Here is a 72089-nt window from a genome sequence, read left to right on the forward strand (position 1 = left end):
TCCTGTATGACAACCCGCCTTCTCTCCACACCCCATCCCTCATCGTGAACCACCTGTTTACAGGAAGGCACTGAGCAGATATCATATCTGTTCATTCATTCATTCATTCATTAAACAATTATATCTTGAGCTCTAACTATGTGTCTGGCCTTCACTAGCACTGGTGATTCAGGATTGAACAAAAACAGGCATGGGTCTTGCCTTCTTAGAATGGTTTAGTACACAAATTAATAAAACCAAGCAGATAAATGTAAAATCACCAGTCAGATAAGTGTTATGAATCTGAGTTTATTTATCAAGAAGAGAGCTGACCAGAAGAGATTAATAATTAGGATTTTCAAATATAAGATGAGGAAATTACATGGAGGAGAATGGCTAGTTCTTTTATACCGAGAAAAGACATAAAAAAGACATTAAAAAGGAGGTTTGCTCTGTCACAACTAAAACTGACAAAGATTATTATTACTGATATTTAAGAATCCTGTTTAACTGCTCTAGTAGTTCTCTCAAACTACCTTGAAAAATATTAGGCTGTAAAATAAATATTGTTTAATGTCCAAAAAAACCTACAGGAGGTTTGCTGTAGCATAAAGGATTTAATAGCTCTCATTATCAGAAAGTTTGTTCTGTGCCAGGTGCGATGTTAAGTGATATATTTAAATATATATATAAGTATATACATATGTATCTACATATACAATAAAAATATGAAATATATATTTATTATATTATATTCATGATTATGTACATGTATGTACCTATATATCAGTGATTATATATCTAATAGTGATTACATTTCTATATTAAACATATGTTAGATATATATGTTAATAGAACCTCACAGTACCCTATAGAAAAAAGAAATTAAGACTCAGCTTAAATAACCTAAGGTTGCACAGCTAATATATGTATTTTAATAACACTTTATCGATACATAATTCACATAGCATAAAATTCACCCTTTCAAAATGCACAATTCAATGGTTTTTAGTACACAGAGTTTTAAATTGCTGCTAATTTTTAGATTATCATCATTACCCTGAAAAGAAACCCTCTGCACCTAAGTTTCATTCCTCATTCTTCCTCTCCCCAGCCCTAATAATCACTAATCTCTGGATGTTCTTTCTCTATAGCTTTGCTTATTCTGGATGTTCTGTAATAATGTAATCACAATATGCAGTCTTTTGTGTCTGGCTTCTTAGGGTGATTTTTTTTTTTTAAGATTTTATTTTTAAGTTATCTCTACACCCAACGTGGGGCTTGAACCCACAACCCTGAGATCAAGAGTTGCATGCTTTTTCAACTGAGGCAGCCAGGTGCCCCTAGTGTGATTTTTTTTTTTTAATGTTTATTTATTTTTGAGAGAAAGAGAAAGAGAGAGACAGAGTGTGAGTGGGGGAGGGACAGAGAGAGAGACACACACACAGAATCCGAAGTAGGCTCCAGGCTCTGAGCTGTCAGCACAGAGTCTGATGTGGGGCTTGAGTCCACGAACCACAAGATCGTGACCTGAGCAGAAGTTCAAAGCTTAACCCACTGAGCCACCCAGACGCCTCCCACTAGGGTGATTTTTAAATAGCTATTCATGTTGTAGCATATATCAGTACTTCATCTCTCTCTCTTTTTTTACTTTTATTTATTTTTGAGAGAGAGAGACAGAGTGCTAGGGGGGAGGAGCAGAGAGAGGGAGACACAACCCAAACCAGGCTGCAGGCTCTGAGCTGTCAGCACAGAGCCCCATGCGGGGCCTGAACTCACGAGTTGTGAGATCATGACCTGAGCTGAAGTCGGACGCTTAACCGACTGAGCCACCTGGTGCCCCCCAGTACTTCATCTCTTTATATTACCAAATAATATTCCACTACCTGGTATATCACATTTACTTATCCATTTATCAGTTGATGGACATTTGGTTTGTTTCCACCTTTTGGCTATTATGAATAATGCTGCTATGAACATTTGTATACAAGTTTTGTGTGGACATCTGTTTTTCCTTTTTCCTGGGTATAATTTAGGAATGGAATTTCTGGGTCACATGGCAACTGTATTTCAACCTTTTGAGGAATTGCCAGGCTACCACTTTCCATTCCCACCAGCAATGTGTAAGGGTCCTAACTTCTCCGCACCCTCATTAGTACTTGTTATTATCTGTCTTTCTGATGATAACCATTCTAGTAGGTGTGAAATGATATTTCACCGGGATTTTGGTTTGCATTTCCCTAAGGGCTAATGATGTTGAACATCTTTTTGTGTGTTTATTGGCAGAATACTATGTATGATAAGCTAAAAAAAAAATATTGTTTAATTTTAATTTTTCTATTTTAGAGACAACGTGAGCAGGGGAGAAGGGGAAGAGGGAGGGAGGGAGGGAGGAAGGAAGAGAGAGAGAGAGAGAGAGAGAGAGAGAGAGAGAGAGAGAGAGAATCTTAAGCGGGCTCCACACTCAGTACTGAGCCCGATGTGGGGTTTGATCCCATGACCCTGGGATCATGACCTGAGCCAAGATCAAGAGTTGGATGCTTACCTTACTGAGCTGAGCCACCGGGCGCCCCATGACAAATTTTTTTAAATTTTTTTTTACATTTATTTATTTTTGAGAGACAGAGTGAGACAGAGCACGAGGAGAGGAGGGGCACAGAGAGAAGGAGACACAGAATCTGAAGCAGCCTCCAGGCTCTGAGCAAGCAGTCAGCACAGAGCCTGACACGGGGCTTGAACCCACAAACCGTGAGATCATGACCTGAGCTGAAGTCGGACGCTCAACCGACTGAGCCACCCAGGTGCCCCTATGATAAATTTTTTTAAAATTCAAGTTACCAACCCTTATAAAAAGGCATAAAAAGACAATGTACCAAACTGTCGACAGTGGGTATTGCTGAATAATAGAATCATGGGTGATGTTGACTTCTTAAATTTTACCTTCTGCATTGTTAATTTTAATAGCAACAGGCATACATTCCTTTTATAATTAGAAAAACAAAGCACAGTTAATTAAACAAACAAACAAACAAACAAACAAAAACAACCCACAGAGACAGATCATCTCTAACCCTGGAGTGTCAGAGCATTCCCCTAGGCACTGCATTGTCTTCTTCTTGTGTCCAAAAGTGCAGGAAAGTATGGTTAAATGATTTCTGAGCCATGTTTTGGAATGCTTTTCCCCAGGGTGACAATGTTATAAATTGTGGTGAATTTGCAAGGCTAGCCCATTCTGCCACAGATTAGGTACAGGCTTCTGAGGCTATCTTGTCAATTTAACGACCAAATTTAAGATTGATTCCAAAGATGTATGTGTTCTATTGCCAAGATGCTCAGATTTTCAAATGTATCCTTATAATTATTAGGCAATTGACTAGACAAGTGAATACAACGAATAAATACAAGAGTTTGAGTGTGAATGCGGCATGTAACGGCAATGCATTCAATATTTTTAATTGTCTTTCATCATGGAATGTTTCTTTGATTTCTCACTTGCTATTTGTATAGCTTATGAAGGCAATTATATTTCTATTTTAGTATTGTGAGAAACAAAATTGATAATGGAATGCATAAACCTTCAGAATGTATAATACTTTCTTGTTTTCAAACAGATTAATTTTTCAGAATATGGAGAAAATAAGCAGTTCTTTGGGAATGGACTTTTTTCACCCCCAGACACTTATCCTGGAGTGAATATTTATGGTCTAGATAGAATCCCCCCAAAATAGAAATGTTGTCATATTTTTGTTTATATGTAACACTTATTTATTACAAATGGCATGAAATGCTAATTTAAAACTAACTCTTAAAAATGAGTTCAGAGAAGCTTAGTTTAGAATTAATTTATAGCTTGAACACTGAGGGAATATTTGGGTCAGTTTGTTATTCACCGAGATTGTTGAAAACTTATATGATGATTATTCTGATTCCATCTCGAGGCAGAAGGTTACTCTCCGTGGAAAAAAACCCCAACAACATCTAAGGTTATTGAAATGCCATGCATATAAGCATCCAAGCTCCATTTGCAATTTGCATATGTATGTGGGGTATGGTGTGTGTACCCACATCACCCTGCTCCTCCACCCCACACACAGTCCTTAAAATTACCTGGAATGTGAATAAATAATATCCTTCCATTCCATGTTAGTCAGTAACATCAGTCAGAGAGATGGTCATTTGTAAGACTCACTGAGTATCTTGCTAATGATTAGTTTCATACCCTGACTACACCATTCTGGGCCCACAGTGGCTTGCCCACATTCAGACAGTGAGCTAGTGACAGGCTCTATGGAGAACAGAGCACTTCTCTGTCCACAGAATTCCAGGCATCAGGATGAATACATATGCACTGTATACTTTTGAGTATTTTTATATGACTCAGTATAAATGTATACATTCATAGCCTCATGAGCACATGTCTGTAAATATGGGGGTCTCAATAGCTTCATGCATCTTCCTCACTAGCCAGTGAGTTTTTTGGTATATTTTATAAATCCTCTACTATTCCTGGATAGGAAGTACTAAGTTTCTGAGGTTTGAACAAATATCATGTTTCACTTAGCCATGTAGAAATTATCCTAGTATAAGTACTTTAAAAAATGTTTTTGATTTTAAATTTTATTTCAAAATAACATAAGTGATTAATGTTCATAGTGGAAACATAAAATACAGGTAAGTAAAAAAAAAAAAAAAATCACACCTGCTCCCACCACCTGGAGATAGTAACAGTCATAATAAATTTGATGGATAATTTTTTACATATAATTTGATGTAGGATTTTTTCTATGCACCTTTATGCATGCATATAATTTTTCATAAGAATAGATTATCATATAGATGTCTTAAAAAGTTCAAAACCTGCTTCTAAAATTTAATATACCATCCATACTTTTTCAATTCCAATATAATATTTAATGGCTGTAAGCCAAAGGGGTTCTAGTTACATGGTACTGGGAATTCCTTGCCCCAAAGCACTCAGCCTCCTCCAGGGCCTTGCCTCCTAAGAGAGTGGGCTGCACCATTGTGGAATCAAAAGGCAGCCAAGGGGCAGCTATCTTAGGTGGCTAGATGTCCATGTAAGTGTGAGTGAGTGTGTGTGTTGTGTGCGTGGCATTTCACAGTGTGGAACTAAGCTGGGGTAGAAAGAGGGGTAGGCTATAGGCCAGGGGCCACGGACTAAGGGCCAAGGTCTGGGATTGGATATCTCCATACTACCATTGAAAATTCTAAATTTCATTCTAGTTTCCAGATAATTATGAAGATATTTTTCAAGGTAAAAAGATAGAATATATTTAATTGAATAGTTTCTTAGATTACCTTTGTAACTTCAAAATATTTTGTTTATGGTAGGTATGTGATACTCCATTTGTACTCCTAGGTGGGCCCCCAAAATGTTAGGAGCAGGCCTGAATATATATATTCTATGACTTCTACTTTCTAGAATGCATATTTTGTTTTGTCTGTTTAATTTAATTTAAATTTTCCTTATGGATGAAATGGAGTAGAACATAAAAGTGCTCATTTATTGACAAGTTAAAATTCAGCTTAATATATTTATTGAAACTTTACCATACTTCACACTCCACTTAATATAGGGACAAGAGGTAAAAATACACAGCCAGACTGTTACGGAGCTCACAATATCCTAAAGCCACAGAAGGAAAAGAGGGAAAATCTGTAGGTCAGGATTCTGGGATCGGTTGATTAACCTGGTCAACTTGTAACCTCACAGAACTCTTAAAAAGGCTGTAGAAACCCTCTCATCCAAGATAAGTGTTATACACTTTCTAAGTAGTTTAAAGTTTTTAAAGTTTTGATAAATTGGTCCCTTGACAAAGTAAGCATTCAGGAATTCACGTTCAGCAAACGACTTTTCACTAATTGGCTTGCTTCCTTGAGGGGAGCTCCATTCAAGCTGGGATATAAAGAATTCACAGAAGTTTGAATGGGAAGGAATGTGGTGCCTTACTGAAGAAAAATATTCTGTGAAGAAGGAAGAACACATGTGTCACGTTGGAGGCATGGAAAGGAATGGCGTGTTCTGAGAACAGTATTTAGAAGCACTAGAGTAAAAAGAGTGAGAGGGTAAGTAAAGTATTCAAAACTAGAGAGAAAGGCAGAGCCATGGTCTGGAGGGTTTTGTGGTCTTGGGTCCCATGGAGTTTTACCCTGTAGGAAATGAAGGCTAAAGAATTCGAAGCCAGGAAATGAGAACATCAGACTGCATTTTAGACAGATCATTAGGGCGAAAGTAGAGGGAGAATTGGAAGGGAGGAGTCCAGAAGGAGGGACTAGACTGCTGAGAAGGCAGAATACTTCAGGGTCATGATGAAGGCAAGTTCTGGATTCACGCTGTCAGGATTCAGCACCTGTTTCTACCACTTAGCACCTGTGTCTTCGGGCATGTTCCTTAGCCCCTCTGTTGACCTGGTTTTCTCATCTGTAAAATGCAAATTATAATAGCTGTGAAGATTAAAGGGAACGATACCTATAAAGTGCTTAGGGCAGGGACTGCCATATAGAGAGCTCTCAATACATGCTAACTACTACTCCCCCTAGTAGTTGTAGTTGTTGTAGTAGTAGCAGTAGATGTAAAAAAAAATTGTTATTATTATCTTTCAGTAGTTCAAAAGAAAGATGATGGTCTGAACTGGGGTATATGAAGTGGAAATTGTGAGGAGGGATGGGGATAAGAAAGACAAGGAGTGTTTTTGACAGGGCTTTGAGTCCATTAAACTCAGGGGTGAGGAAAGAGGAGATCTGTAGCTTTGAATGACTGAGTGGAAGATGTTGGTACCAAAAAGGTTTGGGAAGGTAGGTGCAAGGACAAGCTGGGTGGTAGAATATCAGAATATCATGAATTCTGTTTTGGAGATGTTGAGTTTTAGATACTTGTGGGTCATAAAGGTGGAGATGTCCAGAAGGCAGATAGATATGCAGGCTGGAGCTCAGGAAGAAGTAAAGGCTACAGGAGCCAAGTGCAACATAATAGACTTATCAAGAAAGAGCTGCGCTGACATATAAATGATCGTTCATCGATTTGGTCCTTGATGCATGACTTCTGCTAGTATCCAGAAGGGAGGGCACCTTAATGGCTATCTCAGGTTCAACTTTCATCTTTGCTCATCAACCCAATTGGGTAGGGTATCTTTACCCTGAGACCCTTTGTTAAGTACTGAATATTTATGCCCCTCTCCCAATTCACATATTGAAGTCCTAACCCCTCAACTACCTAAAATACCCTTGTATGCAGCGTTTGCTGTTTTCTCCTGTGGGTTGGCCCTTCTTTCACATTAATAATGTACATCTTCCAGATAGAGGCAGCTGGAGGGCAGGCCCTTCATCGTACTTATGGTAGCATTTCCTGCAGGGCAGTGTTTCACCCAGGTAGATGTTTGGTAAACATTTGATGACCCTGAGGTCAGCTTGGAAAGACTCAAGATCATGCCACACTTTATGTGAAGAGGGTCACAGAGAAGGTGCTTAGTGCAGGGTATGAGGCAGAAACCTGGGGTAAATCAAGACTGGAGTTTAGGTGGAAACAGGATGGTCTCAGCATGAAATTAAGAGATTACCAAGAAAAGACAGTTTCCCAAAGATCAATGGGAAGAATGAAATGGCCAATGTGTCCAACATGAGGCATATTTTTCATGAGCATTTTGCACTATGCAAACCATTGTATAAGATTACACTGTGGCTTATCTATTTCAAATTAATTTGAAAAATCATTATAGTTTTTGAGTTAGGATTTTTCTAAAGCAAATGAATTTAAGGGTTAAAATCAACAATGGTTCACGCCCCTAATAGTTTCATGTTTTTCTGTTTAAAGAACAACCAACCAACCGAACAAACAATCCAACAATGACAGTTTCCCTCCAAAGAAATGAAAAAAACAAAACAAAACAAAATAGATTTTGTTTACTGCATTTCAAACTCTCATCAACTTTACTGGGAATCATTTAAAGTTGACTGAATGGGGGCGCCTGGGTGGCGCAGTTGGTTAAGCCTCCGACTTCAGCCAGGTTACGATCTCGCGGTCCGTGAGTTCGAGCTCCGCGTCAGGCTCTGGGCTGATGGCTCGGAGCCTGGAGCCTGTTTCCGATTCTGTGTCTCCCTCTCTCTCTGCCCCTCCCCCGTTCATGCTCTGTCTCTCTCTCTGTCCCAAAAATAAATAAAAAACGTTGAAAAAAAAAATTTAAAGTTGACTGAATGTTCTTAAGCCAAGTCTTGGGGGTGATGCTGTGATTCTGTGTATTCTGTGTGGGATGCCAAATGTGTGCTGGCAATCATGATAGGAAATACAGGGAACTTGCCCCAAATGTGTCAAGACACTCCTCTGCTCCTCTGTGAGGAAGAGAGAAGTGGGAATGAATATATATATACATATATATATATATATATGTATATATATATATTTTTTTAATTAATTTATTTTTTTTTTCCTGGAGCATCTTCCATTACCTTCTTGCTAATCTCTTAAGTGCTCCTGGAAGCAGGGACTTTCTAGCAGTGTCCTCTCTGAAGCCAAACAGTATAGAAGATGAGAGTAGAGTATATTTGTGCCGACCTATCCACCTATGAGAAACCAGAGGCACATAGATCATTGGATGACATTTGTAGCCTGGGGTTGAGGGAATTCTTAGCCTTGAACTCTTGATACAGGCACCACTAGCCTTTTTGTGGGTAAGGAGCACTGGACACCTGGCTAGTCCAAATCGGAATATTCTGTGAGTGTAAAACATATACCAGATTTTAATATCTTACTTGTAAAAAAAAGAACATAAGAGAACTCATTAATACTTGCTTATTACAGGTTAAAATGATATTTGGGGTATACTGGGCTAAATCAAGTATATTATTAAAATTATTTTTACCTGTTTCTTTTTACTTTTTATAATTTGCTTATTTATTTTGAGAGAAAGAGAGAAAGTGGAGGAAGGGCAGAGACAGGGAGAGAGAGAATCTCAAGCAGATTCATGCTGTCAGGATAAAGCCCAAGCCCAACACAGAGCTCAATCTCACAAACCATGAGATCATGACCTGAGCTGAAATCAAGAGTCAGATGCTTAACCAACTGAGCCACCCAGGCACCCCTATTTTTTTTTTAATTTGGCAACTAGAAAACTTAAAATTATATATGTGGCTAATATTATATTTCTGTTGGACACAGTCTAAGACTTATACCATTGAAGGGCAGATATATATTCTGGTCTTGACAGGATGTAGATCTTACAAGAATTTGTCTCTTCTCATGTGAGTCATGCCCAGCTGTGTATAAAAGCAGTTTTATTGTTTGTGTAATAGCCCAGAGAGTCTTTCATCTGAGGATCTCAAACATTAATTAATTCTCATTGAATAGCTGAGGAAGATGGGTATTCTTAGTTCTATTTTACCGATGAGAAAACTGAGGGATGGGGAAATTTAAACAATTTGCTTGGGGCTACCCAGGGTAGAATGGCAGGGCTCAGAATAGAAACTGTGAATCATTATAATTAATCACACATTTAGCCAGCAAACAAAATTTTTTCTTCCTGATGAGGTGAACTCCATCAAGTTAGGGACCATGATTTTAAATTTTTTCTTAATGTTTATTTTTGAGAGAGAGAGAGACAGAGCGTGAGCAGGGGAGGGGCAGAGAGAGAGGGAGACACAGAATCTGAAACAGGTTCCAGGATCCAAGCTGTCAGCACAGAGCCCAACGCGGGGTTCAAACCCATGAACCACAAGATCATGACCTAAGCCAAAGTTGGACACTCAACTGACTGAACCACCCAGGCGCTCCTAGGGACCATGATTTTAAAATGCTGTTGCCAACTGGTAAGATACTGAATGCTCAGTGAAAATTACACGACCGTAAGTGTCATTGCTTTCAGATTAACACATTTTGACATTAACAACTAGGTAACATACAAGAAGTAAATAAATGGTCTATTTCCTTCCAGGGAAGGAATTGTTATTATGCCTTACTTTGGAAGCATATAAGCAAATCTTAGCTTTGATTAAGTTCACTTGTTTTTAAAACTAGATTTCTTGGAATTATTTTTGATATTTTGAAAAGACTTTCCAAACCAAAATCATGTTGGTCTCGATTTGGATTGTAGTTTGGCAGAAGAAGGAAATGCCTTTGGATCTGTGTTGTGCCTCTACCAACATTGTTCCATCACTTCTACCTGTGATATAGCTTCCTTTTACAAGCTCAGGCATCACAGCTTATTTTGGAGGGAAGGCCATGAAGAACAGACATCAGGCTTCCTAAGCAAAAGCTACATGAAGCAAATAGTTTTCCCCAGTCTTCATGTTAAATTTCCTTATATTGAATAATAGGGAAAAAAAGAAAAATTTACTACAGACTTGTGATTACATTCCCTTTGATTGAGACTTTCAGTGTTACTCTAAAATATTCGGCCACTAAAGTACATACACATGAGTTTTGTTTCTTTTTTTAAATACAGTACATGACTTTAGGAGTAGATTTAGAGGGGCACCTGGCTGGCTCAGTCAGTAGAGCACACAACACTTGATCTTGGGGGGCGTGAGTTCAAGTCACCTATTGGGTGTAGAGCTTATTTAAAAAAATAAAAATAAATAAAATGTGGGAGTGCCTGGGTAGCTCAGTCTATCGAACTTCTGACTCTTGATGTCGGCTCACGTCACAATCCCAGAGTCATGGAATTGAGTCCCACGTTGGGTTCCATGCTGAGCATGGAGACCGCTTGAGATTCTCTCTCTCCTCCTTCTGTCCCTCTCCCACCCTCATGCTCTCTAAGAAAAATAAATAAATAAATAAATAAATAAATAAATAAATAAATAAATTTTAAAAATGTGTATAGAAGTAGATTTAAGGAGCTCTAGAAACTATCCACCCACTCATCCATTCTTTTGACAATGCATATCTGCTTTTCTGTATTCCAAAAATATTTATTGTGAATGCATGAGTGAAAGGTTTACTACATGCCTGGATTTTGCTTCTTCTAAAAATTATATGAATAAAATGTACTCTCTTTCAAGATAGTTGAAGATGGTTGAGGGATAGGGCATCTGGATAGCTCAGTTGGTTGAGCTCAGTCAGTTGACTCGTGATTTTGGCTCAGGTCATGATCTCATGGTTCATGAGACTGAGCCCCACGTCAGGTCCTGCACTGAGAATGTGGAGACCGCTTGGGATTCTCTCTCTCCCCCTCTCTTCCTGTCCTCCCCACTCCCTCTTTCTCTCTCTCTCAAAATAAATAAATAAATAAACATTAAAAAAAATGGCTGAAGGATGTTCATTTTTGCCAATGTATACCTACACATACAAGGAAGTATGTTCACATGGTGCCCTCTTTACCTTCACTGCCAACAGTGGTAAGCCTGATCAGTTCTCAGTCCTTGTGACAGGAAATATGCCTAGAGTGCTGAAAGGTTTTTAATTATACGCACACTCAAATAATGATAGCCTACTTGTGGGCACATGTCTTAGAAGAGAATCAGAGTCTGCTTCATGCATCAGACAGATTCCTTCATTTCCTCTGCCTTTTGCTTGAACCAGAAAAATGGCTTAGAGAAATTCATGCACACTTCCCTGCCATCCCCACCCATAGTGGTGAGGCTGAGTCAGTGGGGGAAGAGTTTCAATATCTTTGGTGCCTTTGATATTCCAGGCTCAGAATGGCAGCGGGGTGAGGGGGAGGAGAAGGGGAATGGAAAACACAGCAGACTCCACCCTAGACAATCCTTCTGCATTTGACATTTCTCATTCTTTCAAAGCTGATGAATTCTACTTCTGGAAGGTGAGGGTTGGGGGGAGGAGGAAGGGTGAGGCAGAAGAGATGATATGTGTTTATTGGGTCCTTTACAAAATTTTCCCCAGATGATCTCTGCATATCTTTGGTCACCACTTCCTGCATTCAATTTGCCCGGATGTAGTCATACCGTGCTGTCTCTGCTGCAAAACATCCCACCGCCAGAATCGTAAGACACTAATTCTAGCACATCTCTTTGGCTGATGAATCTGGGAAGCTTTTTAGCAGTGGTCCTTTATGAGTTCACGCCAATGAGTAAGCGCAGAGAGCTGAGTCTTCAATACCTGGAGCAAAGAGGGAGTCATTTCATAGATCGATGCCTCAGAACCCTCTAGACCAGAAAAATCTTTGTAGAAACAGACTCCTCATTCTTTTGGTAACTGGGCTAAATCGACAGCAGCTAACCTCCCAGGGGGTGTTACTTCAATGACAATGAAGCAGAAGACGAAGAGAATTATTTCCAACTTGGCTCTTTATGTGATAAAGCTTTATGCAAAGTATACGTGTTCAAGTGACGATACCCTGAAGTAGTGAGAATATAATCGTAATTGAGTGGGGTTAACAGAATGATGTCATTTTGCAGCAGAGGAGGTGGGAAAGGTGGAGGGAAATAATAAACTCATGGAATGGAAGAGAGTTATGAATTCAGGAAACAAATGTTTTCCCCTTGTGATGGGCTCTCTAGGGACAATTTTTGGAACGTGGCCCACAGAAGTTCTGCACGACACAGCCCCCTCTCCTTCCCAGCAGCAGCAAGACACCACCGGGGCAAGAGCATGGCGCCTTCTGCCCAGGCTCTAACGCATGCCTGCAGAATAACAATCTGCTCTCGGTGCGCCAGGCACAATGAAGGCTCTCTCAGCTGCCACTCAAGCGGGGCCTGCTAACACTCCCGCCCCTTGTTTCTGGCTCTTGGCATTGTTGGGGCAGGGAGTGCGGGGAGAGCTGCACACTTCCATGCTGGGAAAGGCAGGGCCCCCCCCCCCGCCCCCCCCACCGGCGACCCCAGCCAGTCATCGAAGGCCCAGACAACAGCAGTAGCCAGACGAGTTAGCAGGGCCCTTAAACCTCGTGGCGAACTCGCTGAACATTCAGGAATTTGAGCATTGTGGTTTCAGAAAATTCTGGCCTCTGCCTCCCTCATCCCCCAACTCCAAACAACAACAACAACCACAACAACAACGACAAAAACCCAAACTCATCTCAAATTCTTTTGGCATGGCAAGACTGTCACAATGTTTGATTGCAGCTCCGATGTCCTTCCAACACCCTTTAAAGGACAGGGCTGACAGATCTCCAACAGCACCGGGGCGGCCCTCAAACTATATAATCTGGACCCGGTTGGATAAAAAGTGATGCTATCGAAGAAGACTGATCAGGGATTATGATAAGCAGAGGACATGGTGAATGTTGGAAGTAGCAAGCTTATTGCTGATCTTTACACTGGAGGCAAAAGATCTTTACACTGGAGGCAAAATCTTTACACTGGTGACACGCCAAAAAGAGCACACCCAGAATATATTCATTACAGGAGGGAGCAACACATTCGTAAACTCAAAGTGTGGTTGCACATCAGAGGTAAGCCTCAAAGCTTGTCTCAAAGCAAAGACTGGTGCCGATCCCCAGCCAACTTAAAGGATGAACGGGGCCATGAGACTATTTTAGGATAAAAATAATAACTACTACTTTTGGAGCCCTATGTTTCAGGGATTTTAAATACATTAGCTAATGTAGGCCTAATGGCAGCCTTGTGAGATAGATACCATTGTTCCCAATTTATATACAACCGAGCATTGTGAGGCCTGGGGCAGTTAGGAAAGTTCTGCCTGACCCCAAAGCCACTGTTCTCAGATTCACAGTATTAATATGCCTCTCTGGGGCTCAAAGGAGACACAAAGCTGAGGACATGAACCAAATGTGGTTTGTTTGTTTGTTTGTTTTTTTCCTAAAGAATTCCAGTTTTCCTTGAGCTTGGATTAGAGCTTTATCTTAAACAAGTAATCATAGTCGCTCTTTCCAGATAAGATGCAACGTCTAATCTTGAGAAAAGCAGTGAGCATTTCCATTTCTGCTGAATGCATCAAAACCAAACCAATAAAGTCTAGCCTTTGTGACAGTTCTTTGTCTCTTCCGAGGCTAAAAATGTCTGGACACACTGAGTCAGTTGGAGTGTCAGCACTCTCTTGACCTGGCACACAACCGAATATGAGTCACTAAAAGGATTCGAAACTCAGGGTCAGGAAAACACTGCCATTAAGTCAGTATAGCCAAAAATATTCGGGCGTCAACCTTGTGCTCCTGGATGTAGCTTGTTCATTCATCTATTTGTTTATTCAGCCAGTAAATATCTATCCTAACACACTCACATATAAAACACAGAGTAAAAAGTCTAATGAATACAAAATAATATAGTGAAAAGCAAGTTCACACCATCGTCCTCCAGATTTTCTGTTTAAGGACAACTCCTGACACCAGTTTCCTGGGGATCCTTCTAGAGATATTCAAGGCATAAATGTAACTTTCCCTTGCTTTTCTTTCTTTCTTTTTTTAAAAATTTTTTTAAAGGTTTATTCATTTTTGAGGGACAGAGAGACAGAGCGTGAGCACGGGAGGGGCAGAGAGAGGGGGAGACACAGAATCTGAAGCAGGCTCCAGACTCTAAGCTGTATGCACAGAGCCCAACGTGGGGCTCGAGTTCACGAACCGTAAGATCCTGACCTGAGCCAAAGTCGGACACTTAATTGACTGAGCCACCCAGGCGCCCCTCCCTTGCTTTTCCAAACTGTTATTGAATCCTTGCGATAGCCTGAGCACTGGTTTATATAAAGTGATGGCCAAGACTCGGCCCTGCCCCCCGAGGAAGAGGTGGATACATAAATCAATTGCCACCATATGATTGAGAAGTGCTCTGATGTTTATGGGAATGGTAGTGATCTGAGTAGACTAGGGCTGAAATGCTAATGGATCCGATCAGCTGTTGCAATAAATTGTTGTCACCAGTGTTTGCAAATTATTTTTTTAAAAGGTTATGGCTTATTCCTGTGATAATCATTTATTCAAACTAATATTAATATCAAATTAATATTCTAACTTTCTTTTGTGAGTGATACGGAAAGATGTGGAGGTCAAGCTGGTTCCCTGAGAACTGTGTGTGACCCTGGGCATGCCCATGGTATGTCCTCCCACAAATGTGATCTGATCCACATGTTGGGAGGTTGAAAATTTCAGACATCCAGTGGTTAATGGGGGCCATAATATCCTCATTTTCTGGGATACCACCAGAAAGCTTTCCCCAAATATTATATGCTTCGCATTCAGTTGGGATATCAGTCTCTTGGTTGCCTGGTTTCAAAACATTCATACTTGTAATAGGATGGAAGTCAGGAAGTGGCAAAGCCGCCCATCTGGATTGAATACAGTTCGGGACAGTAGTCTGTGCACCGTGAGGCAGATAATGTTTTGCAGATTTAAGAGACAGTCGAATCTGATGCATGTGGATGCAAGCTACTGGTGGAAAGCCAGGAGCAGACCCTTTGAATGGACCTGGATTTATGGGAACTACTCAGGAGCTTGTAGGCTTTGAGGAGGGACACAGAGTGGTTATTTTGTTCACAAAGAGTTGACTTCAGTGAGCCTGGATTCTCACCCCATATTGACTTTTATTTCCAGTATGAATGTAAACCAGCTCCAGACACAGATTCTCGGCTCAGATGCTCGGACTCTGCTCAATGACGGATAGAGAGTTAAAGAGAGAAAATAAAAAAGGGCATAAATAAGTTTCACATGATTTCCAATCCAAACTAAGAGTTGGCTCTGTTTCACTCAATCAGCCAGGGGCAGAGAGCATTTTGCAAACTTCAGTGGCTCTTTCAGAAAGCCTGGTCTATATCCTGTTTTCAAAAGGAAACCCAGAACCTGTCAGATGTGCCCTGTTTCTGTTTCTGTGGCAGCTCACCTCGTAGCTGTTCTAAGATAGAAAGTGGCCCAAGTACATTCGTTCTCCTCTAGTTCTTTCAAATGTGCCCACCTGAGGGACAAGACATTTTGCTGGTTGTTTTAACACATGAGGCAGAAATGCATCTAGGAATGAAGCACAGCTGAATTGTCAAAGGTAGGTCCATAAAATACAGTCCTTCCCAAGGATTTCCTTCCTGGGGAGCCCAGGTGGCCCCAGCTTGACAGCAGGGTCTCTGTGCTAACTTAGGTTTTCATATCATGTCAGAAAAATAGAAATATAATTCTCTTCCCTTGCTAGAAAACTCAAATTTGTATAGTTTTTTTTTAATTTTTTTTAACGTTTATTTATTTTTGAGACAGAGAGAGACAGAGCATGAACGGGGGAGGGGCAGAGAGAGAGGGAGACATAGAATCGGAAGCAGGCTCCAGGCTCTGAGCCATCAGCCCAGAGCCCGACGCGAGGCTCGAACTCACGGACCGCGAGATCGTGACCTGAGCTGAAGTCCGACGCTTAACCGACTGCGCCACCCAGGCGCCCCTCAAATTTGTATAGTTAAAGAACAAATTTTAAAGTCTCTTTTTAATAAATGCTATGATACAGGGTATGGAGTATGAGAGGGTTTCCCCCGCCCCCACCTCTATTCCTTCCTTCTTCCTTCCTTCCTTCCACATGAGGCCAAAGTAGACCTGAGTGAAATCTTGCTTTTTGCTCAGTTTCTTTTCCCTAGTCGAGTTAAAGCACAAAAAGAGTGTATTTTCCAAGTACCTTATGGGATCCTGACAATTTATTTCTTCCCTTTGCTTTGAAAATGACCCCTAAAGAGATAAAATTGTTTGCATTAGTTCTTAGAGAAAAGCAGCCAAGGTTTTATTAAAAACACTGCCCTTTGTATTCTTGCATATTTTCTTTCCCTGTCTAATATGGGAAGATATCAAATGTAAAAGAAACACAAACATAAGACACTGCTCCTTTCATCTTCACTCAATTTCCAAAATCCTCCAACACATTACCTTATTCTTCTTATTAAACTTTAAAAAGGAGCAAGTGGAATGCTGCATTTAAATTTTGAGGAGTGAGGACTTGGGATAGGCAATCTGCATTGTGTCATTTGTTAGATTCTCCTAAGATCTTCTCACTCTGTATTGGGACTGGCAAAACATTTTTATACCTCGGGGAACACATTCATATCAACTGGTTTCGTATGGAACTCAATTCTGGAAATTCCTCTTCTTTGATGTGACTGGATTCTTTAATTTTTAAGAAACAGGGATGAAAAGTGTCACTGATCCCTGGTAGAGTAAATAAACTTTAAAACAAGTTCAAGGTTTCCCTTAAACATATATAATGTATTATTGATAATGCTTGGTACGGCAAAACTCTAAAATACATATAAGAAATAATTCAAAGATGAAATATAATGATGAAAAATAATATAATGAAAAATATATGATGACCTCTGTTTTCCTTTTTTTTTTTTAATTCCCAGCCTAATTTTGTTCACTAAAACCTGTCTCTGTCAAAGCCATCTTAACAAAAAAATTTTTTTAATGTTTATTTACTTTTGAAGGAGAGAGAGAGAGTGTGTGAGCAGGGGAGGTACAGAGACAGTGGAAGACACAGAATCTGAAGTAGGCTCCATGCTCTGAGCCATCAGCACAGAGCCCAACGCGGGGCTTGGACCCACGAGCTGTGAGATCATGACCCCAGTTGAAGTCAGACACTTAACTGATTGAGCCACCCAGGCGCCCCCAAAGCCGTCTCTAAAAGCCATAGTTATGAAGCAGCAGACTCTGTAGCATAATGGGGACAAAATCTTGTGATAAAATTCTTAATTTTTTTCACTTAACCTGTTATGTTTTTAAAAAAAGACTAAAAGGAAACATACCAAAAGACTATCCTAGAATTATTCCTTATATTCTTCTTCTTTCTTTTTTTCTCCTTTTTGTAATTTGGGACAATTACTTTTCGAACAACAATTACAAAAAGACCAGCCATAGTCCTTATATTTTTCATGGGTCTGATTTATCCTGGACCACCCTGTACTTGGAGATGCAGGCCTCTGACTTAAAAAAAAATATGTACTTTAAACTTCGAATAGCTTATCAGAAACCATAATGGTGCCTGATAAAATCTCAGCCCTCAAAGAAAAAATATTTGAGGGGTACAGTGCGTGCTGGGATAAACAGTTTGAAACCAAGTGAATAATGAGGTTACTGAGTCAGTGATGAGCACACCTGAGTTTTGATAAGCATGACCCAATAGCATGTGGTGAAATCCTCCATCCACGGAGAGTGTCTCATCTGTACTGAACTCACCAGAAGGAGCCTTTAGTTCCTATAAAGCAAGGTACAATAAATCAGGGGAAAGCTGCAGATCCTGTCAGACCTGCCTGCATTCCTTTCCCCTCAGTGATTCCTTAGTTCAAGAGGGTTCATCCTTCGGGAATATTTCAACACCCTTTTGGAAGCTATGCCAAAAGCCAGGGTTTTGACAGCTTGATAAAGCCTTATATTATCCTGAGATAGAGAAAAACCTGACTCTGGGAAGGGCTAAATTATCAAAGGCAGTACCGAGTAGCAACAGTGAGTTAACTGGCAGATCTTGAGGGGATGAGAGTGCCTTTGAACTTGCTGGGAATTTTAACAGCAAGAGTGCAGATTCCTAGGAGAAAAGCTGTTACTAAAAGAAGACAAAGAACTAGTAAGTAGCTTTCCAGCTGGATAAAAAGACAGGAGTTAGAATCCACCGGCTATAGAGTCCTATGTTCCATTTCCATCATTATACTGGGGGAGAGAGTAGATTCAGAGAAATTTGTGGGATGGTGTTGAAAATAGATGCCCAAAACAAGAAGTTGGGGGGGGCGGTGTTCATTTCTTTTAGTATTATGGACTAGAATTTAAAATATCAGTGTGAAGAGGGAATTAACTGGACTTGGTAGAATGACAAATCAGGAGCCATTGGGGATCTGGTGATTTTATAGATGCTGAGGCTGAGTTCAGCTCTCTTCCTGGGAACTATTCTCTTTGAAGTCAGAGCAAGTTGGGAACAGAGCGGGCAAAGGGAAGAGTGGAAATTAGGATGAGAATGACTTTTGTAGTGTATCATTTCCCTCAAACATTTATTGCTTTTCCCTTCCTTCTTCATTCAGCAAATACTTCCTGACCTTCTCCTTATGCCTAGCATTCTACTGGGCACTGGGGATTTGAAGACAGGAGAATTCCTGGTCTTGAAGAGTCTGCAGTAATGGCAAATACTAACTCCTATTCTCTTTCTGGTTAGGAATAGCTCTGAGGACGTGACGCACTGTCCCATATTTCTATTATCTTATATCGCAAATTTGAAGACATTTCTCATTTCACCTAAGTTTACTCTTATTATTAAAGCCATTGGTTAAATGTATTAAAGTAGGTTGAATTTTGATGTTATTAATTATGCTTTTTCACCTTAATAAATTAACTCATTTGAAAACAAAATCCCAAGTCAGAGAGACCTTCCATTCTGGCTCCTGTTTCTAACAATATGATATGGCTTCTAAGTTGATTTCATGAACCGCTTTTTCCTTATGTTGGAATCTGGGGAGAGTATTACAGATTTTACCTGCAGGGGGGAGATGAATTGATTTTTATCAGTTAGACATCTAGCTGGTCTGAAAACAACCACTGAAGGGTATTTGTTTGTTTTTGCCTACAAAAATATTGACAGCCATGCAACCAAAATGTAAAGTTTCTAAAAGAAAAGAAAAATCCCTACTTTGTCCTACCCAATCTTCTCTGAAGACAGGAGGAAGAAACTTCTGTAACTTTCCAAGAAGTGAAACCAATTGACATTTTAAAAAGCCACATTATACTCATAACCAGTAATATAGTAAGTTTTCAGAAGAGCCATATCTGATCAGTCAGAATATAAAATAGAATTCAAATACCTATTTCCTTTATAGGCTTAAATTATTTTGACTAACAAGCTCAATATTGCTCTAGAAAAATTTCTCTATTTTGCCACTCTTTTGTGTGGCAAATTTTAGTTTCTCAAGGATGCCACGGGGATGGAACATTGAAGGCCCCTCCTGATCCCTGCCTCCAGAAGTTTATGCCCCGCTGTAGTCACTTCCTACAATCCACGGCATCACGACTGGTCCGTGCAACAAAGGATTATGGCAGAAGTGATGGTATGTCCTTTCCTGGGCTAAATCGTGGAAGACATTCTAGCTCCTGCCTCCCAATCTTTCTCTTTGTCTCTTTGATCATTCCCTCTGGGAGGCACCAGCTGTTGGGTTGTGAGGACAGTCAGGCAGCCCTGTGAATCATCATGTGGCAAGGTACTGAGGCCTCCTGCCAGCAGCCATATGAATGAGCCATCTTGGAAGCAGATCCTCCAGTGCTGCATAAGCCTTCAGATGACTGCAGCCCCTGCCAGACAGCTTGACTGCAACCTCGACAGGGACCCTGAGCCAGAACCATTCGGTTAAGTCATACCCAGATTCCTAACCCATAGGAACTGTGTGAAATAATGAATGTTTCCTGGGTTAAGCTGCTAAATTTTGGAGTAATTTGTTATGCAGCCAGAGATAATGAATACAAGGGTCATTTCAACCCGGGGATTCGTTGCTTTTCTGATCCTCCGATCACACTCGGAATATCTACCACGTGAAATATTCTTACCAGGAGTCCTCGGAAGCTTTAAATCTCCTCAGTTCCCGGGGTTCCTGGCTCACTGGGTTAAGCTTTTGACTGGTTCAGGTCATGATCTTGGGGTTCGTGAGTCTGAGCCCTGTGTCGGGCTCTGTGCTGACAATTCAGAGCCTGGAGCCTGCTTCGGATTCTGTGTCTCCCTCTTTCTCTGTCTCTCCCCAACTTGTGCTCTGTCTCTTTCTCTCTCAAAAATAGATCAACATAAAATAAAGATTTTATCTTTTAAAATAAATAAATCTCCTTAGTTCCTTGCATATCTCATGTATTAATACACATATTGTATATGCGTACATGTCTAAAGTTAATACCTTTTTTTGTAAATGCTTTTTAAAGTTTATTTTTCCTAAATAATACATGCTTATTAAAGAAAATGTGGAGGGAAAGCTAATAAAAGTTACCCATACTTTTGACACCCAAAGAGAACTATTATTAATATTTGCGTGTACTTCCTTTCATTTTCTTTCTCGTTTACAAAGAAGTTGTGACCATACGCTGTATACCATGCTTTCAACAAGCCAAGTTCATTTTATTTAATAACAAAACCCAATAATGTGCCTTGCTCATTCTTGTCATTCAGCTCCCTGCTCTGAGTGACAGGTTCCCAGGGAAATCAGATGTGACTGTGCCCTAAGTGTGCAGAAGGCCCCGTGAGGGTGTCGTGGGTTTGGAGCCAGGGCCTGGCAGGGAGTGATCAGTGTCTGGGGGTGCCAGACACATGGGAAATGATTTATACCAACGGCCAGTCGCCTCTGCACACATTCTTTTTATTTTCAGTACTAACATGTGTGTAAAGGGCCACTCCCTGCCCAACAACCCGTATTTATATCCACAAACTTGTTAAGAGAATCTACACTCTTTATTTTTCTGTTCCTCTTCAAATAGGGCTGTGTAGAAATGTGAATTTACTAAATGCTGATGAAAGCATCAGCAGCAGGGCCCTTTCCAAGGCCCTGGGAGGGGTGCTAGCAATGTGTTCACATGGTCGTGTATTATAAAAAAAAAATTTTTTTATTGTTTATTATTTTTGAGAGAGAGAGAGAGAGAGAGACTGCGAGCAAGCAGCGAAGGGGCAGAGAAAGAAGGAGACACAGAATCAGAAGCAGGCTCCAGGCTCTGAGCGCTCAGGACAGAGCCCGACGCGGGGCTCGAAATCACAAACTTCGAGATCATGACCTGAGCTCTAATCGGCCGCCCAACCAACTGAGCCACCCAGGTGCCCCTCACGTGGTCATGTATTTATATAAAGTTAACAAAAGTGAGAAACTTCAGTCACAATTGTGAAGACGGCCGTCTCTTTCCTCTCTGCCCCTGCCCTGCAGAACGTATACACTTGCCTTTATGCAGGGTGGGATTAAGTGTTTGGGAGCATTTTGTTTTTATAAATTTTTGTCTTCTTCTTCTTCTTCTCCTTTTTTTTTTTTGACTAGGCATGGAAAAATCATGATTCAGGACCTAGAATGTTAGAGATACGACTTGGTCTCTAAGTGGCAGTTTTGTTTTGTTTTTTCCAATTACTTGTACTGTAAGCAGTATTTATTATTTGTTAGTCTTATTTGTGAAGTCATTGGGAATTTTTGAGCTTTGAGAGTTACAGAATTAGAGGGCTTCTAATGAGCCCAGTCTGTTCTAAATGGCTGTATGTAGTTCCAAGATTGTTTCATCAGAATCTATAGGGCCTCAAGCAACCCTCCTCTTTGTTGACTCCATTCTTTGACTCTCTTCCTTTGTTGACTCCTATTCCTTGACTCTATGCATATTTTTTGAAGAAAATGGCTGCCTCTCCAGTTTTTCACTGTAACACTTCAATTAAGAAAAAAACAAATAAATTTAACCTACTCCATGCAATACCTTTAAACAAAAAAGGAATGCAAAATACACAGTACCAACCAGGTAGGTGATGCACTTTATAAAAGACTGTGCAACAAACAAACAAAGAAACAAACAACACAAAGAAAAAAGGGACAAAAACCCAAACTCTTAACTATAGAGAATAGATGGGTGGTTACCAGAAGGGGTGGTGTAGGAGGCTAAGTGAAATAGGTGATGGACAGTAAGAGTACCCGGGTGGCTCAGTTGGTTAAGGGTACAACTCTTGATTTCCACTCAGATCTTGATCTCACGGTTTGTGAGTTGGAGTCCCGCCTCGAGCTTTGTGCTACAGAGCCCGCTTAGAATTCTCTCTCTGCTCTTCTCTCTCTCTCAAAATAAATTAAAAAAAAAAAAAAAAAAAAAAGAGTACCCTTATTACGATGAGCACTGAATAATGTATAGAATTGCTGGAAAAAAAAAAAAAAAGAAAAAGACTGTGCTACTTGGATGTTTATTCATTTCACCTGTTGATTAGAGGAATTTATTCCTTTTTTTAAAAAAATTTTAATCTTTACCTATTTTTGAGAGACAGAGAACAAGCAGGGGCGAACAGAGAGAGAAGGAGACAGAATCCAAAGCAGGCTCCAGGCTCTGAGTTGTCAGCACAGAGCCTATGCGGGGCTCGGACTCAAGAACTGTGAGATCATGACCTGAGCCGAAGTCAGAGGCCCAACCGACTGAGCCACCGGGGCGCCCCAATTTATTCTTCTCTTAAAACAACTTTTTGAACAACGTAAAAATCAATTCAATGCCTGCTGTGGCAGCCACAGAGATACATTGTTCAGATGTCCCCTTAAGAGAACCTGCTGTGGGTGTCTGGCAGAATGGCAAGCCCAGGTGCCACATCTTTGGAGCCTATAGCACTCACGCGGAGCCCCACCCTTCTGGGCCATTGACAGAACACTGCTGAGGTACCTGGGTACCAGTGCCGGTCCACCCTGCCTGATACAGGATTCCTCTCATGGGCAACTTTTGTGCAGACCCTCCCCCATCAGCCTGTCGAGGCTTTCTCAGAACTGTGCCAGGTTCTGAGGCTCTTCCTATCCAATCTTTACTTCCCCCTCTCCCTTCACAGGCAGCGGACCTGATCATGGTCTGACCCTCTCTTTGTCTATTCCTACTCTATCTCCCTCTGTCCTTCATAGGCTTCCCCTCAGTAAATCTCTGGCATGTCACATCCCGTCCTAGCATCTGCTTCTCTGTGCATCTGAAATGACACATATGTACATTGTTAACAATGAACTAATCCAGAAGGGCTTATCCTAAGAAGCAACAGTTCCCCATCCTCCTCTTGAATAACGCCTTTCCCCAATCGCTCACACGGGGAACCACTTTTAACACTTTTTCTTTTTAGCTCTTTTGGTAGTTACCATATCTGTAAAAAAATATATTTATGACAGGGGCACCTGGGTGGCTCAGTCAGTTAAGCATCTGACTCGATTTTGGCTCACAGTTCATGAGATCGAGCCCCACGTCGGGCTCGGCACTGACAGCGTGGAGTCTGCTTGGGATCTCTCTCTCCCTCTCTCTCAAAATAACTAAATATTTAAAAAGAGTATGTTTATGACATACTGTATATTATTTATTTTGCTATTATTTGTTATATATTTTTATGTACTTGTTAGGTGTTATATGTTATATGTATAAATATATATTTGTCATGTATTATTGTTTATTGCTGTAATATGTTTACGCAATATCTTTCTTTTCTTTTTTAACCATGGAGGTATAATTTTTTTTTTAATTTTTTTTTTTAGCATTGATTTATTTTTGAGACAGAGAGAGAGCATGAACAGGGGAGGGTCAGAGAAAGAGGGAGACACAGAATCCGAAACAGGCTCCAGGCTCTGAGCTGTCAGCACAGAGCCCAACATGGGGCTCGAACCCACAGATTGCGAGATCATGACCTGAGCCGAAGTTGGACGCTTAACGACTGAGCCACCCAGGCGCCCCCTTTTTTTTTTTTAATTTTTTTTTTAACATTTATTTTTTTTTGAGACAGAGAGAGAGCATGAACAGGGGAGGGTCAGAGAAAGAGGGAGACACAGAATCAGAAACAGGTTCCAGGCTCTGAGCTGTCAGCACAGAGCCCGACCATGGAGGTATAATTGACATAAAATAAACCACTTATATTCAAAGTGAACAATTTGAAAATTTTTGACATTTGTGTACACCATGAAACTATCACCACAATCAAGAGAGTGAACATACCTATCACCCCTGAAACTTGCTTCATGCCTCTTTAAAATCATCCCTCCTATCTCTCTCTACAGTCCTTGATCTGCTTTCTGACACATGGATTAGTTTCCTCTTTCTATAATCTTATATAAACGTGATCTTACGGTAAGTACAACTGGAGGGGCGGCTTCCTTTACTCAGGATAATTAATTTGAGACTCGTCCGTGTAGTTATGTGTATCTGTCATTTATTCTTTTTTACTGCTATGTGGCACATCCCATTGTATGAATGTAACACAATTTCTTTTTCCATTCATCTTTTGGTGGACAGTGGGGTTGTTTCCACTTTGGGGCTATTACCAATAGAGTTGCTATGAATATTTGTGCACAAGTGTTTGCGTAGACATACATTATATTCTCTCTTTTCTCTTTCAATGATCGTTGTCCTTTATTGCCTAAAGTCCAGTAGATTGGGTGCCATTTTTTCATATATTTTGTCTGATGTTTTAGTTGTTTCAGGCAGGATGGTAAATCTCGTCCCTCTTACTCCATTTGACTGGAAGCAGAAATATTTTGAACCTCTTTCATTTATCATAATCTTCCTTTAGGTGATGATATGCCATTACACGTGTGGTATAAGAATCTTCACCACAGCTCTGTTTCTCCTGTCCTGGCCTTTGTGCTATGGTTGTCAGACTATTACACACTCTTCAGCGGATTGTTTTTCTTTTCCTCTTTAACAATTTTAGACAATCTCTGTTGATTTCTTTGATGATAGACATGGACTGAGTTCACGTATCTTCCATCTTCCAAACTCTGCCTTCCTCTCCTCCACTTCAATACGATTACGTCACCATTTTTAGATCCTTTGTTAGTTGCCTTTGTAACTGTATACAAATATAGTTTTATATAGTGACATCCTTATTTTTAATTCCATCAACTACTGACAATATTTCTTGACGCTTCACTTTGTGAGGTGAACATATGAATGTCTTTATCCTTTCCTTCATCTCTGTATTCCTTTCTACCACATTTAAATGCTTAATTCTTTTGGAAACATTTTAAAAATATTTATTTATTTATTTAGAGAGAGCACAAGTGGAGGAGGGGGGGCAGAAGGAGAGAATTCCAAGCAGGTTCTGCACTGTCAGTGCAGAGCCCAATGTGGAGCTTGAACTCACAAACTGAGATCATGACCTGAGCCGAAACCAACAGTCAGACACTTCACCCACTGAGCCGCCCAGGTGCCCCCCAAATACTTGGTTTTAACTTCTATTGTCAAGAAAGGGAACATGCATCTTGTTCTACCACCAGACCTGAGTGTTCCTTTTTCCTGGTGTGTGCGTTGATTCCAAGAGCTGCAAATTGGTCAACAGTGTTTACAACCTTTTTCTATATGAAGATTGTTAACAGATCAGCCACGTACTGTACTATAGTTATATATCTTTTTTACATAGTCTTGTGTGTTTCTTGGGATTTCTAATTGTCTCTTTTGCCCCACCCCATATCCTGCATTGCTGCATTTTTTACAACTTGATATTCCAACTTCTTCACGATACTATCAAATCTGAATTCTTTCTCATATACATTTTCTTTCCAGACACCTACCTTTTGGAGACCTTGTTCTACCAGCTCTAAGCTGGATTTTTGGGTTCTACATTTGGAGAAAAGTTGTCACCCTAGGTCTTCCTTCCATTTTCTCCTGACTGGCTTAATTGTTTCTTGAGCTCCACAAATTTTTAGTTTACTCCACTAGTTTTCTGGAACACATCCTTGAGTCATTTCCATAGAATGGGAATATTGGAGGTAAACTTACTGAGTTCTTCCTTGACTTACAATGTCTTTATTCTACTCTCAAATTTAATTAATAATTTGAGTATTGAATAAAATAAAATAATTTTCTCTCAGAACTTTGAAGGCAGAGTTCCATTGTCTTGTAGCATTTGGTATTGCTAAAGAGAAGTTTAATGCCAATCTGATTTTTTAGAAAGGAAGACAATTTACTTTTCCTCTCTGAAAATTTTTGGATTTTAAGAGAACTTTGATATTATGACAGGGATTGCATTACATGTGTACATTGCTTTGGGTAGTAGAGCTGTTTTAACAGTATTTGTTCTTCTGATTCATGAGCATGGACTGTCTGGGTGAAAATGCAAATTGGTGCAGCCACTCTGGAAGGCAGTATGGAGGTTCCTCAAAAAGTTAAAAATAGAACTACCCTATGACCCAGCAATTACACTAGGAGGTATTTACCCAAAGGATACAAAAATACTAATTCAAAGGGATACATGCACCCCTATGTTTATAGCAGCATTATCTACAATAACCAAACTATGGAAACAACGCAAGTGTCCACACACACACACACACACACACACACACACACACACAGTAATATTACTCAGCCATAAAAAAAAGTGAACTCTTGCCATTTGCAATGATGCGGATGGAGCTACAGAGTATTATGCTAAATGAAATAAGTCAGAGAAAAACAAATACCATATGATTTCACTCATATGTGGAATTTAAGAAACAAAACAAACCAGCATAGGGAAAGAGAGAGAGGGAGAATGGCAATCCCAGGAAGCAGACTCTTAACTACAGAGAACAAAATGGTGGTTACCAGAGGGGAGTTGGGTGGGGGGTGGTTAAATAGGTAATGGGGATTAAGGAGTGAACTTGCTGCAGTGAGCACTAATTATTGCATGTAAGTGTGGAGTCACTATTGCACACCTGAAACTAATGTTACACTGTATGTTATGTTAACTAACTGGAATTTATTACTTTTTAATTTTTATTTATTTTTTAATTCTTTTTTAATGTTTATTTATTTTTGACAGAGAGAGAGAGACAGAGGATGAGCAGGGGAGGGGCAGAGAGAGAGGGAGACACAGAATCCGAAGCAGGCTCCAGGCTCTGAGCTGTCAGCCCAGAGCCCGACGCGGGCCTCGAACTCACGGACCGCGAGATCGTGACCTGAGCTGAAGTCGGATGCTCAACCGACTGAGCCACCCAGGCGCCCCTAACTAACTGGAATTTAAATAAAACCTTTTAAAAAATCTTTGATATTCTGAAATTTCACCATTTTGTAACTGAGTGGGGTTCATTTTTCATTCACTGTGTCTGGCATTATAGCATTTTTTTTCCTTCTCTCTTCAGTCTAGAGACTCGTGTCTTTCAGCTGAGAAATTCTTTTTTATTATTTTTTTGTTTATAGTTTCCTGTCATCTCATCTGTTCTCTCTGGAGCTTCTAGTCATTGAACATTCACCGCTTGGATTTATACTTTACAATTTAGCCTTTCTTTCACATTTTCAATCTACCTGTATTTTCTACTTTCTTTGAGATTTCTTTGATTTTTATTTTTCAATCTGTTTTTAAAATTTCTGCTTAACCTACCATATTTTTAATTTCTAAGAACTCTTTTTTATTCTTGGACCCTACCTTTTTTATTGTATTTATTTCTTGAACTACAACCTTAATTATTTTTTTTTAATATTCTCTTGAGGATACTACTTATAGTTAAAATATTCTTTTCTAGCAAATGTTCTTAAGATGTGCAAGTTTGTATATATTTTATATGTAAAATGAGTCTGGACATGTCCATGGACGTACATTTTCAACTGCACGCATTTGTAAAATCTACCAAGAGACATTATTTTTCCTCCTGGTAGATATAAATTTCTTCAGCATGAGCTGAGTTTTCAAAATATGGAGTCCACATGTTCAGTGTATGTGCTTCCTCACTGAACTAGCCCAGCCAGTTAGCCTTAGTGAACGTTGTTTTTCTCCTTCAAAAGTTTGGGAGGTCTTTTCCTTTTTACTGTATATTTATATTCTACCTGTCAGTTGATGATCTGAGGCCAAGTGGTCAACATTGGAATAATGTTTGACTGGAGACAAATGGGGAGACTTAGCAACCAGGACAGAAACTTTTGCAAGAGTTTGAAAACTGATTGATATGGTCCCTCAGAGTGCTCCTAGACATGGAGTGGGGTGTGTGTGTGTGTGTGTGTGTGTGTGTGTGTGGGAGGATGGGGGAGGTCATCAACCTGGTATTTATTCCTCTCAGAATCTGCCTTTCTTCTAGGCAGACTAGTTGGGTGATCTGACTACGGTAATTCAGAGATTTAAAAGTATGTGCAAGTTGACAAACTGCATCAAAATGTTAGTCAGCCATGCTTATTTCTGGGCTTCAGAATGTGGGATGTTATCTTTCCTTGCTAAAAAAAATACGTATCTGGGGCACCTAGCTGGGTCAGTTAGAAGAGCATGCAACTCTTGATCTTGGGGTCATGAGTTTGAGCCCCATGTTAGGTGTAGAGATTACTTAAGTAGATAAAACTTAAAAAATACAATACAATACAATAAATTTGTATCTGGAGTAATCAAATCTTCTTCCAGACACGCGTCTGCTCTTGTTTCCTGGACTTTTGTCACAGTAGGCCCCCCGACACCAGTCTTCGCTCCCACCTCAAAGAAAAAAAACCTTTTTTGAGTTGTCAACTCCTCAGCACTTTCTGAAGGGAGAAAAAGAACAGCAAGAAACAACTGAACATATTGATGAAGCACAAAATGAAATAGACTTAACGAACAAGCCAGTGAGGAGATTTTGAAAGTAGGACAGAAATATAACAAACTCCATCAACCGTCCTTTAAGCAGAGGTCCAGTTGATGCCCCAAATCCCAAAGTTTTAGTTAAAATATTTGTCAACCACGCACAAGTGTCTGCACTGTTTGGGGAGGAGGATGAAGAGGTGCTGCATTTTTCGACAAGAGTTGAAGTGACAGAATTTGAGGGTATTAAATCAGGTTACAAAATAGATTTTTATTTTGATGAAAACCCTTACTTTGAAAAGAAAGTTCCATCCAAAGAATTTTGTCTGAATGAGAGTGGTAATTCATCTTCAAAGTCCACTGAAATCAAATGGAAATCTGGAAAGGATGTGACCACACGTTCAAGTCAAGTGCAGAATGAAGCCAGCAGGAAGAGACATCATGAGGAACCAGAGAGTTTCTTCACCTGGTTTCCTGACCATTCTGATGCAGGTGAAGATGAGTTAGGAGAGGTCATCAAAGATGATATTTGGCCAAATCCATCACAGTACTACTTGGTTCCCAACATGGATGATGAAGAAGGGGAAGGACAAGAAGAAGAAGATGATGATGATGATGAGGGGAAGAAGAACATGACTAATGGAACACTGATAGATTCGAACCTTTCTTTTTTTATTTTCTCCAGTCCCTGGGAGCAAGTTGCAGTCTTTTTTCCCTCCTCTTGTGCTCATTCACCCTGTTTGTTGAAGTCTCTTGTCTTTCCCTTTATACATGGTGCTCAACTTACTTGGTGACGGGGTGGAGCAGCGAAATACCTAGCACAGAATACAGTGGGAAAAAAAATCTCTACCCATTTCTGTTCCAAATTCATTTTTATCCCTTCCTGTCTTAGCAAAAACTTTATGAGCTCAATACTGCTGTGCTCTTTGGGGAAAAAAGAAAAACTCTTTGCTCCCTCAGCTCTGCTGGAAGCTGGAGAGTGATACACTCTTGTGTAGTAGTGCATAGAATTCTAGTTTTTTCCCTCCTTTCTCTTATACTGGCTCAGAGATTACACTGTGTCTTTGTGGAAATATGGACAGTTAGCATTTACCAACATGTATCTGTCTACTTTCTCTTGTTTAAAAAAAAAAAACAACTTTAGAAACTGAGGTTATAGAAGGTCAGCCAAGGGTGGGTTTCAGATGTTTGGATGGATTAAGCGGGCACTTTGACAACAAGGCTTCTTCTTTGACGTATTTAATTGTGATGTTTAATGGCGATCCTTGCAGTTCAAGATGACACTTTTAAAATAAAATTCTCTCCTTATGAGGACTTGAGCCCTGCCAGTCAATGGGAGAATCAGCAGAACCTGTAGGATCTTATTTGGAATTGAGATTTTCTATCATAATTTTGTTTCTGCTTACTTTAAAGTTTTGTTTTTGTTTCACAGGCAAGGAAAGACGATGCTCAGTTTTAAATGTTAAATGTTTACAAGTTGCTTCCTTGAAATAAAACTAAATGTGTACACACACACAAAATTTAAAAAATACATATCAATATTTCTAAAGTTTTTACAACGAACACGATTACTTCCATAATAAGAAAATAATTTATTTTTAAAGTTTGCATAAGGCTTTCTTCTGAATCTTCATTTACCCGCTTAAAAGTAGCAGAAAAAAATCCAAATAAAACAAAATAAAATAAAAAAGCTATTTTTACCCCAGGGCTGATGGCTATACTTCAGGTGAAAAGGCTGAATCTTGCAACTGACTTAGTTCAATGTACCTTAACCAAATAGGTGCTACAGAAGAGAGAGATGGGGTGTGTGGGGGGGGGGGGGGAGTGGGGGAGGGTGGGGGGGAGGACAATGTTGGGAATATATAGAGAAGGAGATGGGAGCAGAGAAAAGATGCCTCAGGTATACCCTCCTGCCCTTCTCAAAGCTCACAAATGATGGAAGCATGACTTTGGGGAAATAGTCTGGATTTGCAGATTAATATAATCGAAATGGTATACCTGAACTTTGAGGGTTGCCATGGTACATACTTATGAGCTAGGTTTCCTGACCTGGTGTAATAATTCAGAAATCAGCTACACACGTGATTGGGTGGTCCTTGCATCACTGACTGCCATGTAAGCAGGTAATATTCAGATCACACATGCTACCCAAGCAGCCTCTGCTTTGAAGGGGGCTTTTGAGAGGACACTGACTGCTTCCTACTGATGACCCATTCATTTGTGACACCAACAAATGCAATGGGACCTGTGCTGAAGCTTTTACTGAGAGGCCAGAATTTAAAATGCTGTCAGGACTGAAAGGAATGCATAAACCATATCACCACAGAATTGCATTCATGAATGATTCAGGAGTTGGACTAAAAATTTTGAAATATTCTCAAGAGAATGAGAGCAAAACATTGAGAACTGGCGTTTTGTATTCCCCTTTTGTTAAGCAAGGATAAATAATATCCACTAGAGAGAATCTTCGCTTTTTGTAGGAATTCTCACAAATCAGGGATTTGCATCCCTGGGCATTATTAGGAAATACTTATGTTTGTAAATTTTTGTGACTCGAATGGCTCGTTGGGGTCTATTTTAGGGTTTGAGTCACACAACCATCAACTGGCCTCAGCGACTTAAACATCTTAACTCTAAAATATCTAAGACTTTGAAACCAATCTCTGTATTTAAAAGAGGTCAAATTCCAGAATTGCAAAATTCAAGCTGTAATCTTTTGTTGTACTCTTGATTTAGTGATTATTGTTAACCATGAATTAACAATTCCTAATAATAAATCAGAGGACAAATTCTCATTGTGGTGTGCCTCTCCAGTGTATGACATACCCCTCAAACTGAGTCATTTTCAAGCTTGTGGTGAGTGCAAAAACTTGCTGTTTCTTGCCAGACCTTCTACTGTGTTATCAGTGTCAGGAACTGACACTTCCTTTATTTTGCTGTATGCTGAGAGCAAGGACTGAAACCGCCATCACTTTTCTCCAACCATTGCCCCAAACAACTCTACCAAAACAGTATAATTTCCAATGACTTATGTTTAAGGGTCACCTTGGTATAACAAGATTTTAACAAGTATAATAATACCATCCAATATTTTTAAAAGCTTGCAGTGTAACAGACACTGTTCTTCAATGTTTTACACATACTAATTCATTTCATGTTCACAACAGCCTGATTGTGTAATACAGTTACGGGTTGAATTGTGTTCTCTCCCAAAAAGACGTGGGAGTCCTGATCCCCAATCTTGCAAATGTGACCTTATTTGGAGATAGAGTCTTTACAAAGGTAATCAAGTTAAAGTAAAGTCATCAGGGTGAGTCCTAATCTCAAATGACTGATGTCCTTTGAAAAAGGGGAAATTTGGACCCAGAGACATACATGTATAGAGAGAAGACACAGGGAGAAGACAGTCATCACCTAAGGAGAGATGCTTAGAATAGACCTCTCCCTCGCAACCCTTAGGAGAAACCCACCCTGCTCACACCTTGATCTGAGACTTCCAGCCTCCAGAGCTATGAGACCACATAAGCCACCCAATTTGTGGTACTTTACTATAGCAGCCCTAGCAAACCAATACAATAGTACTATTGTTATTACCCCCATTTTACAGTTGAGGAAACCAAGAAGCAGAGAAGTTAAGTAAGTTGCCCAGGGTTGTATGGGTAGTAAATGGGATAGGAACCCAGTCTCCAGAGTCTGGCTCCAGAGTCTACTCCTCTAAATAGCTAAGATACTTGACATTTCTGCATTCAATTATTGCAGACAATGCCCTCAGTTCCACTGCTTCCTGACAACGTCTTGCCACAGAATGGAAGGCACAATTATGATGAACCATGGATTTAGGCACACACCAAGTGAAACAAAACAATAATAATATATGCAACAACAATCACAAAACACCAATACATACAATGAGTCCTTGTATTGAGCACATATTATGAGCTAGAAGTCATCCCAGGAACGGATCCTATGAAGAGGAAAATTTTCTGGTCTCCTTAGGAGATCACTAGTTAGAAGGGGAACATCCTCCTCCAGCTGGATGGAAAAGACCCCATACAGGATATAATCTTTGAGTTGGGCCTTGAGTTGGGAAGAATTTTGGCAGGTGGCCAGAAAGAGAAAAGTTTGTAAATTCAGTAAAACCTTGGATTGTGAGTAGCTTGTTCTGCGAGTGTGCCACAAGATGAGCAAAAATTTCTAATAAATTTTAGCTCGATAAACAAGCGATGTCTTGCTATACGAGTAGTCTGTGACGCTGAACATCACATGATTGATCACAACTGGGCCAATGGTTCTTGAAATTCGCTTTGATGGGGCACCTGGGGGACTCAGTCTGTTAAGCATCCTACTTTGGCTCAGGTCATGATCTCGCAGTTTGTGGGTTCGAGCCCCACGTCGGGGTCTGTGCCGACAGCTCAAAGCCTGGAGCCTGCTTGGGATTCTGTGTCTCCTTCTCACTCTGCCCCTCCCCTGATCATGCTCTGTCTCTCTCTGTCTCTCAAAAATTAATAAATGTTAAAAAAAAAAAAAAAGAAAAGAAAGGAATTCACTTTGATATACAAGTGTTTTAGATTACAAGCATGTTTCCAGAATGAATTATGCTTGCAAACCAAGGTTTTACTGCAGTTTCATTTTGATGAATGTAGTTAGACATGTAGCCATTATTAGGTCCAACTTTAAGAATATATGAATGAAAGAGAAACACTGGAGCTCCAGACAAATGCTTGGAAATATTACTTGTATCAAATGAGAGAATAGGTAATTTCCTGCTTTTCCAGTTATACTCCAAAAACCATTGGCTTAAAGTTTAATAAGGCTGCATAACAAATTGGGGCAAGTCTTGGAACATTAACTGGATTTTGCTGGGCCATTGAATCTGTACCTCAGGAGCCTGGGACTGACAGAGGAAGCTGACTGAAGTCTCAGGGTCAGGGTACATTATATCACAGAGGCAGAGGTGGGAAACTTGTAGTCCTTGGGATCCATCTGGATCTTGGTCATGTCTGACCTTTACAGTATTGGTTAACACCGAAAACGAGATGTTTTAACTTTCTGTCTTCTTTAAAAAAGAAAAACAAAACAAAAATACTTCCGTGTTTTTTTTTTTTTTTAACATTCTGTCTTCTTAAAAAAATAAATAAATAAAGGATCTGACAATACTGGGCCTGCCTTCCTACTGGGGCTGCCTTTGTGTATTAGTGAGGATAAGCTATTCTATGCGGTGCTAACAGTAGCCCCAAGCATGTAATGAATCAACTTGGGAAAACTTTGTTTCTTACTCATGTCAAATTTTACATGTTAATGTAATTTAAGCTGCTCTTCTCCAAGTGGTAGCCCAGAAATCCAGTCTTTTTCTATCCTGTGGCCTTGCCATATTCACTGCTTGGCTCCTAAGACTTTCCAGGGCATCTTTTCCACTTCAAGTGAGGGAAAAGAAGGAGTACATTGTTGAGTGAGAAATTTTTTCACGGGCCAGGCCTGGATGCAGCATTCATTCCTGCTGTCCACATTACGCTGGCCAGACCTCAGTTGCCTGGCCCTAAATAATTATAAGAAAAGCTGAGAAATATAGTCTAGCAGGGAAAAAAGGACCTAGAACTTGGTAACCACATATATGCTCTCCAGTTCACCCTAGTTTCTGCCTAGCCTTCTTCATTAATTTGCTATCCACCCAGCATCTGTAGGCATTTGAGTTCACAAACTCTGATTTAGATATTTGGAGTTGTAGGGGAAATTACCCAAATCTGGAATTGGATCGATATTTGCAAATTGGTTGGCCACGATATTGCTTAATAATGGTGCTTTAAGAGACACCAAAGCACAATGGCTTAAATGAGATAGAAATGTATTACTCTCTCACTTAAAAGCCCAAGTTGATAAGTAATCCCAGGGTATAGGGCAACTTTAATCCATGAGGTCATTCAGGAACCTAGGCTCCTTCTATCTTTTTCTTCTGCCATCTCTTGAGGTGTTAACCTGGACCATGTGATTGCAGATGGTTCACCATCACCACCAATGGGAAGAAGCAAAGAAGAATTGGAGGGCACGACCAGGAAGTTAATCATATTCCTACCTTCCACTCACATTCCATTAACCAAAACATAGTCATATGGCCCACAAGGCCATAAGGAAGTCTGGGAAATGACCATTTTCTGGACCATCTGGACATCCATGTGCCCAGCTACAACCGGGGAAATTAAGTTATTAAGAGAAGCATAGGGGAGAAAATGATCAGTAGGCCACAGTCATTTACTATTTGTGAGCTTTGGAAAAATACTTCATCTCTGTGCCCCTTCATCGGCTTCTTTATCTGTAAGAAGGTAGTAATAGGACCTTCCTGTATGAGTTAGAAATGTGCTTAGCTATAAGTAACAGAAAATCTACCTACAGTGGATTACACAAATAGGATTTCAATATTCTTATGTAATAAGAGATTTGAAGGTAGTTTATTATTTGTCAGGTTGATGACGTCTGGGAAGATATTTCTGATTTCTCCTTTTTTGCCTTTCATTTATGGTCTCATAACAGTTGCTCAAAGGCAAGAGGAAGGAGAAAGAGGACAGCTCTATTTGCATCTTTCACTTTTCGCAGAGAAAGCAAAAATCTTCCTAATCTCCCAGGCATTCAGTGAGTGACAAATACATATTATCTAAAAAAGAATTAATCTCTGAACCTCAGTTTCTCCATCCATTATACGGGATGCTAGTACCTATTTTGTGGGGTTGTGAGATTCAATGAAATAATACCGTTAATATGTTTAGAACACCGCTTGACATATGATAGAGGCTCAACAAAGGGAGGGAACTTTTATCTGAGACAGTAGAAAGAGTGCTGGCTTCGACAGTTCAGGTTTGAATCTAACTCCAACCTACAAGACTTTGATTGGGTCGTTTACCTACTTTGAATCTGTTTATTCTTCTTGAAAAATGGAGCTAATAATTACTTCTTTATAGGGTTGTTGTGAAGATTAAGTGGAATTATGGATACTAAGCACTTGGTTTTGGGGAGGAATTCTTTCAAAGTTTAAGCAGGAGCCACTCTGAATTTCCCCAGGCCGAGGAGGACATAGCTGGAGATGTTGGGTGCACATTGCTGAGCTAGCTTCTCCCAGCACACTCGCAGAGGGTTTGGGCTGTGTAACCATGACGAGCAGAGGAGCAAAACCACCAATACAGAGGCATCTTGACAGAATCTTGCAAGCAAAGGGCCCAAGGCAGGGAGGCCAAGCATTCTTGTTAGGACAGGAGGATGTGCCAAGCGGATGTGGCCGAGGTCAGCTTCATGAATTACAAGGAGGCTGGAGGTCATGACTGGCTGTAAAACCTTCATTTTCTGGGGGCAAATTTGACAAAGTAGGAAGAGGAAGAAGATTCCTGGGAGGGGCTTGTTGAGGCAAGAGATATTGAGAGGGTAAGATTAAACTTAGTTCAGTATTTACCCAAACCAGTCTGCTACCCTTCCTTTCTTCTTCCCTAGCCTATTCTTTCCTTTTTCCTTTCCTTCTTCCTTTTCTTTCCTTTCTTCCTTTGTTCTTTATTGACCTATGATCTCTGTACCATAAGATTCACCCATAGAAGTGGGTGAATTCAATGGTTTTTAATATATTTGCAGAGTTGTGCGTGTAATCATTACTATCTAATTCCAGAACATTCTCGTCACTACAAAAAGAAAACCTGTACCTGTCAGCAGTCATTCTCCAATTCCCCTCCCCTTCGGCCTCTAGAAACCATTAATCTACTTTCTATCTCAATGGATTTGCTTACTCTGGACATCTTACATAAATGGAATTATACAATATGTAGACTTTTGTGACTGGCTTCTTTCACTTAGCATGTTTTCAAGTTTCACTTGTGTTGTACATGTATCAGTATCTCATTCCCTCTTTATGGTTGAATAATTTCCCTGTGAATAGATATACCACATTTTACTTATCCATTCATCAGTTGATGGACAGTTAGGCTTTTTCCACCTTTTTGCTATTATGAAACAGCATTGCTGTGAACATTTGCCCCTCTCTACCTTTTCTGAGTCCACTGACCATTTGCTTCTGGTTTCCTAGATTGGGTTATAGAGATTGTTGTTGTCTCTTGCAGGGATGAAGAATGGTGGGGCACCTGGGTGGCTCAGTCGGTTAAGCGTCTGACTCTTGATTTGAGCTCAGGTCATGATCTTGTGGTTCATGAATTCCAGCCCCGTGTGGGGATCTGTGCTGACAGCACAGAGCCTGTTTGGGATTTTCTATCCCTCTCTCTTTCTGCCCCTCCCCCACTCACCCTCTACCTCTCTCTCAAAATAAATAAAAAAACTTAAAAAAAAAGAATGGAGGCTCCTGCTCTAAGTGGAAAGTAGCTTTAAAAGGCAAGGTAGTTAATATAGTCAAATATTCAATAGTATTAAGTCTGCTCCATTTGACTTTGATAAAAACAAGGTTTATGAACAAGGTCAAGAATTCATCAGGTACCCTAGCAAGCCTTAGGCAGAAAGAATTTAGCATTTAGAGCTCTGGTTCCCAGCCTCTTGCTGAGTTCTATTCTAGGAGCATGGACTGGTAATTAAAGACCCCAAACTGCTGGAAGTAAGTGAGCAACATTTCATGGCTATCTCCATGGAACTAGATGGAACCGCTCCCTCCTCCAGTACCCAGGCACCAAGGTCCTGAAGAGGCTGCCTCAGGCCCCTGGGGGGAGAAAGAAAATGAGCTATTTTACTACCTGTGCTGTGTGTTTTTTAAGCACTAAATTCACTGCTGTCTCCTCCCCCAGAGTTCCCACTTTTCCTCCTCTACAAACATAAAATGAGGGAGGAGATCTTCTGACATTTGCCTTAAGTGCTCCTCACAAGGAATTATCTTCAGGCTAGTTCAGAGAACTAGGAAGGAGAAAAAATCCTCCCCTCTCTGCCTGGACAGAGTAGGGGAAAATGAAGCCACCTCCTTAGACTTCTGTCCAGGAGAACTCCTCAGGAAGAAACAATAACTCATGGCTCTGCTGTTTGTTCTTTGAAGTGGGAGAAGCTGGTATTTTTTGAAAAACCACCACCATTTCAAACAGCATTCTAATGACCCTCTGATGGGGAGATTTTAGAAAGAGTGGGTGGGGAGGATGGAAGCTGGTTTGCAAAGGGAGCACCAGTTGTCTGAATGATCTGCTCCTTTGAAATGTCTGGAATTTTCTTCTTCAAAGAACTACTAAGTGGAATCTGGCTTTCAGGTATTCTGAAAACTCCAGACTCTGAGCAACTTTCATAGCTTATGTGGAGGCCACTCATGTACTTATAAAAATAAAAATCTGTAAGATTTATCACATTCTATGTCTGCTCTGGGTAAATTCCCAGCCATGAAGGGCATGAGTCATGCTCTGTGGTAAAGGGAGTTGGCCGTATTTCTCACTTGTTGGTCAAAGATGAGGAATAAAGGTGGCAGGGATTACCTTAAAAGTCAGGGTAGGAAGTGGACACATGTATAGTTGCAGTTCAGGACCAAGAGATTTCTTGATGTGCTCTTGTATGATTTGGGATGAAAAATGTTTGTGGCAGAAAAAAAAAGAGAGAACAGGAAAAAATTGTTTCTTCTGGAGTGCTCTTGGATTAATAGGAGGTGGAGTGAAGAAAAAGGACAAATGGTATCAGAACATATCGTTATTCTAATGACTGATATTTTCTCTTTTTTTGATGTTTATTTATTTTTGAGAGAGAGACAGACCATGAGTGGGGGAGGACCAGAGAGAGAGGGAGACACAGAACCCGAAGAAGGCTCCAGGCTCTGAGCTGTTGGCACAGAGCCCAATGCGGGGCTGGAACCCATGAACTGTGAGATCATGACCTGAGCCGAAGTCAGACGCTCAACCGACTGAGCCACCCAGGTGACCCTTTAATGACTGATATTCTGATGGAGACACAAATGGTTCAATCCCAAAACTAGCTCTAAAGTTATACATTTTCCTAGAACCAAGAATTTATTTTCAATCTACAATTTTTAAATCTTCCTGTCATTTTACACTCATATGTGTCCTTCAAATACCAACAGTTGACAATTAACTTCTCTTGTGGGGATAAAGGGATAGAAGGGGAGGGGAAAGAGGCCGTGGAGAAGCTGCAACCAATTTGTAATACTGGTGTGGTCCAGGAATCCAGAAATAAAAGGCATTCCTGGTCATCATTCAATTATAATTAATCCTTTTGAATTCTTAGAAGGATTAAGATAATTTACATGAAAATTTTTCTTCATCAAACTCACCTTGTTAATCTATTTGCTGGAGGGCCTCCACAGTCTCACTGAAAGTTAATGAGTTCTTAGACTAAAAATTGGAGTGTGTGTAACATATTTGTAGCATTTAGCAGGACTATGTGGGAGGTTAGAATGCTGTAAGTATACTGATTTTTTAAAAATAAAACCATTTACATGCCAAAATTGATATAAAAGCATTCCTCCACATTAATAAGAAAATAAACACAATATTCTGCAAGAGGTTGTGTAATTATTTGGTAAAGATTCACTGAGGAGAGAAACAGTAATGTATATATTGTTTCTTCCATTCAAATACAAGCCATCTTATTTTGCAAGTGAAATTTGGAATTAAAAAAATTTTTTTTTTCATGTTTATTTATTATTGAGAGACAGAGAGACACAGAGTGTGAGCAGGGGAGGGGCAGAGAGACAGGGAGACACAGAATCCAAAGCAAGCTCCAGGCTCTGAGCTGTCAGCACAGACCCCGATGCAGGACTTGAACCCACAAACTGCGAGATCATGACCTGAGCCAAAGTCAGTCGCCTAACCAACTGAGCCACCCAGGTGGCCCTGAAATTTGGAATATTAAATAAACTTATGGAACTGTCAATGTATACTTGAAAATAGTAAAAAAAAAAAAAAAAAAAAAAAAAAAAAAGTTAAATTGTTTGTATATGTTCATTATAGTCAGTAACCATAATTTTAAAACCAAAGCAGGGCACATAGCCTATGACACAGTATTATACAATCATTCATTTCTCATGCATTGCCTGAATACCTACTGTGTGCCAGGTACTATACCAGTTTCTGGGTATAAAATGACAAACTAGAGAGTCATACAGGGTGATCATAGAGCAAAACATTTAAAATTGAAACTGCCTCAGAAAATATAGATGACTGGTTGTAATTAGACATCATGACTCATTTGATATTACAAATTTTGCTACATGTTTTTGATGGACTTTACTGGTTAATTTTTTTCATGTGACAAAATGTCTGTATTTATACATGGGTTTCCACACATATAAAATAGTGCACGTATGTCGTAGTTTATGGCCTTTTGTTAATGTTAAGTCCCTAAAGCCTACAATTTAGCAATGGCTTACATTCCAGAAGTTTGTTTACAAGTCACTTGTTCAGTGGTTGGTTTCCAAAGCCAATCAGCAAAAACCTATTTAACCTAAAAAAGAGCTGAAACAAAACACCAGTCTTATAATTAAAACTAACCACTAAGTTTAACAATGTGTCTAAGGTTGAGGGCATTCAAAGTTCATTTTGTGGTTCGAGAAGCACATATTTCCTAGAAGCAGCATGGAGATGGGAGGGGGAACATTCCCCTGATTCCAAGATAATAAGGGGGTTATCACCTAAGTAGGAGCAGATCCAGGTTTTGTGGCCTGAACTTCAGACTTTAACACGTGTGGGGCCTTCTTCAGGAAGAATGCACCATTATGAATGCAAAATTAAACATGGGACCTTTGAAGGGACCTGTGAGAGAACCTCTGAAGTTTAAGCTTTATTAACATTCTAGTAAGTCTGTGTCTACACCTATGACAGGGTAGGTTAGGAGTCACAATTGATGGACGGGAGACTTGACAAAAGAAGTGAAGATTAGTGAGGAGTAGTTAAAGGGCAAGAGGGACAGACGCCAGGACCTTCACAAGGTCAATGTATGGGGGTGGGATTTTAATAGTTGGGATTGCTTGTTCCTGTGTCAGGGATGGTTCCTGTGTCAGGGACTATCCTGTGGATAGTCAGGGCGAAGGGCACATTGTTGGAGGGGCAGGGCCTTTGGGATAGCAGGATGGGGCCAGGGAAAGGTTGAGTGGGTGCGGTCCAAAGACCAAAGTGGAAGGATGGGGACAGAATCTACAGTTGAAGTGGGATGGGGTGCAGGGGTTCAGGCTAGCTCCATATTGCTGTGGTTAGGGGGTAGAAGGACTGGGTCAACTTCAGGGAAGGGGAGTGTGAGGGAGGAAGGGAGGTACATTCCCACCACTAGCAGATGGAGGAAAGAAGTGACAGGTGCAGGGGTGGTGAGGAAGGGTGGGGTCACACCAAGTCCAGAGGAGCAGTGATGTAAGGACCATGCATAAGTCAGAAGCCTCAAGTCAGGCACTGCCTGTAATTATGAAGGATTATAGTGCTCATACCAGGCCAGAATATGTTTGGAAAACTTATGCATTGAGAAAACCCAAGCATTTCAGATGAATTAAAACTTAAATTAAAATCTGTTGTCAAACCTTCATGAACCTATAATTCATCTGTATCGGTTAGGCTTAAACTTTTCAGCAAGTACCCTTTGGTTATAAGAGGCCTATGACCTTTAGATAAAGGTCACGGGCTTGGTCAAGAACAATTATCGTTCTGGAGGAACATGTGAAATGGGATTTTGATTTCTAGCACTAGAACAGCTTGAACCAAAGCCAGTTGAGAAACGTAAAGTCTCTATTTGAGCCTCACACAGTCATTTCCCCTTAAAATCTATCAGAGAAAGGCCATGTGGTCTGACTTTTTCACAGCTTAGCCAGAGCCTCACGTGGCCCCAGGCCACTATCCTGAAGAGTCTGACCAGAGGGGTTTCCACATTTAATGTCCTAAGTGCTCTGTCTGGTTCTGAAAAGAATGCAAAGGCAATTATTCCTAAGTATGTATCTACAAATAGCATCCTTCAAAAAGCCATCTGCATCATTGGGCAATGATAAAGAGTGGTAGTTATGAAATATTAGGGGTGGAGCACAAAAAAACCAACCAAATGCTCAGTGTGTTTGGAACTCTGCGATCTGAAACTAAGATCGTACATTATATGAAAGAGTCCTGAGGTGTCTTTCTTATTCATGGGCAAGGATATTTCAAAGCAAGAAATAGAAAATGTATACTTGTGAAGTGTATGGGTCAGGCTCTCTGACCAGAAAAGCAGAGTCATTCCAGCCTTTTCCAACAGAGGAAATTTGATACAAAGAATTGGTTACCTAGGAAATGGAAGACCAGAGAAGGCAAACATGGAATCCAGAAAGAAATTCCAGAGATTAGCAACAATAGGAAGCTCCTCCCACCCTAGAACTGGGTGGAACAGAGAGGAAGTGGCATCATCAGAGCCCAGAAACCAGAGTCACCCAGAGGGAATTAGAATCTTAGTGCAGGCTTCCCAGTTGGAGCTGAGACCACATAACTGGTGCTGGAATACCACAGAAAATAGAGAAAAAAAAAAAAAAAAAAGAAACCCACAAAAAACAAACAAAAAACCCTGGTAGCTTTTTTTTGTTTGTTTTTTTTTTGTTTTTTTTTCTCCCTACCCTTCTTTTAAGTGCCCATGCCTGCCATTGGCTAAATCTACGTGGAAACCAGAGATCAAAGGAGTCTGGGAAATGTAGTTCCCTGTAACCAAAGCAGAGTACTAGATTCAGGTGAGAGCAAAGATGTGGACTGCCCATCCCAAAACATTAAATTTTGAATAATGCAGAATGTTACCAAACCACCTTGGAATTAGTCACCCCTTATATGATCAACCCCGCATTATTTCCATAAGGTGACTAGAAAATGTTACGGTATCACCACTGAAATTCCTGAATTTTAATTATTTTTAATATAAAAATTATTTGTGAATAGGTAATAGAGGCACACAAAACAAAATTCAGAAAGTCACGTAAAGATAAGTAGTGAAAATGCCCCCACTCCTCACCACCCCTGGCCCCCTGGGTCTGACCAGTGTTTTTGTGTATCCTTCTATATATCTATATCCATATTGATATCTTTACATCCATCTTTTTCTATAAATGAAAGATATATATTCCCACCCCCTTTTCTTCCTAAATGGGAGCATATTATATGCACTGTTCTACTGACCTACACTTTAGAACCAACTGGGACTTACCAATTTAATACCTAAGATGTTTCTTCTCTTTGGAAATGCAATGGGTGTGCCCATTTGGTCAGACATATGCCTAGATGATGAAGGACTATAAATCATAAGGCTTGCAGACATTCAACATTCAACTAGTCATGCAAAGAATTCTCCAAGGCAGTAATTCAGCAGAAGTTTTTTCAAGTCTGTCAGAGTGATTCAAGGGTTTGGAATGACTCATGGGAGCTTGGGTTAAATAATCTTGGCTTAATCATATCACTTGGAGCAAAGGTAAGTCAAAGATTTAAATCCTGGTGGCTGAGTATCTCATCTGGACACCGGCAGAGTGATTCTTTGCTTAGCCACAGTGTCAGGGTCAGAAAAAAAAAGTCCCAAATGCCTCATATTGTGCACCTTGATAATGTCCATGTGGGTTCAACAGTCTGTATATACATATATATTTATGTACATGTATATACATACATACAAATGCATACATATATTTATATTACACATACACACTGAAAGGAAGCAAATTTAAAAATTTCCCACATCTCTGGAGCACGGATACCTTTATAAGTTTAGAAATGATAGAAGTGACAAAGAGAAAAACAAATTGAGGGGTGCCTGTGTGGCTCAGTTGGTTGAGCTCTTGATTTCGGCTCAGATCATGATCTCACAGGTTTGTGAATTTGAGCCCGAAGTCGGGGTCTGCACACTGACAGTGTGGAGCCTGCTTAAGATTCTCACTCTCTCCCTCTTTGTACCTCTCCCCAGCTCTCTCTCTTTCTCTAAAATTAAAAACAAACAAACACAAATTGAATTCATTATAAGAAGATGAATATGTTCTGCACATAAAAATGCAAGAACACAAAAAATACAATACACTTAGAAAATACTTTTAAAAAAGTATGACAGACGACGAGATGATATCTTAAGTATTAGGCACATTCACATGAGGCCATATAGTGTGATGAGAGCAAAAGCCTCAGCTCTGAAGTTAGACTTCCTATTATGTGAACACATCTGGATCTCAGTTTCTTTATCTGTAAAATGGTGGCAACAGTAATACTTAAGGAGTTTTGTAAAGTTAATATGTTATATGTCTGTATCATACTTAGAACAATGCTGCTTGATAAACACTCAGTAAGAGTTAGCTATTACTAATAATAAAAATATTGCTAGACAAATTTATGGAAAAAGGACCTTAATAGTCAATTTACCAACTGCAAGTAATAAATTAATAAAAGAGAAATTTTCAGGGGTGTCTGGGTGGCTCAGTTGGTTAAGCATCCGACTCTTAATTTCAGCTCAGGTCATGATTTCATGGGTTTGTGAGTTTGAGCCCCATATCAGGGTCCACACACAGACAGTCCAGAGTCTGTTGGGGATTCTCTTTCTCTCCTTCTGTCCCTCCTGTGCATGGTCTCTCTCTCTCTCTCTCTCCCTCTCTCTCAAAATAAATAAATAAACTTAAAAGAGAAAATTTCAAATTTGTAACTCATTGGAGAAGTACATTGTTCTCCTTTTCGTAAAATAGTTTTAAAAACTAATATTCAGTGCTAACGAGGATGGAGTAAAACCACTTTTTATGGCAACAACATTAGAACTATTCTTTTTTTTTAAACTATTTTTCTGAAAAGAAATTGCAATGCATATTAAGAACCATAAAATGTTTACATTCTTGATAATTTTAACTTTGATAATTGATAATTGATCATTGATAATCTTGATAATTGATAATTTTACTACTTAGAATTTTCCTTAAAAACATCATCCAAAGAGATAACGTTTTATAAGCTTATTTTTTCTGCATTATTTATGAGAACTGTAAGGTGGTTTCAATTTTTTGCTATTGGACACATTGCTGCTGTCCTTGTACTCTTCATGGTTATGTGTGAGTATATCCTTAGGATCGATTCCTAGAATGAAATTTCTGGCTCAAAGATTTGCACATTCAAATTCCTGATAGTCACTTCCCAAACCATAGTGCGAGAAGACTTTATCAATTTACAGTTTTATGGAAAACATTTTAAAGGAAGTAGTCAAAAACAGAAGTTCCAGGAAACCAACAACACAATCAGATGCACCTATACCCAATTGATCTTCACCTTAATCATCTTCATTGATCAGAGGTAGGTTATTTAATTTTGGTTTTACTCTTTCAGATATTCTCACGAATTTGGCTAACTCATGATTCCACCTTATTCCCACCCTCTCTTTATTTCGCGAATACTTGTGATTATTATCTGGTCAGGATGCCCATTTCTGGGCTTGGTCCTAGAAATGTGTATGAACTGGCCAGAGCACACTACAGATCAATAGCTTTAGAAGTTAAGCTAATTTTTATACCCTGTTCCTGGGCATGGTTGTGCAGCTTCCCTGGGCAGATAGGCACTGACATCTAGCGCGCTCGAGTCACCAAAGAACCTGTGCCCTCAGTGCAAGCAGGGGAGGGCAGAATTCTCCCAGAGGAAATGCCTCCTTTTCAAGTTCCTGCAAAGAGGGCTTATGGGGTCTCAGCTGCCCTGATTATTCACAATTAAACATTTCTCTATTTAACTGATTCTTCAGCTCTTTGTTTAACTGACTATATTGATAGAGCTCATCATATGAAAGGGATGATGAAAAAATTACATTAACAATTGGCCTTAGAATTTAAAATATAAGTAAAGTTCAAATATAGTTGAACATATGGCTCTGATGAGAAAAAGTTTGGTGAGCTAAGGAACCCAGTGAGAGTACAAGCCATTAGGGAAGGAACGATGGTTGAAAATACAGACAGGGAGTGGGGTGGGGAGGATGCATTAAATAAGTGATAGGGGGGTGCCTGGGTGGCTCAGTTGGTTAAGGATCCGACTTTGGCTCAGGTCATGATCTCACAGTTCGTGGGTTTGGGCCCTGTGCCGGTCTCTGTGCTGACAGTTCGGAGCCTGGAGCCTGCTTCAGATTTTGTGTCTCCCTCTCTCTCTCTCTCTGCCCCTCCTCCGCCTACACTCTGTCTCTGGCTCTCTCTCAAAAATAAACATTAAAATTTTTTTATTTAAATAGGTTATAGGGATTAAGGAGGACACTTATGATGAGCACTGGGTGATGTACAGAATTGTTGAATCACTATATTGTACACCTGAAACTAACATACCACTATATGTTAACTAATTGGAATTCAAAAAGAAAAACAAAACTTAAAAAGAAGAAAATACAGACAGTCAGAAAATTTCCTTATCATTGATAGATTTTGGAAAATTATAAAAATTAACTCTGTTTTATATACTTTCAAGTAATGAAATAAAACAGAGCTAAGATAGATCTAGCATATAATTATCATAGCTGTTGAATATGGTTCCACTATTTTCCCTCAAGTCTCAACCGAAATATTGTTAAGCAGATACAATTATTTTTTTTTAATTTTTGAACATTTATTTATTTTTGAGAGACAGAGAGAGAGCATGAGCAGGGGAGGGGCAGAGAGAGAGAGAAGGAGACACAGAATCGGAAGCAGGCTGCAGGCTCTGAGCAAGCTGTCAGCACAGAGCCTGATGTGGGGCTCGAACCCACAAACTGTGAGATCATGACCTGAGCCGAAGTTGGATGCTCAACCGACTGAGCCACCCAGGCGCCCCAAGCAGATATAATTATTACTGTGCAATTGAATTGGGCACAAGTGATGATTTCAATGGTTAGCTATCTGATAAGTTGTGATTCATCCTCTAAAATAAGGAGACATCTACATTACACTTTACATTGTTTAAACTAGAACACACACAGCATGTCTACAAACAGTCAATAATGAATGATTAAGAGAAAATACGGAGCACAGAGATAGGAACTGGTGTTTATAGATTGGGTAAGGATCTCACAAAACTCTTAGCATGGGTTAATCCTACAGACCTAAATAACATCAAGAAAGGTTTAGGTTAGACCTAAGGGAAAGAAGGAAAATGGAAAGGAAGGAGGGAGGGAGAGATGGAAGGAGAGAGGGAGGGAAGGAGGGAAGGAAGGAGGGAAGGAAGGAAGGTCTTTGTGACCCACTAAGAGGGAAAATGAGAACTGAATGCATATGAACCACAGCTCTCAGCCTCCTTCTGGGAACTCCAAAATCTTCAGAGTCTGTGAAACCCCTAGTCCTTGGCTGTATGAGGAGTTTGGATATACCAATGGGAAGCGGGCAAGTCACAAAACTGAGCCCAGCTGTTGAGTTCATGAAGGTCCCAGGCAAAACAAGAACGTATAGTGCTGACAGGACCAGAGTGTCAGATGGGCAGGCAACATTAGACATGTGTGCTAGAAAGTAGCTGGAAAAGGAGGTACATGTCAGCAATGACTATTTGCCGGATTCTGTGGTGATGGCAGCACCTTTGGAGCAAAACATTTTGAGTTACCTGAATGGTAAAGGACGGGGCTGGTAAAGCCACAGGTAGTTCTTATATTTTGTGGAAGCCTCAGAACCAAGCATCTCGCTTGTCAAACTACTAAACTGGGTCAGTTTACAAACAACATTGGACTGATCTCAATTACCTCATCAATCCTTTCCTTCTCTTTTTAGCATAAGTACTTACTGTCATAGAAACTAGTCTCTCTGTCTCCCGCTCCATTTCCTAAAAATGGAGGTGCTGTGAGGGCAATAGATCTTTGGGATGATTCTCTGGTTAACTGAGTGTTGTCTACATGTTTTTATCTAGAGCATAGAGATAGACCCTCAGGTTAAGTCCCAGATCATAAGACGCTCATCATTTACCTTTACACAAGACAAGAAGCTCAATCGCAATGACAATAAAAACAGTTAACATTCACGGAGTGATTATGGTGAACTGGGCACTGGGCTAAATGCTTGTACACATTGCATAATGCAATCTGGATGACATCCCCTTTGATATCTTTATTGTACTGTATTTGTTATCCTTATTATACTGATGAGAACCTGAGGAATAGGAAAGTTAAGGAACTTGCACACAGCCATTTAACTAGTAAATGGCGATGACTAAGACATTTTTACTCCCCTGAGGGATAACTATAGTGCATTCCCAAACTTAAGGAAATCCTAACCCTTAATACACTCAAGGAGGAGCCTGGATCCATCTACCTATTGTAGTTTCCTTCTGGCATCTTTATCCAGGAACATAAACTATTTTTGAACATCACCCTGGAACACTAGCTTTGAGCTGCACCACTCCTATGCATACAGCACGCGCATTAATCCACAGACCTAAAAATGTGATAACATGAAAGACTGAACCCAGCCGGCTGCTTAGCATACAGCAGTCTCTGAGCCCCTTGCAGGACCCCCAAAGCAGATTTAATGCTGCTGGGAAAGAACTGTCCTCCCTCAATCACAGAGGTGAGTGGAAACACTGTGACTCTATGATCTATGACACATAACGAAGGAGGAAACCACTTTATCTGTAGAGCTTAGGCCCAGTGATAAGGGACAGTTTGAGTGGGTTTTTTTTTTTCCCTCTCCTCGTGGTTGGCAGAAGCCCAATCAAGCTGCCATCAACTCCTCTTATGCTAGAGGCTGAAAGGGACTTCTGGGTGCTGGAATAAAGGAGAAGAACAAAAAAAAAAAGGCTATGTCGCCCAGCAGGTAGAGTGTGACAGGTGACGGACTACACACCCTGCTGCCAGGTACTGTATTCACAGCCTGGATCCAGCAGTTCCTTTTGCTGGGGCTTTGTATTTCCTTCTCTCAGCTTAGTACTTTTGGATGGGACAGACATGTGTTAATGTAGTGCAATGGCAACTCCACAGAGAGGGGCTTAATTCAGCACGGTCTCTTCCCCCTTTCCCTAGGCTAGGATGTCTGTGGGTCAGCATTTGAGATACAGTTAGATCTGACCTAGCTGAACAAGGGAGCACCTTGCAACTAGCTAGTGATCTGGAAAATGTTTGCGACGCCTTGTTAAGTGAAAACAGCAGCTCATAAAACAGGAGTGTGCTCAAAATATGCACAGAAAAAGACTAGAAAGAGAGATACCACAAAGTTAACAGTGGATACCTCTAGCTGGTGGGAATATGAGTGATTTCTTTTTCACTTTATTTTTATTCAAACATTATTTATTGAGTGAATGAGGCATAAGTTCTCATAAACATTTTCTTTTAGATTTTAAAACAACATGTGCTATATGAACATCTGTTTCTTCTGTAATAAGAAAGAAGCTATTTTTCAAAGACCACCTCATCTCTATTAAGACAAGTTTTACCACCTTGGAAGAAAATCCAATGCTCAGAAAACCCCGAACTTAAGTACACATAAACTAGCAAGTGACCATTCATTTTACAGGTGGATTCACCAAACAACTCTTTTCAATAGAATGTTCTGTAGCACTCGATATCTGATTCTGTTTCCAACAATTTGCCTCAGTAATGAGGGAAATATAAATTCAAACTTTACAAATTGTGCTAAAATCATTTATGGGCCTTCTGGTTTAGCCTTTTGATCCAAGTTAGAACCAATAAATGAGAAAAGTAAACTATGCTAGCGGAATGTTTTTGCCCACGGAATACAGATACACAGATAGTGTGCTTGCACTAGGGGTGCCTTCCTGTCTGTGAACATCTCGAACAGGCTTGGCAAGCTGAGCTGGCTGGAGGCACTTGGCAGTTTCTTCCCCAAGCCTACCCCTTCCCCCACTTCTGTAGCCCTGCAGTTTTCCCTCACTTTTAAGTGCATCAGCTACAGTGGAAGCCAGTAGACTGTGAGGTATGTGAAGAAAGAGGAATCACGCTATGCAGCTTGATGTCGTGGCCTCATGTTAGTTCTCAAATAACAGAATGAAATAGACATCGCCATTTCCAGAGTTCACGGTAGGATCTGTCAAAGAAGGGTTTGTATGGTCCAAGAGGCTCAAGGAGGCCTGAGTGACAGGTATGTTGGATGCTGAGACCCCTCACCCTGCTCCCTTGGGAATGGAAATCATAAGGGGTTAAAGGAAGAAACAAGGATCCCCCTACAACCAGGGATGGTAGAAAGGGGAGTTAGAAGAGTGCCTTGGTAGGCCTATTTGAGCCCATTTCTTTTCAGTTCCTATCACGTTTCAGGCGCTGGGCTAGCAGGGAAGTAGAAGTGGTTTATAGGCAAGATAAAGCTTACATAAGCACACAAACCCATAACATTGAAGGGAGTAAGCTGAGGGGGCCGAGAGAGAGAGAATGTCAAAAAGTTTGAGCATAGAGAGGGTCCTTCTTACAGGATGAAAATGTTTTTCTGGAGTGGATGGTATTCAGAGGGGTCAAATATTTTGACAGGCAGAGAAGGGGAGAGGAAACTCAGTGGATGTAGCAGCCTGAGCAAAGGCATGGAGCTCTTCCATTTTTGAAAAGAGTGCAAGGGGCGCCTGGGTGGCTCATTTGGTTGGTCATCCGACTTTGGCCCAGGCCATGATCCTGTGGTTTGTGGGTTTGAGCCCTGCGTCAGGCTCTGTGCTGACAGCTCAGAGCCTGGAGCCTGCTTTGGATTCTGTGTCTCCCTCTCGCTCTGCCCCTCCCCTGCTTGTGCTCTGTCTCCCTCTCTCTCGAGCATAAACAAATATTCACTGGGTGTTGTATGTAAGCCAGTTTGACAATAAATTATATTTAAAAAATAAATAAATAACAATAAAAAGGAACTAATGGGGAGAAATGAATAAATAAACATAAAAAAAGAAGAGTGTAATTCAGTGGGTTTTATTATATTCTCTAAGTTGTACAGCCAACACCACTAATTCCAGAAAATTTTCATCACCCCAAAAAGAAACTCGGTGCTCCCTAGAAGTCTCTCCTCTTTTCCCAGTTGCTGACAACTACTAATTTACTTTCTGTCTCTATGGATTGGTCTATTCTGGACATTTCATATAAATGGAATCACACACTATGCGGCTTTTGTGTCTGGGGCCTTTCATTTAGCACAATATTTTCAAGATTCATTCATGTTTGTTGCATGTATTAGAATTTAATTTCTTTCTACGGTCAAATAATATCCCACTATATGGTTATGACACATTTCATTGATCCATTTATTAATTGATGGACATTTGGGTTGTTTCCACATTTTGGCTATTATGAAGAAAGCTGCTATGAACGTTTATTCATCCATAGGCATCTGTCTTAGCCAGTTTGGAATGTTATTAAAAAAAAAAAAAAAAAAAAAAGAACCATAGACTGGGTAGCTTATAAACAAACAGAAACTTCTCACAGTCCTGGAGACTAGAGGTCTGAGATCAGGGTGCCAGCACGGTGGGTTCCAGTGACAGCTGTCTTTCGGGTTTTAGATTGCGGTCTTCTCATTGTGTCCTCAGATGGAAGAAAGACAACTAGAGAGCACCGTGGGGACTCTTTGGGCACTAACCCCATTCATGAGAGCCCCACCTTCATGACCTAATCACACCCAAAGGCCCCACCTCCTAATACCATTGCACTGGGGATTAGGATTTCACCATATGAATTTTATGGGGACATAAACATTCAGTCCATAACAACATCTTAAATAAATCAGTGGAACATCCACTTGAGTGACTCAAGTTCCAAGTATTTTCTTCTCTACCAAAGAATCTGGAGGTCTTCCTAGGGCTTCCCTTTGGCTCCGTCCTCACGAATCTAGATAAACTTTTTAAAGACCAGCTTGGCTGGTTTGTTCTTTTTGCAGGCTCTGGAGTAAAACCATTTCTGAGTTTCTAATTGGTAGTTTCTTAACCTAAGATCAAGTATTTCTTCCGCATTCTATGTATTAACGAGACATAGGCTGCCACCTGCCTGTGCCAAGCTAGGATGTTGTTCTCCAACATTCTCATTCTCCTCCCCATGCATACTGCTTTGCCCTTCATGGTTATCTTCAAAAGGCAGTTGGAAGAAAAAAAACCCTCAAAACCCTTTGCATTCTTAAACCATCATCAATGCAAAAGAATGTCACCCAAACACTTAATTTAAAGAAGGAAATAGTCTAAGTTATTGTTTGAAAAAACCCTTCCAGCATAATCCTTAAAATTGCACTTTTGTTGTTTTAGGTACAATTTTGAAATGTATCTAATATGTGAACTTGAGTCTAAGATAAGTAAATCTTGGCCTGAATCCATACGTCACTTTTTAAAACTACTCTTCTTTCTCCTAACTTTTCTTTTAACCCCTTGTCCCAAACCACAGCCTTCTCCCCCTATTCCCCTCTCAATAACCATAGACCTTTCTCTCAAAAGTCCCTAAATCATAGTTTCCCTTCTTAAAACTCTCTTTTCCAAACCACAGCTCCTGGCCTTTTCTTTCTAGTTACCTCATCTCCCAAGGCACAGCCCTCCTTCTCAAAACTTCTCTTTAAACTCATTTCCCAAACACAGTCTTTTTCCCAAAACCCACGTCCCTGAGCTACAGTCCACTCCTGGAAACCAAAAGACACACATGTCCTATCGTTCACCAACGGTGCCGGGACCGAATCCAGGAGAGCAGTATCGGGGTGTTCCGACCCGTGGAGGATGTGCAGCAACACGAGGAGGTTCCGGTGCATGGTGATGTAAGAAGCATGATTTAGTGCCCCCTGGACAAGCCTCTGGCCATGGGCAGCTCTCTGTACTCGGTTGGGCTTTGATTTTTCTCATCTGGCATGTACGGGGCCTCTGGCTCGTATGAGGCTCTCAGTGATATTGGCTTGATTAAGTGGTTGGGTGAAGCACTGGGATGAAGTGACCTCCAAGGTCCTTTCAGCTCTATGTAAAATGCATTAATTTCCATGTAGTCAAGAGGAAGATGATTACAGAACTTCGGAAGTTTGAATTATCCCACCAATTACCTCCATTTTTTCTTCACTTTGTGCATTTGGATGCTTTTTTTTTGTCAAGGAGAACAGCAAGTGGAATTTTACTGGAGAGAAATAGAAGACAGTTACTTGTGCTTTTGCACTCCAAAATCCTTGAATATATATCTGTCAATGGGCTGCTAATGAAAATAGCTTTGGTTCCATGGGAATAACTGTGAGGACAATGAAATCCAGAGATGTGAACTAGGAGTACAGGATGTCCACCCCAGGATTGTTCTAAATTGCTCAGAAGGCACGAATGAAAGGGAAATGCCATGGCTAATAAATATTTGTTGATTGATTAAAGAATATGAATACTGAAAATGCCTCTGATAAAGATATCTTGTAGCTCTAAGCTTATATACCTACTAGGGACTAGATGTAAATGGATACTCTGGTTTCAATCAACAAGTAACCCCTTCTAAAAAGTTCAAAAAAAATTTTTTTTGATTCAAAATGGATCGTGGATAGAAATGTAACAAATTAAACCACACAACTTTTAGAAGAAAACATGAGAAAATCTTCATGACCTTGGGCTAGACAAGGAGTTCCTAGAAAGAAACACCGAATGCATGATTTCCCCCTACACATAAAAAAATTGATGTACTGGACTTCAAAACCATTTAAAATTTTGGCCTATAAAAAATACAGTAAAGAGAATGAAAATACACTTTATGGACTGGTATAAAATTTTCAGAAATCACGTATCTATCAGAGAACTTGTACCCAGAACATACAAAGAACTCTTAAAAAAAAAAACAATAAGAAAACAAACAACCCAGGGGTGCCTGGGTGGCTCAGTTGGTTAGCATCCGACTTTTAATTTCGGCTAAGATCATGATCTCACCATTCGTGGGTTTGAGCCCCATATTGGGTTCTATACCGATGGTGCAGATCCTGCTTGGGATTCAGTCTCTCCTCTCACTCTCTGCTCCTACCCTAATCATGCTCTCTCCCAAAACAAATCAATAAACTTAAACAAACAAAACAGCTCAATAAAACAAGCCAAAGGATTTGAACAGTTTATTCACACACAAAAAAGATTTGTATATCAAATAAGTACATGAAGAAAATGTTCAAGAGTATATTAGTCATTAGGGAAATACCACAATCAGATACTACCACACACTTACTAGAATGGCTAAACATAAAAACAAAACTGATACTTCCAAGTGTTGACACGGAGGCGGAACAACTGGAACTTTCATGCGCTGCTGGTAGGACTGTGAAATGGGGTAGCTACTCAGGACAACAGTTTAGCAATGTCTTATGAAATAAACACACGCAAACCATAGGACTAGGAGTCCTACTCCTAGGTATTTACTCTAGAGAAATGAAAACTCAAGTTCACACAGAAACCCATATCTAGATATTGATGGAAGCATGATTTATGATCAGCAACAACTAGAAACTACAATATCCATGAGTTTTAAATGCATTATGCTAAGTGAAAGAAGCCAGAACCAAAAAGTCACATAATATATAATTCGATTTATAGGACATTCTGGAAAAGCCAAAACTATAGTATGGAGTTGCCAGAGCCTGGGGTTGGGGGTAGGGTTTGGGAGAATAAGCGACATTTTTGAGGTGGGGGAATTGTTCTGTATCCTGCCCGTGGTGACTTCATACATTTGTTAAAATTTATAGAATTGTACACCAAAAAAGGGGGGGGGGGCAATTAATTGTATATAAACAAAATTCTATCGTAAAAAAAAATTTTATTGAAAAAAAAGTTCTGCAAGCAATGAAGGTGAAAAAAATATTGTCAGAGAAGTATCCTAGGTTTGTCAGGAGGCTTTAATTTTTACTCAGAATAATTCTGCTTTTGATGCTCAACTCATAGCACAATGAGTACAAACGAACATTTTCCTGATACTATATTTACATTGCAGCTAAGGTGACCCTTAAAGACATTCCCAAACCCAGGGTGGCCGTATCCCCTTGCCTTTCCCAACCAAGCTATCTGACACTCAAGATCCTGTGACCTCAGAAGAATTATGACTGCCCAGTCAAACAAAGTGTTGATAACACCACACCCTGCACTTTTCACCTGAGCAAATGTCACCGAGCCCTCATGTGCGCCATCTGCCTTGGTGAGTTTGCTGGCCTGAATGCAGAGTCCACGGGAAGCTTCCGTGACCTCCTCGTCAAATCCTCCCTGGCCTTGCCCCAGTGATCAGCCCCTATCCTGAGGACAGGCGAGATCCAACCTGGGTGCCTCCCCTGAGCTGGGCTCACACAGGACAAGCCCGATGTCACACTCCATTTCTTTCCCTTGCAAAGCCTGTGCGTAACCCCGTGACCATTCATTGTTTAGAAATTAAAGGTCTGCTTGGGAGTCTTTTGTGTTCTTGCCAACCTCTTACCAGGCTTGCTACCACTGTTCCTCTGGCAGCCCAAGGCTTTATTCTGAGGCTCCCGGAAGTGAGAGAGAACTTCAATGCACACATCCCATACTTCACCTCTTTTGTTCTTCGATTACCACCCTCCTGAAAAATCATCAGTCCCAGGGACACATCATGGAGTCTGGGCTGTCCAGGAGAGTTTTTGCGTTTTGGTTGTTTTCCAGAGTTTATCCAATGAACTATTAGTTCTTCATTAGAGTCTGTCAGATAGATGTCTGGATAACGAATAAGTTTCAAAAATGTAGCTAAGAGAAATTCCAGTTGGATTTGCTAGGTTCATAGAACTGTGTTCTCTCTCTCTCTCTCCCCTCCCCACCCCCCCAACTGTCACAGGATATATTAAAACCTGACATGCCAACTTGCCTTCCTGCAGAATTACCTCGGAAGTGGAGCTGAGATTCCAGGGGTCCTGGCCTTGAAGAGAATCTAATCCAAGAAGACAAGCGGAACCGAGAAGCCTAGAAAGACTTAAAGTTGGCAGGAAAAACTCACAGCTAATTTGGGGGATAAACAGAAAAGTGGTTCTGCAAGATGTGAACACATTTTTCCAAGTGCTACAAGCAGAGGAAGGGACTGGGGGATATTTAAGGAGGGGAACTGCCCTGTCCACCTCAGCTTTCCTTTCTTAGGCTTAGCATTCAATGGCTACTGAAACAGCCACAATGAAGGGGGATATTCCCCGCCCCAGGACTCAGGTAGCTTTACCCCATGCATACCAGGTCTCCAACCATGCTTCCTACCAATTTTTAAAAATTTATTTGATAGCTCATGACTCCCTTTTACCACTACTTGTATCAGCTTTGTGTCCTGAAATTTCACTTTGCCTGGCATGCCCTCCCTCTACCATAGGTAAAAGACAACTTATATGGGCTTTCTCTCCAGAGTGGGAAAGGGGGGTGTTAAATGGGGTGGTATCTATTCCTTCTTGTGCAATTGCTTTTTAAACCCTGGCTTTTTAAAGGAGATGCAATCCTGACATTTCTAGCTCATTTACACTCGATTTAAGAAAACATCTTTTTGTGAGAGCAATGTGAATTGTGTGATGTCTGAATAGCCTTCTTGAGTAGAGAAGTCTTCTCCTAGAAGACATGTGTCTTCTCATGAGCTTTTTTACGGCCTCTAGACGTCTTCTACTTCTGAAGTAAGAAGCAATATTTTCTCACACTAAATTGAAAATCTAAGTGCGTGCGTGTGTGTGCGTGCACACACACACACACACACACACACACACACTTGAGATTTAGGTTAATGGCAAGAAAGTTTAGTCCCGAATTTTCAGCTAACACCTTCTCTCACACAAATATTTGAGAGCACTGAAATTTGAGAATTTAAGAGCCTGGGGTGTGTGCTAACAATTCACTTCTCTTTATCAATAAGCTGATGCCAGTAAATCAGGTCACCAGGAAGCCACACATTCAAATTCTGTAGGTCACATAAGACCCTTGTATCAATGCTGGGGACTTGGAGTCTAGGGCCAGACTTCCTGCGTGAATCCTATCTTACCCTCTTCAGTTGTAAATACTAAATGAGTTAAAACAGGCAAAGCGCTTAGCACCGAGCCTGACTGTCACCACTGAATCCACATTGGCTGTCACCTCTAGGCTTTTGCACACTGCTCTTGACATTCATTGGGAACAATCTAAGAAATTACTTAGGAATCACAGAAAGATGTTTTTGCAATTACCATAAAACTGCTTTAGAAGATACCACCCGTTTTGCCTTTCAATGTTCCCTGTGGAAAATACTCCTTTGTTAAATTCATGTGGGATCATTCAAGTTAGAAAAACAAATTTATCTCTCCTAATGAACTGATAGGCTTCTTTTAATGAAGTAAATGCAGATGAACCACAGATTTTTTAATTCTTTGCTTTGGCTGCCAGGAAGTCAGGGTTTATGTTCAGCTATAGTAATAATCCTGCGTTTAATAAAAACAGCTAAATAGTAACTCTTGTGGGGAAAAAAAAATAAAGCTAATGCTTAAATATGTTTCTGAGAGTTATTGTCTGATTATGTGCACTAGCTCCAGAATGAAATCTAAAGGAGAACTGTTACTGCTAAGAAATATACCTGAAATTAAAGACAGAGTTTTTTGGAGCCACTCGCTTTTTGCCTGCCCTGATTATGACCTATGATATATCCTCATGGTATAAACTGGATGAAAGCATAGTCCAAGGGTACGGATTTCAGCAGCTGTTAAAATTACACAGTGATTGTCCGTTCACACTGTGTTGAGTTACTGTGATGAATTTACTGCTAGTGTAGAAGGAAGGAAACTAGCATTGATGAAATTAGGTGTTGATGAATACTTATTAAGTCAAATAAACACAAGCAAAATACTGATTGACCCTTCTCTTCTTTGGCCTATACTCCAGTGCTGTATAAAATACACAGCCAGGGCATTCTGGGAAAGTTTCTGATTCTCTACTTCCTCATGAACATGCACATGAGTATAAAGCAGATGAATGGCCAGAATCATTGGCTGTACCCCAATAGTTACTCAGACACCCCAGGCCAGAGAGCAGCCAAGAAGGGCCCAAAGTGGGGTTCTGTTTCCTGGAGATTCCAGATGGGCTTTATTTATAATTTATCAACTGAACCGGGACATCTTTGAGAGTGAGAGGGGGCACAATTAATAGTTTGCTGGGACTATAGGTGTAAACATAACCTAGATAAATCAAGATGGATGATCACCATACCTAACAGGATCAGATCAGTGGAAACCTACTAATAATGATGGTTCCTGGGGCACCGAGGAGGCCTTTGAGTCAAAATATTTGTTCGCGTTTTTTTTTTCCCCCTCACTGACGATTTAAATTTCACCAATACTGATTCATTCTTTTGGATTGGACGTGCTCAATCAGGGATGATCTCCCCCTCCCTCCCATTCATCCCCCTTTTGCCACAGGACATTTGCCAATGACGGATATTTTTCACTGTCAAAATTGGGAAGGGTGGAGCTACTGGCATCTAGTGGGTAGAAGCCAGGTTGCTGCTAAACAGTCTACAGTTTGAAGGACAGAACAGGCTCCCACAACAAGGAATTATCCAGCCTGAAATGTCAATAGTGTTGGGATTAAGAAACTCCGTTTTGGATTAAGCACTGTCTGTCCTCTGGCTCCTTCTTGAAGATACATGAGGATCAAGAGAATGAGAAGACAAGCCACAGGCTGAGAAAATATTTGCAACAAAACACATCTGAAACAGGACTGTTATCCAAAATATGTAAAAAAAAATCTTAAAGTTCAACAATAGCAATCAACTTACTTAATGGGCAAAAGGCATGAACGCACACCTCACCAAACAAGATAAAGAGGCGGCAAATACAAGTCTGAGAAGATGTTCAATGTCGTATGTCATTTGAGGATTGCAAATTAGAACCATGAGGTACCACTATACACCTATTAGAATTGTGAAAATCCTAAGACGCTGACAACACCAAATGTTGGTAAGGATACGGAGCAATAGGAACTCTCATTCATTGCTGGTGGGAACACAAATGGTGCAGCCATTTTGGAAGACAGTTTGGCAGTTTCTTATAAAATTAAAACACTCTTATCCGACAATCCAGCAATCACATTCTCTGATATTTGCACGGGTGAGTTGAAAATTTATGTCTACACAAAGGCTTGCACATAGATGTTTGTAGAAGCCTTATTCACAATTGGCCCAAACTCAGAGCAAACCAAGATATCCCTCAGTGGATGAATGAATAAATAAACTGGTACATATACACAATAGAATATTATTCAGCACTAAAAATAAATGAGTTATCAAGCCATGATGATACGTGGAAAGACCTTAACTTCATATTACTAAGTGAAAGAAGTCAATCTGAAGAGGCTATATGTTGTATGTTTCCAACTACATAAAAGGCAACATTTTAGAGACCATACACAGATCAGTGGTTGGCAGGAGTTAGGAAGGAGAGAAAGGTGATAAGGTAGAGCACAGAGGGCTTTGTAGGGCAGTGAAAACTATTTCATATAATACTATGATGGTGAATATAGCAACTTGTCATTACACATTTGTCAAAACCTATAGAATGTACAACATCAAGAGTGAACCCTAATGTAAATTGTGGACATCAGGTGATGATGCGTCAGGGTATGTTCGTCAGTTAAAACAAATGTAATATTCAGATGGGAGATGTTGATAGTGGGGGAGGCTGTGCATATGTGGGGGCATCTGTCGGGTGTATGGGAAATCTCTGTACCTTCTGCTGAATATTGTTGTGAACCTAAAACTGCTCCAAAAAAGTGAAGTCTAAAAAGAAGAAGATACATAAGGAGAAATATATACTTCCTACTGAATGATTTTATCAAAGGATAAGAGACCATGACGGATGAAGGGGAGGCCAAGGTCCAAAATTTACCAGCTTTAGCATTTTGCCTCTGCTGACTCTAGTACCATAGACCATGGTCAGGAGACGAGGAAGGTGACTGCAACTGTTGGATGCTTTGAAAGAAGATAGGAAGGTCACTCATTCATTTTACAGTCTGCCATACATTGTGGCTTAATCGAATTAAAGGGATAGAAAAGTGAGCAAAAACAAATGGTAAGAAAAATGGGGCGAGGATTACTGGCACTGTTACTCGGGTTCCTGGGAGGACTGGATCTCCCCGTTGTTTGTGGGGTCTGGAGGTTGGCTCACAGAGCTCCTCCTCCTGGAGATTCTCTGCAAAAGTACTTCTCCTGCCTTGATGATCTGCGCATCGGGGGAGCTTCTGGAAGAGATATTTAATAGCCTCTAATGATCTCCAAAGGAAATTAGACAGTGTTGCCAAAAACATCAGAGAACTACTAGTGTGGCAATCTGAGCAGAAGAGTAAGGAATTGAGAAACAAAGAAGGAACTGAAATATCCTACTGGTTAAGGAAATCTAAGTCTGGAGCTGCGTCTGTGAGTTCCCCAGTAGCTGTGTTAAATTATTTTTCAAATGACCATGATGAATTACTAATTTAGTGTAGACGAGCCACATCACCCTGTCCACATGGGTCAAGCTTCCTTTTAAAAAAACATGGCCCCAGATTCCCAGACACTTAATGTCTTAATGAAGAGGAGCAGGGACTTTAGTTTATGCAGGAATTAACAATTTTCACACTTTTTGTGTGTGGCACCCGGCAGCTGTCCTTTTTTCTTTTCTTTTTAATCACATGGAAGTTCAGCAGTTTCAAATATCTCTTGTAACAGGTAAGCCACCATCTGGGGATGGAAGTGTTCCTTTAGGTCTTATTTATTTGGAAGAGAATTTGCCTGTACTAACTCGATTGCAAACTGGCACGTAATATAAATTTATTGAGGGTTAGAGGTAGGTCTTTTACAACCTTATATCCCCACAGAACCCAGCACAGCTCTGTACATTGTCAGCACTTAACAAATATTTGCTCAATCAATGCACAAAGGAATTAATACCAAACCTCAGTGAAGTTGGAGGGGACCCTGAGTGATCGGCCTACTTCCCCATCTGGAATGAGGTAAATAGACACGTGCACATGAAGGGTTCTTTCTTCCCGGATTTGCTTTTAATATAGGAACAACAGGGTCAGTCCCTCATTTTTGAGGATCCGCGGGGAATTGGCATTCACAAGCCAAGTTCCCAATTTACAGAGTGCTCCAAAACAGTTTGACGTGGAGAAACTCTGTAAGGACAAAAGTGTATCACTTATCAGAGGCCTTCAGCAATCAAGTCAGGCATTCAGAACAGCTCTTATTAACTAACCATACAGGCGAGGCAACATAGGAGATTCAAACAAAAAGTACATACGAAGAGATAAAAACTACGTTTTCTGAGAATTTATATTTCCAAATTGATATACAGCTCTAACTAGACACAAAGTCAATCCTTTCCCCATAAAGTCAGGGAACATAAGGCTAAACCAAAAGACACTCTCTCGTTTTAACGGCTGGGCAAAGGGGGTGTTTCTGAAAGGTGAAGGCGAAAAAAGGAAAATAAACACAGGTATTGTGAGAGAATTTACAGCGTGAAGCAGAAGTTCGTTTTTCCTCCTGACTTGTGTAACCTGTGACTGATGACTGGTTAGTGACTAAGCAAGCACAGAACAAGTGTAAGGAAATGAGGATTGTTTCTTATCAACAGCGATAATCATATCAGTTTAATAGTAATTAACTGTGCCGTGTATTGGCACAAGTCTAATTGAAAGTAATATTTCTGCAAATGGATGTTGGGATTACTTTGAGCACATTCACTACCTGTAAGCAAGACTTTGGCCTCTTCAGCACACAAATGTTTACCGGGCAATACTATATACCGTGAGCTAGGTACTGGAGATAAAGAAATCAAGAACAGAGCAACTGCCTTGGGGAAGGGGGTTTCATAAATGCCAACACAACCTAAGGGAAGCTGAGAAATCCAATTCTATGTGTTTTGTGGGTTTTTTTTGCCCCTGAAAAGATAACACAGATATTGCTCGATCTAATTGATTTCCTGCCCCCACCCCAACCTCACGTCACCACAACATGGGTCTAATAGACCCATGATTCAGATATGATGATGTCACGGCCTCCAACACGATGGCATCTTTTAAAAAGATCATTACAAGTTGGCTCGAAGTCTGGATGTCGGAAACTACAATTTTATATGGTTTTTCTTGATACAGTTGGACGATTTAATTAAGTACAGCAGTACCTAATAGCTACACAGTATTTATAATACCTCCCAATTGAGCCTCATAAAATTTTAAATTAAAATTTTTAACATAGTATATTGTGGCCAGACTGACATATTATGTACTGAGAGAGCATGGATTTTTTTGGGAGCACTATTAAATAGATTACGCCTATTTACTGTCAATAAGGTTGTTTTTGTTTTTTCATGCATATTTATTATATGTTGCCTGACAAAAATTATACCTTATACTTCTAGATTTGCACTTATTTTTCTCACTGAACGATGTATTGGAGCTGTTTTCTCCTGTCAACAAAGATTCTGTTTAATGACAAAATAACATCAAAGTGTGTAACTCTTGGGGCACCTGGGTGACTGACTCAGTTGGTTGAACGTCCGACTTTGGCTCAGGTCATGATCTCGTGGCCCAGGAGTTCAAACCCCGCTTTGGGCTCTGTGCTGACAGCTCAGAGTCCGGAGCCTGCCTCGGATTCTGTGTCTCCCTCTCTCTCTGCCCCTCCCCCGCTCATGCTCTGTCTCTCTCTTTCTCTGTCAAAAATAAATAAACATTAAAAAAAAATTTTTTTTTAAAGTGTGTAATTCTTAAACTGCTGCGTGCCGCCTTGCTGTGGTCCAGTGGAAATACAGCCCCTCAAGCCAAGGTTTTAAGCAGACCAAGAAGCCATTCTTTGCATTCTCAGTAGAGGGTCCTCCCTTTGGAATGTGGAGCTGGTGATGCCAAGTGTGTCCTTGACCTTCTGGGCAGGATGGAGAGCTCCTCTATTTTCTCAGGCTTCTGCCTCATAAGGGTGATCAAACAGCAAGATTCAAGATTTATTGCTCGGGAATCTGGTTTATTTGAAGTTGTTTACAGCTTTCATTTGTGTCCTGATCCCTCTATCCAGTTGCCGCCTTATTTTAGAAACCGACCAATTGGAAATAATACCAATCAACAAAACTCCAAAGGCTTTGGTTTGCACCCCAATTGCAATTCTGAGTCAGTTTTTTTTTTTAATTTGTTTCTCTTCCCATGTCATTGCTACTATGGTGATAAATATTTCATATTAGCCTAGTGCTTTATTTCTGTTAAATGCATCTAAAACATGCCCATTAACTGTTTAAAAGTGTAAAGCAAATGGAAAATTTATCTTGAAACCTGATTGCAATGTGCACATGCATAGATGTATATATCTATTTTTACATATATAATTTTTAACAATGCGAACCAAGTTTTTAAACATTTTCTCTCAAATGTATCAGTTAATAATTCCTGAAGTTATTAGCAAGGTGATTTGGCACCTTGCTACATTTTAGAATCTAGGTTGTAGAAGTCCCAGAAAAGCCTAGATAACTGAAAACAATTATTTGCAAACCATGATATAAAACAATACCAATAACAGTAATTATTGCATTCATACAAAGCCTATTCTACCTAAGCGCTTCTCATATTTCATTTCATTAACTTCTCAAAACCACCCTAAAAGACAGGTGCTGTGGGGGTACCTGACTGGCTCCGCTGGTGGAGCATCTGACCCTTGATCTCAGGATTGTGAGTTCGAGCCTCATGCCAGGTGTAGAGATTACTTAAAGATAAAATCTTAAAAAAAAAAAAAAAAGGCAAGGGCTATTATAAGCCCCATTACCACAGATGAGGAAAATGCAAGTGGGAATTTCTGAAAAGTCTAATCTGACAATATTTACTACCTTTCTCCTCTAAGAAACCCACTGTGAATCTTAATGTGAATTGTCTCCCTCTCAAAGCTAAGTGATGCTATTAATAGTAATGTGAGCCATGCTCATAGGATGCCTACCATGAGGAAGGTACTTTGTAAACATTATTGCTGATCTTCGTGTGGTAGATTGTATCTGTAGCCACAATAACCTCTCCCTTCCTTCCACATGCTCTTCTGCATTGTGGCTTTGCCATTCCCCGGTCAAGAGAACTCGATTTCTCTACCGCCTTCAATCTTGGTGGGCCCTGTGACTACTTTGACCAAGAGAACATGGCAGAAGTGACACTCCCAGTTTCAGGACCCAAGCCTTAAGAGCCTAGCTGCTTCCTGTCTCTTAGAATACTTGCAGTTGGAAGTCAGTCACTATTTAAGAAGTATGACTGCCTTGGGGCCACCTGCTGTGAGATGCCCAGGCTATACGCAAAGGACATGGAGTAGGGGTCAGCAAACTATAGCCTGATGGCCAAATCTAGCCCACCTCCTCTTTTGTATGGCGTTTGAACTAAGAATGGCTTTTGCATTTTCTAATGGTTGGGGGAAAAAAATCAAAAGAATGTTTTGTGATATGTAAAATGTATATGAAGTTTAAGTTCCAATGTCATAAAATCGTATTGAAACACAGCCATGCTCATTTGTTTACATTATCGTCTGCAGCTGGTTTCACGCTATTGAGGCAGAGTTGAATAGTTTTGGCAGAGATCCTGTGGCCCTCAAAGCCTAAAGTATTCACTGTCTGGCCCCTTACAGGAAAAGTTTGCCTACTTCCCAGCCTAAAGGATGAGAGGGAAAGGCCAGGAAGTACTAAGGCACCGATGCAAATGAGTATGTACTTAATGTCATGCACGCACTAAGACCTCCAGCCCAAGCCAACTCAAGTGATGTCATGTGGAAGAGACAAACTGACCAACTGGGCCTTCCGCAAACTCCTGAACTACCATATTGAAAGCAGAATAAATGGCTGTTATAAGGCACTAAGTTTTGGGTGGTTTGTTGCTTAGCAGTAGATAACTGAAACTCCTCACAATCTAACCCTACTAAAATAGATATCATCCAAATATTTAGATGGGGAAACAGGCTCAGAAAGCATGAAGAACTCATTCAAGGTCACACAGCTGGCAAATAGGGAACTGAGATTTCAAGCCAGGTCATTGTGCTTCCTAAGCTTTATTTATGACACAACTAACCCTATAATATTCAACCTTTTCTCTTCTCCTGTACATGTCAGGCCCCATATCAGTCTTCACTCATTCAAGAAATGTCTTTTTTGAGAACTGTCACTACATTTAAGCACTGCACTAAGCTTTGTGGGGAAACGGATGAATTCAGATAGAATCTGAAATTTTTATTTCACTTTCTACTTGACTGGGAAGACCAAGAGTTATAATATGATAATACGCAAAATATTTCAAATTCAAACTCAGCACATTTACTCTGAAGCTCATGGCCAATAGAATCCCATTCTAGGTAATCAGACTTTCAGAAAAGTTCTGTAGTTGATCTTAGCGTCATAGTTTTAAGACTTTTTTTTTTTAAAGGAACAAGTCAGCAGTCAGTCAAAAGATGACTCAAAAGCTCATTTCACCTACTCACAGTTATGCTGTGTTAGTTGTTTTTTTTTTTTTTTTTAATTCAGATGACCCGTCTTCTTTCACGTTCAAAACATATGTAACTGCACCTGAATAGAAGTTATGCAGCTGGAAACCATTAGGTTTGAAAAGCAATGAAAAGCAGGAAGCAGAAGCCTAGTGAAAGTGATTTTGAGGGACCAGGGTAAGGAATGTGAAGAGAAGCACTAAAGGACATTCCAAGTTGTTGCCAGTCTTTCCCTGAGATCATTAGTAGAGCACATCACTCACTGAAGTAAAGACCATGAGGTAGGAGCACGGCCAGATGAGACACACTAAGGAGAAGATGGAGCCTGCCGTGTGTGTAAAAGCCATTTCCTTGTTTATCAAGGGCCTCTTTACTACCCTGCCAAAGTGTTGGCTTCCTCAAGACAGAAACAAGACCCATGGTCAATGGTATGTGGAACTAGCTTATACCAGTTTACAAGAGCTATTGTTAAATTTTCAGGAATTTTGGGGAGCCAATTGGTAATTCTTTGGTAGCTTGGAATCAGAGGAGGCATATTTTTTTTTTCTTAAGGTTTATTCATTTTTCAGAGGCAGAGAGAAAGAGAGAGACACAGAATCCGAAACAGGCTGCAGGCTCTGAGCTGTCAGCAGAGCCCGACGCGGCTCGAACTCACAGACCATGAGATCATGACCTGAGCCGAAGTCGGATGTTTAACTGACTGAGCCACCCAGGTGCCCTAGAGGAGGAGTATTTATACCATGGAAATTGTCAAATGCTACAAATCAGGTCTTTTTTTTTCCCCCTACCAGAAAATCAGTTTACCAGCACATCACTAAGAGTCGATTATAATGATTGACCAGTAGTCAGCAATCCTTTCAATACGGCAAAATATTAGGCAATCGTTACCATTATGCTTTAAATAAATTTTAGACGCTGGGGTTCCTAAGTGTTTCAGTCGGTTAAGTGACTGATTCTTGGTTTTGGCTCAGGTTGTGATCTCACAATTTGTGAGATCAAGCCCTGTGTTGGGCTCTGTGCTGACAGTGTGGAGCCTGCTTTGGGTTCTATCTTTCCCTCTCTCTCTCTGCTGCTTGCTGTCTCTCTCTCAAAATATGTAAATAAACTTTAAAAGACTGCAAATAATTTTTAGTCACCAGAGAAAAAAAGGTGGAATCAAAACTATCTCTAATATAGTCTCAAGAATATTAAAGCATATAGCAATGTCTAGAAAAATATTAGAAAATAGATCAATATGTTCACAGTTGTTATCTTTGGGTTGTGGATTTTTAGGCGATTTTTGTCTTATCATTATAATTGTATCCTCCAAGTATTCTACAAGAAGTAGGTGTTAATTTCTTATTTTAAAAATCCATTAAGGGGTGCCTGGGTGGCTCAGTTGGTTAAGCAACTGACTTTGGCTCAGGTCATGATCTCATGGTTTGTGAGCTTGAGCCCCACATCAGGCTCTGTGCTGACAGCTCAGAGTCTGGAGCCTGTTTCAGATTCTATGTCTCCCTCCCTCTCTACCTCTCCCCTGCTCGCGCTCTGTCTCTGTCTCTCAGAAATAAATGTTAAAAAAAAATTCTTTTTAAATTAGTATTAAAAATTCCATTAAGAAATGATGTGGCTAGGTATTAACACTTTTTTTTTTATGTTTTATTTATTTTTGAGAGAGCACAAGCCGGGGAGGGGCAGAGATAGGGGGACAGAGGATCCAAAGTGGGCTCTGTGCTGCCAGCAGCAAGCCCAATGGGGGGCTTGAACTCACAAACCTCGGGATCATGACCTTGAGCCAAAGTTGGATGCCCAACCAACTGAGCTACCCACGTGCCCCAATACACTTTTTAAATTTTATGTACAGAGGGAACCGAGGAAAGAAACACAGGAACAAGGAATGGAAGAGGAGGGCTTTCCCTTCCTCCTTCATTCAGTCCTGTGAGAATAGGAATGAAGAGTAACCATCACAATGTGATGGGGGCCAGGGGTTCTGTTAGGATTGGAGATGGGAACAGACAGAGACGCGGGACAAATGAATAGAGAAAGGCAGCAAATGTCTCAGAAGGAACACTAGTACTAAGTTCTATTCCTACCAGCTACCCAAAGAAGTCCCAAGATGGTCATTCAACTTCTTGGGTATCAATTTCTTCACCTCTCAAGTAAGTAGGTTACATGTTAAAATGATGCACAAGTTTCTCAATGTTCTGTGTTACCTTCCTCTTGAGGGCAGCCAGCTTTCAAGGTAGATGTGGGGCGGCGTGCGTCTCACCCTGACAAAGGAAAGGTAGTGTCAGTAGACTCCGGAAGAGGAATGTTTACGGGAGGGGAAGAAAGTGAATTTTGGCAAGATGGTTGTTGGAGAGTGTCATTTAGTGGTGGTGCTAGAAGAAAACTTTGTCCCTCACTAAAAAACTCCGAGGTATTATCAAAGGGATGTCTGGGGACAAAAATAAGATTCCAGGTTTATTTTATACACAGATGGAAAACTTTTGCTCTCATAGATATATTTCTAATTTCTACAAAGCATTTCTGAATGCGGTCTTCATGGCAAGATCTCTGATTACATGCTATAATGAGAAAATCGGGGATCTTCCAATATATGCTATTGGTTTCCTGGAACTCAATAGTTTTCATCTTATAGTACTTTAGACGCACCTCTCAAAAGTCCCAATCTTCTCTAGGATCATATTATAAAAATAAAAGGGATCATATTGTACAAATAGAGAAATCTGAAAAATATAGAATTTTCACTAGCTGTGAACTGCGATACTAGCTTAGTTAGAGATAGAAACTAATAGTTCAATGTATTGCTTTATATGTGGGTTCTAATGATCTTTGCAAAGTTACTGCCTATTTCTACAGATTGTTTTATGTCTGTTACAGTTATTCTCACTCCTCTTGAAGTAAAAACTCCCCTGATGCGATAAGCCATGATGGTTCCAGCCAACATATTTAGTAGCTTTGTATCTTTTTGTAAAACTTGCTTTAAGACATGCCATGTGCATGCCTTCCCCTCAAAGAGCATTGTGGTTTTTGAAAAATGCCCATCACGCCACACTGACGGGAGGTTAACCATAGTTATTATAAAGTCTTTATTTGATAAGGCCAATGTCTGATTCACATGTGGTTTTATTTTTATTGTCTGCCATTACCCTTGGTCATTGGTCATTTGATCTTGTTTGTAGACATGCTTGGTGATTTTGTTTGAATCTGAGTTTTCAATTTAAGTAACTATATTTTTGCATTTTTAGAAATTCTATTTACTATTTTTCAAAAATTTTTTGGTCTTTTTATTGATTATAATGTCTATTCCTTCTTTTGCATGTATGATTATGCAAAAATAATTTGTATTTATAATGAAGTAATATGACACTTAAAAAAAACAAATAAAAATAAAAATCTTCATTGCTGAGCAAGTCTCTTATGTACATACATGAAGTGGGAGCTAGTTGGTTCTTTCTCTTTGTTTTAACTGTATTTTTGAAACATTGTAAGAAAAATGTCAACGTTGCTTTCCACTGAGCTCTCTTCCAAACAGCCCTGGATTTGTCTAGCTTCCCCAGGGCCATGGCCTTCTGTGCTATGTGGGGTTGGGTGTTGAGGACATGGACACATCTGTAAGCAAACCAGTGAGCCACAGTGGGAGCTGAGATCCATTTCTCTGGAATGAGAGCCTCTCATTCCTTTGTTCTTGATATTTCCTGGCAACGTGTCCACAAGCACATGTTATTAACAGATGGTGGAAGGCATAATTGGGATTTTTATCATAACATATCCTCTATGCTTCCATCATGCACCAGAGAAGCAGAGATGTATGGGCTAGTTCAGTCTATCACAGCAGGATTAAAAACATCTACTTCAAACCTCCAAAGGCTCTTATGACAGGCTCAGCCACTCAGTTAGATGTGGTTTTCCATCAGAAGTACAGAGCTCACTTCAGCAGACTCATTCATATCGGATTCCTTTTAAGATCAGCAGTTACTCTGAGAAAGACTGGTTTCTCCAGAGCTGAGTTGACCCGGTAAGTTGAGGCATACATCTGTGCTGCAGAGCTGAAATCTTTGAGATTGGCAGAGAGCCCTGAACTTTGTATGGACAACTGTGCCTCAAAACCTGCACAGATGAAAAGGTCTCCTTTGCTTAAACCCATAGTTATGTGCTGAGCGAGTTTGAAAAAAAAAAAAAAAAAAAAAAAAAAAGGCAGGAGCAAGTATGGAAAAGAACTTGTTCAAAGAAGCTGTGAGGATTAATTTCAATTTTTTGTTATTGATGTTTCAATCTAGCATATGCTTCTCAGTTAAAAATCAAGATTGTTGAGGTCTGCTTCATGGAAGCATATATACAGTGCTTGTTTTCTGAGAGAAAGTTAATTCCTTGATGATTTATGGGTCTCTAAAGAAAGTACTGTCCATAATGTTCATAAGACTCTGGTGCATTTATGTGGCTTGCATCATCCAAGGAATTTGAGGGGTTTTGTTAAAAGTGTCTGCTGGTTGGGAATATTCCACATTTCATCCAAGATGATTAAAATTGCAAGACTGTCCTCTGGCAGATGCCTGAGCATTGCAATCAGTGAAGTTTATATTTGGAGGTCAGTAGCATAGCGAAAGAAGTACCTCAGAAAGATTGAAATCTAAGATGGCAGCGGTTACAGCTGGTGGTTAGGAACTGGAACTTTCTCTGGTATCAGGATGGTTTGTTCAAATCTGATTCTTTCTCCTATTTGCTAAATGACATTGTTCAAGACACGCGACTTTTCAAACGTTGATTTCCTGATTTCTAAGTGGGCAGGAAAATATTACCTATCTCACAGGGTTGTTGTGAAAATTAAATAATATATGAAAAGTACTTAGCACACTGTGTAGAATGTGCTCAATAAACATTAGCTATTATTATTCATACAGTGATAAATAGGTACATAATTGTCAGGCACCAAGGCAAAGTGAAAATGTTGGGCCCCTTACTCAAAAAGCAGGGGAAAATGCCATTAAAGGCATTAAAATATATAGCTTTTTCTTTTATTCCATGCCCTCTCTCTCAACTTGTCATGTTGTTGTTGTCGTGTTTAATAAAGATGTTATTTTTTTATAGACATTAGGCTTACAGAAAAATCAAGCAGAAAGTACAGAGTTTCTATATACCCCTTGTCCCAATCCCTCGCTTCCCCTTTTATTAACGTCTTCCATTAGTGTGATACATTTATTTCCATTGGCAAACCAATACTGATACATAATTCTAAGTCCGTCATTTATATTACATTTTACGCCCATAATTTACATAAATTACATCCGCTCATTTGGATAATTATGTAGGAGTGCAACCGCTGGATCATTTTGTAAGACTACGTTTACCTTTGTAAGAAACTGTCAAACTGTCTTTGCGAGTGGCTGAACCATTTTGTATTTCCATCAGCGATGAATGGTTCCTGTTGCTCTTACACACTTGCCAGCATTTCATGTTGTTAGTGTTTTGGATACCTACATACCAACAGGTATGTGGTAGTATCTCGCCGCTTTAATTTGCAATTCACTAATGAGATAGGATATTGAGCATTTTTTTACATGCCTATTTGCCATTTGTAGGTCTTCGGTGAGGTGTCTGTTCAGATCTTATACCCGCTTCTTAATTAGGCTGTTTTCTCATTGTTGAGTTTTAAAAGCTCTTTGTATATTTTGGACACAAGTCCTTTCTCAGCTATGTCTTTTACCAATATTACCTCCTAGTCTCTGGCTTATCTTTTCATTCTCTTAATGGTGTCTTTTGCAAAGCGGAAGTTTCTAATTTTAATGAAATCTAACTTATCCATTTTTTTTTTAATGGATCATGCTTTTGGTGTTGTTTCTTAAAAACTCATTGCAAAACCCAAGGTCACCTAGTGTGAAAAAATAGAATATCCATGTATTGGTATCTGTCCCCATTCCTGGCACGGAGCTCCTAACACCCATGTAAGTTATAAGAAAGAACACTAGAAGCGTCTTTTGTCCTAATATTTGGTCTTTCATTAGAGCTCCTGTATTCCTTGGAATTTCCTGGATAATAGGAGTGTCTTCTGTTCTAATGATGCAATTCTCGGTTGCCTTCTGCATAGCTTCAGGATGGAGGCCAGTCACCAGAAAGACCAACCCATCATTAGAAGTTTGGGACTGTCGGGCCCACCCCTCATCCAGGAAGCAGAGAGGGGCTAGAGATAGAGTTAACAATGAATCATACCTACATACTAAAGCCTCTAGAATAATCCCCAAAGTGTGGGGTTCGGAGGGCTTCTGGGTTGGTGAATACATCCATGTGTTGGGAGGGTACTGCATCCTACCTCCATGAGGACAGAAGCTCTGTGCTCGGGGCCCTTTCACATACTTTGCCCTGTGCTTCTCTTCCATCTGGGCATACACTTCTATCCTTTATTATATCATCTTATAATAAATGAGCGAACGTAAGTAGGTGTTTCCCTGAGTTCTGTGAGCCATTCTAGCAAATTATTGAAGCCAGGATAGGATTATAGGAACCCCAATTTATGGCTGGTCAATCAGAAACACAGGGGACAAGATGGGACTTCCGATTAGCATCTGAAGTTGGCGGGGGAAGGCAGTTTAGTGGGACTGCTGTCTTCAGGTAAATAGTGTCAAAACTGAGTTAACATGTAGGGCACCCAGCTGCTGTCCGAGAACTGCTTGAGGTGTGGAAAACTCGCACTTGGTGTCAGGTGTGAAGTGCGTTGCAATAGGAGCATGAGGGTAAAGGAGAAACTAAGGGAGATTTTCCATACACCTAGATTTTCTACTACATCATCTTCTAGAAGTTTTGCAGTTTTGTATTTTGCATTTAGGTCTATGAACCACTTTGAGTTAATTTTTGTGAAAGGTATAAGGTCAAAGTCTAGATTCTTTTTTTTTTTTTTTTTTTGCATATGGATGTCCAGTTGTTCT

The 72089-nt window shown here is 40.2% G+C and overlaps 1 pseudogene; it reads left to right on the forward strand.

Moving 5' to 3' along the window:
• The first annotated feature begins 13159 nt into the window (after positions 1-13159).
• Positions 13160-29801, forward strand: LOC102966365 (annotated as a pseudogene).
• The last annotated feature ends 42288 nt before the right edge of the window (positions 29802-72089 follow it).

The sequence above is a fragment of the Panthera tigris genome, chromosome C2, assembly GCF_018350195.1.
Source record: "Panthera tigris isolate Pti1 chromosome C2, P.tigris_Pti1_mat1.1, whole genome shotgun sequence".
In the NCBI taxonomy this organism is placed as follows: Eukaryota; Metazoa; Chordata; class Mammalia; order Carnivora; family Felidae; genus Panthera; species Panthera tigris.